General features: G+C 30.9%; 1 protein-coding gene, 5 long non-coding RNA genes and 1 pseudogene across 6 annotated transcripts; 5 read left to right on the top strand and 2 right to left on the bottom strand.

The window, feature by feature from the left end:
- The first annotated feature begins 12,610 nt into the window (after positions 1-12,610).
- On the top strand, positions 12,611-13,015 carry LOC108336681 (uncharacterized). The gene is made up of 2 exons (XR_001832873.2): positions 12,611-12,814; positions 12,912-13,015. It is a non-coding gene; the product is annotated as an uncharacterized LOC108336681 (long non-coding RNA).
- A 4,693-nt stretch (positions 13,016-17,708) lies between these two features.
- LOC108325444 (probable E3 ubiquitin-protein ligase ARI2) lies at positions 17,709-19,277 on the bottom strand (annotated as a pseudogene).
- A 3,648-nt stretch (positions 19,278-22,925) lies between these two features.
- LOC108341890 (uncharacterized) lies at positions 22,926-23,328 on the top strand. The gene is made up of 2 exons (XR_001833320.2): positions 22,926-23,016; positions 23,099-23,328. It is a non-coding gene; the product is annotated as an uncharacterized LOC108341890 (long non-coding RNA).
- Positions 23,329-30,927: 7,599 nt separating this feature from the next.
- LOC108340575 (uncharacterized) lies at positions 30,928-31,426 on the top strand. Its single transcript, XR_001833233.2, has 2 exons — positions 30,928-31,120; positions 31,205-31,426. It is a non-coding gene; the product is annotated as an uncharacterized LOC108340575 (long non-coding RNA).
- Positions 31,427-40,823: 9,397 nt separating this feature from the next.
- On the bottom strand, positions 40,824-41,276 carry LOC108325408 (uncharacterized). The gene has a single exon (XM_017558480.1). The coding sequence runs from the start codon at positions 41,274-41,276 to the stop codon at positions 40,824-40,826; it is 453 nt and encodes a 150-aa protein (XP_017413969.1).
- A 620-nt stretch (positions 41,277-41,896) lies between these two features.
- On the top strand, positions 41,897-42,433 carry LOC108341376 (uncharacterized). Its single transcript, XR_001833303.2, has 2 exons — positions 41,897-42,072; positions 42,151-42,433. It is a non-coding gene; the product is annotated as an uncharacterized LOC108341376 (long non-coding RNA).
- A 12,235-nt stretch (positions 42,434-54,668) lies between these two features.
- LOC108341717 (uncharacterized) lies at positions 54,669-55,141 on the top strand. The gene is made up of 2 exons (XR_001833313.1): positions 54,669-54,766; positions 54,851-55,141. It is a non-coding gene; the product is annotated as an uncharacterized LOC108341717 (long non-coding RNA).
- The last annotated feature ends 16,948 nt before the right edge of the window (positions 55,142-72,089 follow it).

The following is a 72,089-nucleotide window of genomic DNA, read 5'->3' on the forward strand; positions in this document are numbered from 1 at the left end:
ATTTTTATTTGATTTTTAACTTTTATAAAAGAAAAGGAAAAGGTTTTTTAGCACAAGGCCTACGCGAGCGGTCGCACGTGTGCTTAAAACCTTTTCAAAATATTTTTATTTGATTTTTAACTTTTGTAAAAGAAAAGGAAAAGGTTTTTTAGCACAAGGCCTACGCGAGCGGTCGCACGTGTGCTTAAAACCTTTTCAAAATATTTTTATTTGATTTTTAACTTTTGTAAAAGAAAAGGAAAAGGTTTTTTAGCACAAGGCCTACGCGAGCGGTCGCACGTGTGCTTAAAACCTTTTCAAAATATTTTTATTTGATTTTTAACTTTTGTAAAAGAAAAGGAAAAGGTTTTTTAGCACAAGGCCTACGCGAGCGGTCGCACGGGTGCTTAAACCTTTTCAAAATATTTTTTGTAAATTCTTTTTATTTAAACTATAAATATTGTATTATTAAATATATATTTTAAGATAAGTAGATGTCTAAAATAAATAGATAAAACAAAATAAAATAAGACAATAAAAGAAAATAAAATGAACAAACAAAAGAAATGGAAGTGCCGAACGGACGCCGGGAAGAGATTCAGAATAACGAACGTTCGTTGGGGGAGAAGACGAACGCCCATTGGGGAACATAACGGACGGACATTTAAAAATGTGAGCTGAATGACGAGCGTTCGTTGGGTAGATGGTGAACGGACGCTAAAATACGAGCGTTCGCTGTGGAAGTGACGAACGAGCGCTAAGTAACGAGCGTTCGCTGTGGAAGTGGCGAACGAGCGCTAAGTAACGAGCGTTCGATATGGAAGTGGCGAACGAGCGCTAAGTAACGAGCGTTCGCTGTGGAAGTGGTGAACGAGCGCTAAGTAACGAGCGTTCGCTGTGGAAGTGGTGAACGAGCGCTAAGTAACGAGCGTTCGCTGTGGAAGTGTCGAACGAGCGCTAAGTAACGAGCGTTCGCTGTGGAAGTGGCGGACGAGCGCTAAGTAACGAGTGTTCGCTGTGAAAGTAGCGGACGAGCGCTAAGTAACGAGCGTTCGCTGTGAAAGTGGCGGACGAGCGCTAAGTAACGAACGTTCGCTGTGAAAGTGGCGAACGAGCGCTAAGTAACGAGCGTTCGCTGTGAAAGTGGCGGACGAGCGCTAAGTAACGAACGTTCGCTGTGAAAGTGGCGAACGAGCGCTAAGTAACGAGCGTTCGTTGTGGGGAGATGACGAACGAGCGCTCATTGGTGAGAATGTTGAACGAACGGTCAAAAAGGCTTAAGGATAACGAGCGTTCGCTCGTTTAGATAACAAGCACTCGTTGGTTTTCATAACGAGCGTTCGTGTTGGGGAGATGGCGAACGAACGCTATATAACGAGCGTTCCAAAAGAGGCCCAAGGCTCCCGGACGTACGCTCATTTCTGGGCCCGGCCCCCATGGTTTCTAACCTAGAATTTCCTAGGGGTTCTACCTTCCCGCTCTCATTCCTCACCCACTCAGATCCAACACCCTCCCGTAAGCTCCCTCTCTTATCTCACACACTCTCCAGAGACCCAAGTTTCTTTCTCTCTGACCAGGAAAACCCTAAATCTGGGAGGCACGCTATCGCCACCTCGGCTGGAACCAGCCACCGCCACCTCTGCCAAGACCACGACTTGGCCTCGCCGGTGACAACCTGAACTCCTCGCTTCGAAAACGCCAACCCAGGGACGGGTTTACCTCCCCGCGCCGCATCTCCGTCTACCTCTTCGGCTACCTCCCTCACAGCCCAGGCCGTCGGAACTCAACATCGTAGCGCCCTTAACAGCGGCCAAGCTCTGCTTCCCCACCTCCTTCGCATATGCAATACTATGCCTTCGAACCAGCCACCGCGCCACCACCTTCTATTAGTCTTGACGTCGCCAGCGACACCACACTCCACCGGAGCTACCGCCGGTTGCGGCGTTCAACTCTCTCTTTCCCTTCTCGTGAATGACGAAAACGCACTCCCTGGGATGACTCTTCATAGTGCTCTGTGTGAGATCCCTACTAACTCTAGGAAGATCATACATAAAAATGGGTTGGCGAGATGATGATGGGAGCCTAGTGGAGGCTAGGCAGTGAGGTTGGGATGGTTAAGGGTGAGGGGGTCAGGGAGTTTGAGGTCAGGCCGTGGTATAAGGTGTTGCAGATGGAAATGAAAAGGAGAGGGATGAAGATAATGGACCGTGGTCATGAGGTGTATGATGGATGTGGATGGGGGTGATAAGCAGAGAGGAGTCAGTATCATGAGGGGATAAAGATGATCAGCTCGTCGTAAGGTGTTTGATGAATGAAGAGTAAGGCGATGCAACAATGAACATATACAGTGTATGCAGACAAATACACAAATAGCAAATTCAACAGAGATCTGTGTAAAGGCAGCCAAATAACTCTCTAAACAGCATTACCTACCTCTCGAAGATCTACGTGCTTTGATCAATATCGTGCTTCCACTGAGTACTCTTCTCCGGCTGCCTTCTGTCTCTCTTTGCAGATGCGAAAATGGTGAAAAACTCCTCAGAGACGGATCCTCCAAGATGAAGAACAGAGATATGCCACCACCTCCTTTTCTTCTCTCCGAAAATCTGGAAAAACGCCTCCTCACCACCTCGTCTCCGATTTCTCTCCTCTTCTTCCTCCAAAATCCTCCCGCCTTCTTGGAAAATATCCCCCAACCACCTGGTCTCCTCCCTTTTCTCTTTCCAAAAAAAATCTTAGAAAAATCCTTTCTAACCACTTTTTGTCTCCCTCCTTCAGACACGTCCCCCATATCCCCTTTTCCACGTTTTCTATTTTTTTTTTTAATTTTTTTTTATTATATTTTTTTTTATCTCAATTTTATTTTATTTTTCAATTATTTTTAATATTATTTTTCAATTTTTTTTTTAATTAATTAATTAATTTTTTTTTATTTTGATTAATTAACTCTATTAAAACAAATTGAAAATAAGAAATAAAAAAGAAATTGAATTAAAAGCAAATATCTAGATACATAAAAAAATAAAATAAAAAAATAAAATAAAAGAAAAATAATAAAAACACATTTTTTCAACCCGGACAAAATTGGGTGTTGACACATATATGAAACCTCGATGGAAATTTCCAATTGCAAGCTAAAAGATAATCCGAATCAGGATCTTAACATAATATACAGTTAGGGGCGGTTTTCCATAAACCGCCAGGAATTATTCGGGGTTTCTAGAACCGCCGGAAAATAACCCCTCCTAAAATTAATTATTTTTGTAGTGTGAACTAAAAATATAACTAGTTTATTATATAAATAATATTTAATTTAAAGTGTATCATAAATTTTAAGTAGCGTTTACTATTAAGAAATATTTAATATAAATAATTAACATAAATCTTAATGACATTTAAAGCAAAATTAATAACTATTATTAGTAAAATGTATTCCATTAATAAAATAAATTATAGAAATTATAAGGAGAAGGAAGATAAATACTACTTTTACATCAATCACTCATTATATCAATCACTCACACGTGGTCAACTTTTATTTGATGATGAGAGTAGAAAATAATATTTGTAACGTGTTTTCTGAGTCATATATTAGTTGTTGTTATGTTGTTTCCATAAGTCAACTTCTATTCATCAGAGGTTTACTTTTGACATTTGAGGGCGGTGCACAAGTCATTATTAGTGATACAAACATGTCTTTGATGAATTTAATCGAGAATGTGTTTTCTCAATCATATTAGTTGTTATGTCGCTTCCATATTATAAAAAATGTTAAAGTGAAGTGCAAAATGTTAGTTGATTGTGTAGAAGCAAGAGATGTAGTAATAGAAGCATGGGAGAATGTCATGGATGTGAATATCAGTCTATGTTTGGTGACCGTGTCAATCGCCTTGAATACACCTGTCGTTTATGGCCTTTATTATTTGAATATGTCAATAATACTTGAATTATTCCATATAATACTTACTTTGTAAAGGCATTGGAAAACAATATGAGAGATCTTTATTCTTATTGGGATTTCATTCACAACATCATTATCTTGCAACATAATAGGATTAAAACGTCATTTGAAAAAAGTCTTAATCTTATGAATGAAGTTTATAAAGGAATAAGATATAGAAGACTTGTTGGGCGAGTATCCACGTATGCTTTGAGACTAATTGTTGAAGAATTACAACGAATACAATATATAAGACTGGATAAGATAACATGTGGATGCATACTTAGAAGAATTAGCACGTTATGACCTTAGTGTCATTCCTTTAGGTGAATTTCATGTCATGTGGACATGATTGACTATTTGAGACATTGTATCAAATGAATCGCAACTAGAGTTATCCATACAACATGAGCTTCATATAGTTGAAGAACGATTTAAGGAGGTTGATATTGGAAGTAAAGTGACGATTAAACAAAAGTTACTTGACATTGTTTGTCCTGCAATGACATCTATGATACCTTAATTGCATAAAGTCAAGACGAAGGGTGCACAAAAGAAAAAAACTTCAGAGAACAGAGAGGTCTACAAAGCATGATCTGTCACATTTTGAGCATGTAAACACATTTCTCCCAATAATTGAATCTTCGTCTGCGAAAAACAAATTGCAACTTAAGGACAAACCTATGGAACGACTAAGAGTACCGACATCCTATTTGCCACCCATACATTGTCAATGTTGTTGATGTCGTTGCTGATGGTCACTATGGCCATAGATACATTGTTGCGTCATTGGGGCTCGGAAAAGATTCTTGGCCCATTATATGAAATTATCTTTATAAGAACTTAGTCAGTGGCGTGATGAATATGCGACACTATTGGGGAGACTATGACCGACTAGAAGAGCTAAGGAGGTCTTTGTTGGTGGACCCACAATCAGTGGTAGGCGTTCCTATACTTGACAACGTATTTATTATTTGTTTTATTAGTTTTGTCATAACAATTTATTTCATTCTTTATAGGCTAATGCAACTAAGTGGATGATTATACGAGACATTGGGTATACAATTGACAATCGTTATAACGTCATCCTAGTCTGTCTTTCATATAGTCAGAATTATACAATATTCCCACTACGTACCCGACCACCTTTTGATGTAAGACAACATCGCTTAATATGTATAGGACATGTTAACAACAATCATTTCGCATAGGTAATGTTATTTTTATTATGATTAATTTCAAAATAACATTTTTTACTAATATGGATTTTACAGGTTAAACTACAAGATGATTGTCATTTGCCTATGATAGATGTGATATGCTCAAGCCATTGTTATCCAGAAGCGCTAATGTGGTCATATTCGTATACAAATAGGATGCAAGTATTTTCAGAGTTGATAGGCGTTACTACCTCCTATGTTGACTTAGTAGATTCATGATGTAATGTTGTTTTAGTTAAAAAATGTGATGTAAAGAAACATTAACTATCATGCATATATAAAAGGTAATGTTTTTTCAATTAAAAAATTACATCAAAAGTGAGTCCAAAATAATTACATAATGAGAGACAATAAAAGTATAAAAGTTATCTGGATGAAGATGATCGTCTGTTATGAACGTTCCTGCCGCAAACATTATTGGCAGCTATCCTAGTCGGTGAATATTCTTCAACGTTTGATTCAACTAAATCCAGTAGCTCTCGTGTATGAGTGTATGTTATACTACCCTCGGTAACTTCCCTGCAAGAGATCATCTGCTGTAACTTTCTGACAAAGTGCTTCACTACACCCTGCATTATAACGATGACACACAAATATATAAACAATCATAACAAAATTATATAACATAAATAATGTAGGTAAACATACCAGCACACAGACTGTGAAGGCGATACACGACGATGCGACACTTAATCTGGAATATCACGTCGGAGTCAGGGAGCAAGACTCAGTCGATCTTCATCAGCAATAAGAATAATGTAAGGATGTGATATCCTCCTAAACCACGGAAGATAACCATCAACACAATCAAATGGGAATCTGCCGATGAACACACTCCTAATAATTAGGGCTGGACAAAAATAACTGATCTGTACTGTACTATAGTTAACTATACTATATTATACTTAAAAAAACTGATCCACTTTTACTAAAAGTTCAGTATACTATTTTATGGTTTAGTTTTTAAAAACTGAACTTATAACAGTTTTGGTTTTGTTAACTATGAGAAATGTATCTACTCTTTTCTCTTCTCTAGTTCCCGTTCAATTGCTCCGTCTTGCTAAGAAAACGTTATTTAATAATAAAATATTAATAAAAGAAACCGTTCAAATAAAAAATTAATAATGAATTTTTTAAGACAAAATTTTTTTATCACAAATTTTTATATTTTTTTATCAATAAACATATATTACTTTTTAAATAATATTATTTTAAGTAATAAAAGTAAAATATATTTTTTTAAAATTTAATTTTATTAAATGATTAAGTAATATAAATCATAAAAAAAAAGACTATATATTATTATTTTTAAATGATAGTATTTTACATACTAAAACTAAAATATATTTTTTAACGTTAAATTTTATTAAATGAATATATAATGAAATATCATAAAAAAATAGTAATGTAGCAAAAATAATTAATATTATAGAAATATCAAATGACAAAAAAATTAACAAACGTTTATTAAGAGTAATTTTTCTAGTATCATATTTTATTATATTATAATAATTAATAAATATTAGTTTAATTTTTACATAATAAAATATAAATAATAAATAATTGATTAATAAAACAATTTTACGAGAGAACAAAATAAATATAAATAAAAAATTATTTTAAAATAAAATAAGTAGATAAAAAGATAAAATAAATTATATACACATATAAAACAAAAAAATATAAATAAAAAATTTAAAAAATAAATATAAAAATAAAATAATATTTATGACAAAATAAATATAAATAAAAAAATAAAAAATAACATAAAATAAAATAAATAAATAAATAGTAAAATAATTTCCATACACATATAATAATAAAAGAAATATAAATAAAATAAAAAGTAATAATATCAAATAATTAAAAAATTAATTTGTAAGACACTTATGAATAAAATAAAATAAATATTAAAATAAATTTCAATTAAAAAGAACATGTATTGTTATACAATTCAGTTTAAATACTAGTACAATTCAGTTTAAAATTAGTATAATTCAGTTTAAAATTAATATAGTTAGTAGTTCAGTTTAGTACAATTTAGTATAGTTCAGTTCAGTCCAGTTTGATAAAACAAAAAACAGTTCAGTTCAGTTATCTGAACTGTTTTATAGCTCAGTTCAGTTTAGACAAATTAGTTTTTAGTTCAGTACAGATTTTAATAATACAGTGCAGTTCAGTTTTATTTGCCCACCCCTACTAATAATGTGATGTTGAAAGTGCAATCAGACATCATTGGTGGTTAGTATGTTCACATATGCAACAACGGGTAGGTCTCGAGGGATGGACTGCTGAAACCCAAATTGTCTCAAAACACGCTTAGTAAAATATCGGCATAACGTGTCACCAATCCTGATCCATCTCGAGAACATACAAATGTCGTAAAAAGGACAAGTTTGCCAATGTGACTCATAAGGGTATAAGAGGACTGAATCATATGTCAGCGCATCCAAGTGTACCCTGATCTCTATGAGGGTGGAACCCTGCCTCGGTGACTCCCACTTTGTAGCACGCGGTCTGTCTTCGTCGTATGAAGACACCATACGCCTTTTTTCCAATGTAGGAAAGTGCTCATATACTAACTCTACAAAATAAAAATTTAAAAATTATTTCATAATCTACATCGAAACAATTCAATCAAGGACAAACTATATTTGTACCTATAATAAAGTAAAATAACTTTCCATTTGCGTGGTCGAAGCCAAACTGACATCTCCTAACTGCTCATACATATATACTAGTGCAGCAACGCCCCAGGCATATCGGCCACAAGCGTGTACGTCTCTGAAGAGAAAAAGGTAAGACACACGATTGGATGTGGCAGTCTTATCAGCAAATATAGTGTACTCCCATTGTTGCGGCTCGTAATGCTTAGCATAAATGTCTCGAAGCCAGCTCAATCTGACTTTCGCACCGTGAGCTGCATGTAACTCAACATCAGCTCTCCCGCCATCCATGCCTAAAAGCTCCATAATGGCGCTTCGAATTTCTCCAAAGTCTACTTCCTCCAGATTACAAAACTGGCCTAAAACTGGGAAGTGCAGCAAGGATGACATGTCATCTAAAGTCACTGACATCTCACCCACAAGGAGATGGAAACTGCTGGTCTCGAAATGAAATCTTTCTACAAATGCCAACACTAGGCCCCTATCGACGTAGTCATATTAGATGCCCACCAAAAACATCAGACCGAAACCATACATGATGTCTCTAACGCCCTCGTGATAGGATCCTACTTTGTTTAACTTCTTCCCGTGGGAGTCAATTTGATCTTCCCCCAATCCTAAAGAATAATATTTAATATAAAATTTATTTCAACTAAACAATAACCATTAAAATTAAAATTTTGCACTTACCTGACTCTGCCATATCGAATAAGCAACATGGTGAATGTAATGTGTCAATACTAAAGCATCCACTAGACCTCTAGGAAATCCACCTTTAGCAACATTTTGATGCTCCTCCTCCTGCTTAATATCATGCTCCTTAAGTGCATGCTCCTCAACTGCATCCTCCTCAAACCTCACATCTCCATACTCCTCAATAAGAACATTAGGTTGAACTGTTCCATGTCTTCTGCGAACAGAAGTAATAGGTCTCCTCCTATCACCCTGTAAGAAACTTTCTCCATGATGCACCTCGAGTATGAGTCATTTCTATTCTAGATTTTTTTATAAACAACATTACACAAAAAATAACCAATTCAAATAATTATACAACTATAAAATACAATTATATTATTAAATAAATCATAATAACTTAAAAAATAAAATAAAATTGCACTAGTAAAAAAATATTAAATCATTGAAAACAATTTATTTAAATTCAAATCAATTAAAATAATTCATTATAAAATTAAATAATATTATTACAAACAAAATAACTTAAATTCTTAAAAAATTATAAAAAATTATTTTATTTCAAATTAAATTGTAATATTTATATCATTAAAAAAATCGTCGTATTTTATAAAATAATTTAACAACATATCTTCAAATTATAAAAATTTAAAAAACTTTAAAACAAATAAAAAAACGTTAAATTCTATAAAATTTAATAAATATTAAGTAATTACAAAAAATTAATTTTAATTCAAAATAATTAACAAAACATCTTTAAATTACTAAAAAAATAAAAAACTTTAAGACAAATTAAACATTAAATAACTGAAAACAAAAAAAATTAATCAATTTAACTAATTCCTTAATATATTATTACAAATAAAAAACTATACATTCTATAAAATTATAAAAATAAAAAATAATTATTGAATATTTACATACTAAATTATTTCATTCAAAATAAATAAAATTAATTCAAATCTTTATATAAATAAATAATTAATTAAAATATAAGAATTTAATTAAAAAAAAAAGAAACTATAAAAAAATTACATATCTATCAAATAATTAAATATTATTAACCATAAAATAATGAACAGAAAATTAAAAATAATTAAAGCAAAATATTTAATGGCAAAAATATAACAACAATCGATTTTCTTAACATTAAATTTAAATATAAAGATAATATCATTAAAATAAAAATAAAGAAGAAAAAACTGGAAATGGAATATTATCGAATGTTGACATCCTATGGAGGCTGAATCGATTATTCAATCCCATCATATTTTCATATCCGATTAACACCATATCAGCCATGATTCACACCAGACCAGCCATTATAATTCCTCCTAAGAGCTTCTATTATGTAAATCTTACCCTCTGTACTCTTCTACAATCATTACATCATGTTATACAACTGAAAAAAAACACCAACCTTTGGCAACTAAAGACGAAAATTGCGAAACATTGTGGTTGCACGAAGAAAACAAACAAAACCAACTTCAACCTTCAAAGGAAGAGCTCCCTTTGTGTGCATGCAACCAAAGTGTGAAAAAACCGAAGCGAGGATTGAAAGAGAGAATATGCCCTAATTTTGGAAGGATTATGGACAAACAACACAATGACGAATGAAGACGAGAAAACTCACTTTATGACTACAGTGCAGTGTGCCTGGGCTACGAACCAAACCAAGAAGACGAAGGTTGCAGTGTTGTGTGACTATGTGTGCTACGAACCAAAGGAGAGGAAGAGAGGAAGAAGAAAGCGAGAATGGAGAGAAATGACATCCGAGAGAATAACTGCACCGAGAAAATTGTAAATAAAAAAAAATATTTGACCAGACTTTTTCGTTTTTTTAAATACCCATTTTGTAGTCTGTGTTTTGAGATCTTAAATTTGGCCCATATAAACAAAGCCTAATGTCCATGGCCTGTTACGTTTTATAAAAAATTAAAATCATTCATCACCGACTAATCACTAGTAAAAAATTGCATTTTTAACTCGTACATTATGCTTCGGTTTTTTCAGAACCGAAGCGTATCAGACGCGGTGGCAGGGTTGTAATTTTCAAATTATTATATGCCTCGGTTGCTAAATAACCGGTGTCTAAACGGCATACTGACTCGGTTGGCAGAATGGACCGAGGTATATACCTCAGGTGAAAAAGTTACTGCCTCGGTTACCAGATGGACCGAGGCATATAAGGCTTGGGCTGGACTGGAAATCTTCAAGAAAACCTAGCAAACCTAGCAGCTCTCTCATTTTCCTTTTATTTTTCTCGCTTCTCTCTCGTATTTATGCTCTCGCTTTTGCCTGCTGTAAGTGCCGCTGTCGCTGCCCCGCCACTGCCTTGCCACTGCCGGGAGCCACCACCACCTCGTCCTGGGCGACGGCTCGAGTGCAGCTTCCACCTCACCTGCCATTGCGTCTCTGGAGCGAAGAGCAAGCGGCCCTGCCGCTGCCCCGCCGCTACAAGGAGCCACCACCACCTTGCCTGTGCAAGCGGCCCCGTCTCTGGAGTGAAGCGGTGGCTGTTGGCGGTGGCTTTTGGCGGTGGCTTTTGGCGGTGAAAAATCTCAGATCTACAGATCTGAAGGCCCGCAACGTCCACAACAAGATCTAGAAGCTCACCCGCAACGTCTCCAAAGTTGATGCCTCTTCGCGGATTCGCGTTTGGGGAAATGTCGTTCGCAACCTCACGTTGGAGCCGAGGCCAGTCGTCGGACCGCCGTTGCTCAAGTTGGAGAAATCCTTTGTCTGTGATTGGAGATGAACAGAGAGGCGTGAAGAAGGAGCAGAGCACGTGCTTAAGGATCTTTTTCTTTTTTGTGTTGTATGATTCTGTTATATTATGAAAAAGAATCTGAATATGATTCTAGCCTCTCTGGATATTTTCCTCTCTTTTTCTGGCTGTGGTTTCATAGAGTTTGAGATTAAAAGATGCAACAGAGAAAATGATATTAAGTTAATGTGATGGAAGGTGATTTGTTAATGGAAGGTGATCGGTTAATGGAAGGCAACTTCTTGGAACATTTTCTGGAAAATCGAAAACCACTATACTACCTCGGTTCAGGTCTCAAATGAGGCAGTAGAATCCGAGATATTGACTCGGTTCAGCAGAAACCGAGGCAAAATCCTATCGTTTTTTGACTCGTCTCGCAACCGAGGCAAAAAGAGGTAGACTTTTTACCTCGTCTGTATATGCCTCGGTTACGAAACCGGTGTCTATAACCGAAAATAACCGAGGTCATATCCCTTGAGTGCACTAGTGAATGTTTAACCAAATTGGATGAGATTTTCTTTTTATACCCCTTATTTTTCTAAAAAATTTGAATTTAGGATAAAATCAATTAACTTCAAACCGTGAGTATTTAATTGGTTTGACTTGATTGTTTGATTTAATTATTAAGTTGGAACAAACTTAATTTATTATATTTTGATTTTTTTATAACAATTTATTGTCTATTTTATGTTGTTAGGGAATGAAATTATTCTTTATCCTATTGATTATTTTTTTTATTATTTAGCATTTAGTTTGTTTGATTTCCCTTTATATGTATACCTTTTTATTTTTATACCTAAAATATAACAAGTAGTAAACACATCTAAATCAAGACCCTTAAAAACATTAGATAAAACTATAAAATAAAAAAATCAATGAAAAAGAGAGAAACAATCATAGCAGAGGGAAAAAAAATCAATGCAAGAGATCCGAAAACTTAAACTTAGGTATGATAATTACTTTTGTTAAAATTTGAAGTTAAAGAAATTGATTTATTGTTGGTAAAAAATATCAGATTTATTTGATCCACTAATATTCTTTTCTCTTCACATCTTTAATTTGTTTTTTCTAATATTTTTCATAAAATACTCCTCTAATGCTCGGTAAAAGTTGATAAAATAACTAAATCAAACTAATTTAAAATGAAGATCTAACTATAAAATGATCTAACAAATCCAATAGCAGACAAACGATTTGCATGCCAGCTACCTCCATTGTCCACATAACCATGAATTCACTTGCAAATTTTACCGTGCGAAAGCTGAAAAGTAAACACAGAAAAGCAGAATTTACATTGGCACCGTTTGCCAAATCAATGTGTGTGGTTCTATGATTGGACCTGCACTTCCACAAATCATATGGTGGCAGCTTACAAGCTTCTCTGCGCACACGTCATTGCTTTGCATGTCACTTATCTTCCACCTCTCACACATACAGCCATATATAACTACATCATCATCCTCCTTTCATTTCCACCTCAACAATTCATCACTCATGGAGAGAAAAACTTTCAGCTTCTTGCTCTTGCTCCTTCTTGTCTTAGCCTCTGGTAAGATGCATATACAATATACAATTCTTTCTCTCTCTCTATATGATGTTATTTATGATGTTATTTGAGTGCTTAATGTGTTATGATGTGAAATCAGATGTGGCCGTAGAGAGAGGAGAAGCTAAAACTTGTATGACAAAGAAAGAAGGGTGGGGAAGATGCTTAATTGATACCACCTGTGCACATTCGTGCAGGAAGCAAGGTTACAAGGGAGGCAATTGCAAAGGCATGAGGCGCACCTGCTATTGCCTCCTCGACTGTTGAACTTCACAACAAATCCCTTTTCTTATATTATATCATGTTATCGCAAATAAATATAGCAGCATCACTGCTACTAGTACTATGTAGTTTTCGCTTCCTGCTGCTACTGGCTTTTAAGTTACTATATATATATATATATATATATATATATATATATATTGCCATCATATATGTTTTGTATATGTATATGGCGTACTGTCATGAGCAAGTATGATGTTCTGATCTGTTTATGGGTCCATCTTCTTGCTCTGTTAAGAGTGTAATAATAAATATGTAATGGAAAATATAATGGGCTTTTCTGTTCTTCATTTATGAACTTTCATTTGGAACAAAGACTCTGAACTGTGTTATACATGAACACACCATCCAATACTTTGACTTCAAAATACTAGCAGTGCTAGTTTATGCAGAAGAAAATGATTTTTCACTTAACTTCTGATGGAACAGTTATGGAGTTTCAAAGTTGTGTCTGTTTTCTTTTATATTAAATAAGTAGTAGAATTACATTTCTCATTTTAAGAGGAAATACTGATAATAAACTTAAATTTTTTAATTTAATTATTTAATTTTTATAATTTAAAATGATTAAGGGTATTTGGTTACTAATAATTAATGAACTAATAATTAAAATAGTTTAAAATAACGAAGAATTAAAAATATGTCATATATAATATTGTTATAAAATAGAATAAATTTTAAATTGTTTCAAAATTGTTGTCTCTGCTTCGTCTATACCAAATTCTTTATTTTCTATCTTCACCCCTCCTTTGTCCTAACTTACAAATTTCATCCTGATTCATCTTTCTTCTTCCTTCCATACTTTCAATCTAAAACTATATAAATTATTAATATTTTTAAATATGTTTAATCTAAAATTATATAAATTTGCAAAGTAGATATTTTTGATGGAGATGTTTTTAACCAAATAGCAGTCTGTAAATATATTTTTTCTTCCTCATACCATGAACATCCTATGAGACACATTTCCAAGGCATCTTTATTGAAGCCGTGCAAGAATTCCAGTAAAATTGTGTTATGCATAGTAAAATTGTGTTAGAATTTTTGTTTGATTATCTATTCAACACTTATAATATTTTTGTGTTAGTATTTTTGTTTGAGTACACCATTCCATACTTATAATATAATGTATTCATTTTAAAACATGAACAGTCTCAATCTAAGATTTTTCATTTTGTTTGTGATTTATATTAACTAATGTGTGGGTAGGACCACACCTCGGTTTCTATTGAAAATTTGTCTTGAAGGTGTTGTCAGTATTGAAAAATATATTCGGTTACATGTTTTTAAAGTGCTTTCTAAAAGTAAGTATTAATATTTAAAGAAAATACAATTTAATTATTTTATTTAAACTTTTCAGTGTTTTACATCATGAAATGAATTTATTTTCCATTAAGTACTTAAGTTCGGGTGAAACTGTAAGAAACTTATTAAAACTGTAATAAGAGTTATTGTCTGGCATCATTGGCTTAAAATTTGCAATGTATTACTTATCATTAAACAATACTTTCTCTTATTAATTGATTTTTAATTAATAATGACCAGTGTAGTTATTTATTTAGACTAGAACTGAACTAAAAATATAACTAGTACATTATATAAATAATATTTAACTTTAAAGTGTATCATAAATTTTAAGTAGCATTTACTATCAAGAAATATTTAATATAAATAATTAACATAAATCTTAATGACATTTGAAGAAAAATTAATAATTATTATCAGTGAAATGTATTCCATTAATAAAATAGATTATAGAAATTATAAGGAGAAGGAAAATAAATACTACTTTTACATCATGATTTTCGGTCTTGATGAGAGTATAAAATAGAATCTGTAAAAGATTTTCTAACTTGTGAGATATGCAACTCACATTAATCATAGCTTATGTTTCTTAATTGTTAACTGTTACGTTAAACACATTTTGTGTGTGAAAGGCTAACGTCTCTGTGTTGTGTGTGGGCATGTGGGAATGAAGAGAGGAAAAAGAAGTGGTTGAATGAATCAACAAAAGAAAGAAAAAGACATAAATATTTGAAGTTCCACTTCTTCCAACTCTTCTTCCTTTTTATCGTTTGTCCCCTCATTGTTTTATTGTGTTCTTCTTCTTTTTTCACGTTTCACTTCTTCCTCTCATTCTTTAATTGTGATAGAATTGTGGTCTCAGAGTGTGGTGGACTTTCATTAGCGGGTGTGCTTAGTGAGAGATTGCAAGTGGTGGTGGAAGCAATTGATCAGCCATGCCAAGATCGGTGTGTGATGGTGGTGTGGTGGTGCTTGAAGGATTCGTCGTAAGATGCGTAATAAATCCTAAAAAAATAAACTTATAATCTTTAAACGGATGTGAGCATCCCTTAGCGGATGTCAACATCCGTTTAAAGGAAAACGGATGTCGATATCTGTTAGAAAGTGAGTTTTATACCGATTATGATAATGCATATACCTGATATAGATCCTGTTGTATAAAAGCTGACATAATCACGAACAATATTTCCTGAGGCGTATAGATTCACTATCCTTAAGGACTTTTCCAAGGTGTATTGCGCAAGTCCCCCAGGATACAACAGGAACTTCTCAGAATATCTCTGAGGATCTCAAAACTAGCAAGGATCTCTAAAAAGAGTATAAAATAAACCTAGAATAATTTTAGAAGTGGAAAAGAAGAAAGGAGAAGGAGAGAAGACTGCTTTTGGTGTGTCTTTGGAATGGAGGAAGAACTCTCTATTTATAGAGCTAGGGAAGAATAAAATCAATAAAAGACAATAAAAGCCATTAAATATTTTACCATTTGAGCACTTAATAAAATGAATTTAAACGTTATTGGCAATTAAAGTTTTGACCGTTGCAATCCAACGTTTTCTTTTGCAATAATCTAACATTATTACAACAATCCCCCACTTATTGCAAAAGATAAAAGACAAGAAACTTTTATTCTGGGTCTCATAGGATGTAATGCATCAGACCTGGTATAGCAAGCTATATGAACCAGTCATAGATTGAAATACTTAACACACAGTGTAGTTGGTATAGCAAGCTATATGAACCAAAGACACTTGACGTGTGTTAGAGGTTTATCAATCACAATACACCCCCACAATCCTTGTTGTTATCGCTGTGTTGCGCTTACTAGGCCATGCGTGTGCCCGGTATTCATGAGTGCTCTAGAGATCATGCCAAGATCTCATGCAAGCGGCCCCACTCGACACTCATATAGGTGATTTCATCAAGTGTATGCTGCAAATCATACACCACCCATAAGGGATATGAAAATCATTAAAAACTTTGTTTAAGCTAAAATTCTTTCACCACATAGAATTTTAACGACAAAGTTTAACCTCTCAATATTGCAGTCTCTAGCACTTTCACACACACACACACATCATAGGAAGGGACATAATTGATTAAAATCAATTTAGTGCTATCAGAACTAACAAGTGACTTGTTTTTACCCATATGAACCTTATTCATGGGATCTCCAATCATAAAGGTTGGGTTACCATCACTTGTTTGTTTGCAAGTGGCTTAAGTCCCATTCCCCTCGATGTTTCTAATATCATTTGTCTTCCTAAGGGTTTTGTCAGAGGATCTACTAGATTCTGTTCTGACTTCACATAGTCAATGGAAATAGTTCTTTAGCAGCTGCTTCACCAAATTGTGTCTCTATTTTTTCCAATGTAATTCTTGTTTTTAGTTATAGCTATTGTCAATTGGCAATCACAGTGTATTGACACCGATGGGGTTGGTTTCATTCCTAGTGGAATGTTTGATAAGAAGTTTTTCAACCACTCAGCCTCATTACCAGCCATCTCAAGAGCAACAAACTCAGATTCCATTGTTGATCTTGCAATAATAGTTTGTCTGGCTGATTTCCATGCAATCGCACCACCCCCAAGTATGAATACATAACCACTAGTGGATTTTGTCTCATATGAATTAGAGATCCAGTTAGCATCACTATACCCTTCTAGTACAGCGGGAAATCCACTATATTTAATGACATAATCCATTTAACCTCTTAAGTATCTCATAAGCCTGGAAAGTGCATCCCAATGTTCTTGATTTGGACATTGAGTGTACCTACTCAGTCTACCTATTGCATAAGCAATATCAAGTCTAGAAAAGCTCATCAAGTGTAGTAAGCTCCCAATTATCTGGGCATACTGAGGCTGAGATAATGATTCTCTTATAGTTTTCATTAATTTAGAATTAGCATCATAAGGAGTACTTACTAGTTTTAAGTCATAAAACTCAAACTTCTTAAGAAGTTTCTCAATGTATTGTTCTTGAGATAGTAATATACTATTTCCCTTCCTTATGATTCTAATACCTAAAATCACATTGGCTTCACCCATGTCTTTCATTTCAAATTTTGATCCTAGAAACAATTTAGTTCTAGTGAGAATCTTATTGCATACCAGAAATTAACATGTCATTCACATACAAAATAACATATTCTCTACTTTCAAATTTAGAATATTATCAATATCATTAAATTTATTTCTTCAAGTAATTAAATAAAATTACCTACACCCCCAACGTTTAAAAATATTTAAGATTGGTAAACGAGAAAATATCTGGTTGTGCTTTTCTCTTTGTAGGTAAAGTATACGAAAGTTTACTCAAGTACCACATCTGCTTCGTCCTCATCCGCGATCCTTACAAATACGATCAGAAGCCATCGTTGCTGCGAGTACCTTGGCAGCCTCTGGAAGTTATGGGTTTCACAAATATTGTTTGAGTTCTGAAAACAAAATTTTGATCCTCTAGGATTGAGTTGTTGATGTCAGCCCTAAGTCCTTAAGATTGTTGTATAAAAGCTGACATAATCACGAACAATATTTCCTGAGGCGTGTAGATTCACTGTCCTTAAGGACTTATCCGCGGTGTATTGCGCAAGTCTCCTAGGATACAACAGGAACTTCTCAGAATATTTCTGAGGATCTCAAAACTAGCAAGGATCTCTAAAAAGAGTATAAAATAACCTAGAATAATTTTAGATGTGGAAAAGAAGAAAGGAGAAGGAGAGAAGACTGCTTTTGGTGTGTCTTTGGAATGGAGGAAGAACTCTCTATTTATAGAGCTAGGGAAGAATAAAATCAATAAAAGACAATAAAAGCCATTAAATATTTTACCGTTTGAGCACTTAATAAAATGAATTTAAACGTTATTGACAATTAAAGTTTTGACCGTTGCAATCCAACGTTTTCTTTTGCAATAATCTAACATTATTACAACAGATCCCTCTTTGCACGTTCTGCTGTTTTTTCTTGCTCTTTGTAGGACCACAACTATGACCAGCTATACTTGACCAAGTATGCTCTCGGCCAGTAGCTCCACCGCACAACCAACAAAATGCTTGACCACAGATACAACTAACCAAGTTACAACCACCATTCTTCTCCACTGGTTTGTGACACTTTGGTCATGGTTTTGTATGAACGGTTATCCAATTAATAGTTTCTGACTCATCTCGACACTTCTTAGCCCAAAGCTCCCACATCAGGCATGAACAAGGTGAGTGTGCTTCTGACAAGCACCTAAAACAAAACTGTAAACCACATGAACATTCTACCTCACACAATTCATCATCCTCAACCCGTATTGCATTCCCACAATGAGGTGTACTGGGACACCATTTAACTCTTTTATTGTCTTCAATGTAAGATTAAAGAAGAAAGTGTTCATATTTCTCTGCCATATCAGGGTGCTTTCTACTGAGTAGAGTTCTAACCACAGCTTCATCACATATGGAATTGCACTTGTGTTGCATGCATCTAATACGTTTACTTTGACCCTCATTTATTTTAACAATAAAATGCTCAATCCAACAGGAGTTGCAAAAGCAATGACCACAATCCATTCTTGTTGTTTCGACCCTAGCAACATCCTCCATGCAGATGTAGCACATTACTGTAGAAGGAACGGATGAGTCAGAGTCAGGATGTTCATCCATAGTAACACCAGCCTCACCAAAGAGAAATGCTTTCCCCTTGTCTACATATATTGCAAACACTTCTCCACATCCCAACGATGATAAATTAGCAGTGTACGAGCGTGTTGCTCTCTTACCGATAGCATCTCCATTACTCTCCACAAATCCTCCCTCTATTATTGGACCACCCAATTTCTACTATCACGCACGAGATGTCTATACCACGAAGGAGGTGTGTTGGAAGTCACACATCGACTAGAGAATAAGGCTAATTCATAGTTTATAATTGGGTGCAAACCTCACCCTACAAGCTGGTTTTGTGGGGTTAAGTTAGACTTAAAAATCCACTTTCTAATAATATTTGTTTTGCCTTAAACAGATGTTGACATCCGTTGACGGATGCTCACATCCGTTTAAAGTTACATATTTATTTTCCAGTTTACTTTTATTAGTTTATTTTTTTATATTAATTTTGGAGATATTTTAATAATGTAATTTATATGTTTTGATGTATTATTTTTAATATATTTTTGATGTATTTTAATAATGTATTCTTGAAGATATTTATTGTTATTAGTTTATATTTATATTTTTTTATATTTTGCAGTTATATATAATTAGTTTTTTGTTTTAATGTTTTTGTATAATATATTTTTTATATATGGTTTTTGTATTCTTTAACAATTTTATAATTATATAAAAAATTATTTATTCGTTTAATTATATGAAATATATAATTTTATTATATTAATATTTTTGTAATTAAAACAAACGGATGTGGTGGAGTTGGGGAGTGAGAATCTGAAAAAAGAGAGAGAAGGAGAGTTGGGAGGTGGGATTGAGTGAAAAGTAAAAATGGATAGAAAGATAGAGTTTGAGTTTAAAGTAAATATATAGAATTAAAAGTAAAAAAGTTATTTTTGTAATTAAATTCTTTTTACAGAAAGTTGGGGAGGTGGAGGGAGAAGTGATGGTGGTAGAGGAAGCAACAACCATATTTGAAACAAGTTATGAGTTGTTGTAAGGCAACATGTGGTGGGCCTGGCTAATGGATCACGCGGGTTGGGTTCCACTGGTTAATGGGTTTAAAAATGTAAAACAGCCCACCTTTTAATGGAGGATTGGTTAGATTAAAAATAAAATACAATAATAATGAAAGAAATTATATTGCATGTGAAAAATTTACATAAAATTTATATATATTATATCTAATCTCAATGAATAAGAAGTTTACCTACTTCCATATATTCTGAACTCAAAAATAAATCAAAAGAGTGGAATAGATAAAGGAAAATGAAGTGCTTGTTGAATGTGTCTTTTGCTTGTCTTAGTTTCGTTTCCACTCCAAAAACTCCCTCACTTTGTTCAAAGCTCAAATTTTTACCACTTTCACTCGCTGAATACAAGAATCTACTAATATCATTGAATAAAGATTTGAGCGAGTGGGAGAAGTGCATTATTTTGACTAAGCAAGCTATCTTTTAGCTGAACCATAAGGTTCGAAAAGTAATTATTTATCATTCTCCAATTTTTTATTTTGCGACAAAATAATTTAAAAGAAATTAATTATATTTATATTAAAGGAAAATATTAAAATCTTCACTTTTTTTTATAAAAATAAGACAAAATGCATGATAAAAATCAATTAAGAAATTATAACATGAAAATAAATAATTAACTCTTTTTAAGGATATATTTTATAAGCCATTTGTTGTGTAAATTTATGAAAGTTTTTTACAATAACTTATTAGAGTATTAAATTGTATATGGGTAGTATATTCTCATGAAGTGTACATTCAACACTCTATTTAATTCTTTATAATATTCCTTAAATTTTTCATTTCATAAAAAATAAGAAAAATAATTAAAATTCTATTTTAAATGTGATTTTAAAAAGTTACTTATTATTTTACACCATTTTGCTATTTCTTCGTTTAATGTTTAAAAAAAAAATTCAATGTATGATGAAAGTCAAAGAAGAATATAATTGAAAAAGAAGGTTATATTATCTTAATATTTTAAAATAACATTTAATAAAATTATTGAAAAAACAACAATAATAAGGAAAGAGAGAGAGTAAGGAAGTACCAACTATTCATAATTTGAATAGACCACCTTAATGAATTAAATGTAACTCTTCAGGTTTAATTAATCAAATGACAATTATGCATGCTTTAATAATAGAGCCGTTTCAAAAACGTGTTTTAACTTTATTTTTTCCAAAACTATAACACTATTTTGGTAATTAGGTTTATTAAATTTTAACTAATCTATTTTGTTTTAACAATTCAGAACTTAAAATAGAACTTGTAATTTCTTTTATAAGTTTAAATTTCAAAAACCATATGTAAACAATTTGAAATCACCAAATTCATAAATTTGAATTTAATGTTATAATATTAGTATTTAGATTTAAGAAACAGATCATAACATTTTTAAAGTTTAAAGCTTTTAAAAATCATGTATAATTTTTTTTAAAGTACTTAAGATCAATAAATTCAAAAAAATTTAAACTAAAATATTTCTTAATAGCAAGAAAGAATAGCCTTAATTAAATTTAAGTATCTCATAAATTTGTATATTTTAAATTGAGTTCATATTACATGTTTTTTCTATTCAAATTTTTTATATTTTCAATTGAGTTGTAATTATATTGTTTATTTTTTTTTATAACGTGGTTCAGATCCTGTATTGTCATCATGTCATGGTCTTTCATGTTAAAAAAAATACAATATTGTGTAGTTATAATATAAAAAATATTAAAATAATAAAATTATTTATTATTTTACATTAAATCATAAACCCTTGAACTTTTAACATGCATGCCAAACAAGGAAGCAAGATGGCAGATAATCATGTCTCTTAATAAACAAGAAAAATTAAATGAGAGGAACTCAACTGAAAAAATATAATAGCCTTGAATCCAATGTATAGAAAAAATATGATAAAAACTCGTTCGAAAATACACAATGCAAAGGGACTTGAAGTTTAATTAAGCTAAGCGTATATTTATAACATTTTTAAAAGTTTATAATATCAATAATTTATAACAATTTTTACATATAAATTTAAATTTAATTATTTAGAAAACAATTATAGTTATACACTTATAAAATACAATAACCCTATCTAAAAAAAGTCTATAAATTCATAAGTAATTTACACTATCACATGTTTTTTTTTTTCTAAAAAATAAGAATATGTATACAATTTTTTACGTACTTACACAAACACAATATAGTTAAATATAGTTTTCAAATAAAGTTATGTTTACATCAATAAATTTTAACATTTTAATTATGTTAACGCTTCAAAGTTTATTAATAATATGTCATCTTTGATATATGTTCCATTCTTACGAAAAAAAATATACATACAATCAGTTTTCCATCTTAAAAGTAAAAATCACATTAAACCCATTTAATTAATGTAACAATTAAGCAGTGTACGTTATATTGATAAAGAAACCAGTAACAAACATTACAAATTTTAAAAAGTAATAGTCAAATTTCATCTTAAAATTTAAATTAGTTTTAATGTAAAATATTAATCACCCGTTGTTATTTTAATTAAAAATATATTAAATCCTTTTTTATGTTTTTTAAATAAGACATTTAGTTATTATTTTTTGAAATTTGTAACGCTTACTTTTTTTATTATCAATATAACTTGTTAACAAGTGCATGTTACATTGACCAACAAATGTTACACATTTAGAAAATAATAATCAAATTTCATTTAAAATACACAAAAATTTTCTTGAATTAAGTAATTCCCCAAATAGAGTTGCATCACGCACGTGTCATCTTTGCACGTGCAACTACATATCTATGACCTCTTTCCATTGCATCATTATATAAAGAAGTTGATAAGAGAAAAACCACAATTTATTCCCTTGCAAGTAGTTTCAGAGCTTGAAGAATTTTCATCGATATGGAGAGAAAAACAACATTAGGGTTTATGCTGCTTCTCATGGTAATCTTTGCTTCTGGTAAGATATTATATTCATGAACTTGTTTTTTGTTTTACTGAATGAAGTGTTCTGAAACTAATGAATGAAAGTGATGAAATAGATGTGGCCGTGAAGAGAACAGATGCCACAATATGTACAGTGCCGAGCAAGACGTTCAAGTATGAATGCTTCAGCGATCCCAGTTGTGACAGTGTATGTAAAACCGAAGGTTATACCAGCGGCAAGTGCGAAGGTGTCCTTCATCGATGCATGTGTACCAAAACTAATTGTTGAAATTTATTCGCTTTTCTTTCAATAAAAACCCAATATATCCATTTATTAACCATCTTATATATATATATATATATATATATCTTCCTCTCTCTCTCTCTACACACTTTAACCATTTCTATATGTCATTATAACAATTATTAATTAATCGCAACTCATTATTGTAAATTTTAAACTCTAAACTAGACTAGATTAAATTTCACATTTTGATTTGAAGTTTTATAAAATGTTTTCTGTTTATTAATCATTTAAAATTTTTATATTTTTAATTGAATTTCGTAGGTTTATTTTTTTATAATGTCGCTCGTATCTAATCATCTAGTCTTGTTTCATCGTCTTAAAAAAAATTATATGCTATTAATATAAATTAATATTATTTTTTAATGTATATACATATATAAGATTAAAATAATTTATTATTTTATATTAATTACAATATTATTTTATATTATTCATAAATCTAATATTTTTAATATGTACAAAATACAAAATTGTAAGATGATAAAATTATATTTCTCAATTAAGGAAAAAAAATTAAACATCAAGAATTTAATTAAAAAAATATAATAATTTTGAATCTATTATATCATAAACTCAATTGAAAATATACATAACAAAAATTTAAAACTTAATTAAGTCAATAGAATATTTATAACATTTTTAAAAGTTTATAATTTCAGTAATTTATAACAAATTTTAAACATGTGAATCTAAATTTAATCATTTACAAAATAATTATAGTTTTGCACTTATACAATATTTACATACTTATATAAAAAAAATCTATGAACATCAGAAAATAATTTGCAAGATTGTATTTTTTTTCTAATAATGAGATTTATACATACATTTACATACTTACCCAAACACAAATGGTTAGATACATGTTGCATTCATGCTGAAAATCGGATTTCCATCTTAAAAGTAAAATCAATTTAGACTCGCTTAATGTAGTAATTACTCACTTAATGTAGTAATTACTCACTTAATGTAGTAATTAAGAGTATTCGTTTCTTGACCAAGAAAGAAACAAGAAGCAAAACGTTACAATACCAGAAAAAAAAAGTGTTTTTTTCCTCTTTGAACGTCTCCACTTTATTGTATATTCGTTTTCATATCACAATTTTAAACAAGACTCTTAATTATAAGAGAAAAAAATATTTTTCTGTCTTGAAAATATATATTTCTATAATAAGAAAATAAAATATTGATAATTACATAACTTAATAATGATTTATCAACGAAAAAAATCCATCGATAAAAAGAACAATAAATTTTTCACTCAAAACTCATGTTGAAAGTTAATAAATACTTGATTTTTTTTCAACAAGTGTTCAATAACCATGGCATGTTCGGCCGTTACAAATCTTGTTGGATCTTTACTAATGACCTCAACCCACAAAACCACCAAAAACCATGAGATCGTAGCTTTACCAGACGCTAATAACTCTTACATCAAAACACGAGCAACACAAAATATGAGTAAGTTGCGCACAACGCAGTTGTCGGAAAACCTCCATTGTGCAACCATTCAGCCACTGCGACATAAGCAGAAACCACTATGAACCCGTTGGATTTAAAAATTGTATCACTAACACAAATGCAGATCCACGCAGTTCACCATCGTTCAAGCAACACCCACCTGCATCTCCACCATTATAACCAATTTGCACACCACAAAACCTGCACAAGGGAGAACCTTGACAAATTTGAATTTATGTGGGTTTGGAATAAAATTTGGAACCACAATCACCGTGCACAAATATAAAACAAAAGAAGAAAAAGTAAAGAGGAGAAAAAAGATAAACTAGATTGCAATATTTACAAATCTATTTTACTCTTGGATTTCATCGACAAATTTTTATATTAGTAATTATCGAAAGTCAATACCAATAAATTTTTTTGCTGATAATTATCAATGGACATTATCAATAACCTTTTATTTGGTAATTATCAACAAAATTTTAAATAAATAATTGTCGACGATATTTTTTTTTCCTAATTTTTGACAGAACAAAAATTCTGTTTATAAATTTTGCCTTGAGAATTTTAGTAATAAATTTTTATCATCAATAATTTTACTTTATTGATAGATTTAAGTATTATCAACGAATTTGATCATCAGATAATATCATTTTTTTTCTTAATAAATAAAAGAATATAATAAAAATTCATTTAAGAATACCATAGGACTTAATGAAGCTAAGCGTTTAAAGCGTTTATGTATAACGATTCTAAAAGTTTATAATTTCAATAATTTATAACAATTTATAAACAGATAAATTTAAATTTAATTATTTAGAAAACAATTATAGTTATACACTTATCCAATATAATACCCTATCTAAAAAAATCTATAAATTAAAAAAGAATAGAAATATGTATACAAATATTTACATTTACACAAACGCAATGGTTAAGTGTATATGTTCCATTCCTACTGAAAAATATGTACATACAACTGGATTTTCTTCTTTAAAAGTAAAAATTACATTAAACCCACTTAATGTAACAATTAAGAAGTGTATGTTACATCGGTCAAGAAACAAGAAACAAACGTTACAAATTTTAAAAAATAATATTCAAATTTAATTTAAAAAACAACAAAAGTAAAATTTCAGTATAGAGAATTTAAAATTTCCTTGAAAATTAGTTTGTAATTAAAATTTCTCATCTATTAATATATTATTTTAATTTAAAGTTTTATGTAAGTTTTTAAGAATTTTAATATCTTGCAAAATTTATTTGTAAATAAAACATTATTTTAATATGCATGCCATGCTTGCATAAATTTCCTAAAATTAAAACATATTATTTATGTTAATAAAATATTTCTACTATTAAACAACTCATCGTGGATACTATAATAAAAATAAGTTTGTATTAGAGAGATCTTTAGTGCATGGTAAAAATTTGATTTTTATAATAAATTGGGTATGACTTGCACCTGTAAAACTTTTTTATTAAACAATGAATTAATGAAAAAGGAAAGAGACAAATATAAAAAAATATAACATATAACGGATCATTCAAATAGTAGAGTTCATCAAATTTAATATTAAAGAAAAATATTAAATATTCATAAATAAATCATGCACACACGTGTGGATTGACTGGCATGACACACTTTTACGTTCATTTGATATCATAGATTATAAAAATAAAATGGTCATAAAAGTGTAAACTTTTGTATTATTTCAAAAAAGAAGAGAGTAAAAAGTAAGGATAGTGTCAAATAAATATAAAAGTTTAGGTGTGTCAAAGAATCTTTATTCATTTCCAAATAGTAATGATACCATGATACATTTTTATATTTATTTGATATAGATTATAAGGATAAAATGGTCATAAAAGTATAAACTTATATATTATTTCAAAAAAGAAGAAAATAAAATGTAACGTAGTGTTAAATAAATATAAAAAATTTAGATGTATAAAAGAATCGTTATTCAATCATAGCTGGAGTTGCACGCCTTTACATGCACACACGCGTCATCTTTGCACGTGCAACTACATTTAGCAACTGCAATATTACTCTATATAAGAACCTCCAGAGAGACAACATTTTCATCACTTCCTGGCATAGCCAGAGCTATTCAATCACAGACAGAGATATATAGAAGGAGATTCTCATCTAATGGAGAGGAAAACACTAGGGTTTTGGTTCTTGCTGTTCCTTGTGTTCGCTGCTGGTAATGAAGATTAATAACATATTTTTCGTCTTAATTATTACTTTTATACAATAGTATTGTTTGTCTTAATTAATGGAAGAAATTAATGAATGAAGCAGATGTGGCAGTGAAGAGGGCGGAGGGGAAAGTTTGCTGGACTAAAAGCCGGGTGTACACTAGTACATGCTACAGCAACGAAATCTGTGGAAATTACTGTAAGGGCGATGGTTTCGACGGCGGCGACTGTGGAGGCGACCGTCACGTCTGCTTCTGCAGCAAGAATTGTTGAAATTCATCCATTATCTTGTACCAGTTATTACCATCTTTTCAAAAGATTAATAAATTTAAAATGGGGTTATGATAAAGATTAGTTGATGGACTGTTAATTCTGCCTTTCTTTCTCCGTAACAGCAAACCCTAAAACATGTTTTGAACAGAGTGCAGAAACTATATTTTGAAAGTCCAAAAACCATAAAAGAAAAATAGTACAAAAGAAGAGAAGAGAATACGCGTGCATGGTTTTATGAATCTGCATAAAAACTTACTGGTATTTGATGAATCCACAAGTAGTTCTTTACGGATACTTGTTTTCACGTTAAAATTTGTAGGAAATAAGTTATTTTCTAATATTGAATAGTTGAAAACTAAATTCGTACAGTATTAAAATCTGTGTGTGTCAAACAAAAATAAAAAAATATTTTTTTCTTAATATAACCAAAATCATATATATATATATATATATATATATATATATATATATATATATATATATATATATATATATATATAAACAAATAAAAACACAATTAAATTTAATGTAATTTAACGTGTCCGAACGTTCCTTCAATGATGGTAAATAAAATATTCTATTATATTACATGCAACTTAAAAAAATAAAATAAAATTACTACCATTAGACATTTTTTTTAAATATATTCCGAGATTAATTTTTTAAATAGAGATTAATTTGGGAGACCAATTTAGAAATTAATTTTTTAAATAGAGATTAATTTAGAGATAAATTTTTCTAGTAGCTAAAATCTTATAATTAATTTTAGTAACTTATTTAAAGGTTAATCTATAATAACAACTATTTTAATTATCAATTTAAAAATTAATTATAATCTTTTATTCATAATAAAAATTATTTGAATTATTAATAATTTTTAATTTATAAATTAATATATTAATGATTATAATAATTAATTATTTTTAATCACTAAAATTGATAATTATTTTAAAATTTTCTTGTAATATCTCAATACACAAAACTATACAAGTTAAAAAAACGAAAGTTAGAAGGAATAGTCACTTAAAAATAACAAAAAATCAACAATTTCGATGTAATTTTTTATATGTTAAAAATAAAATAATTAGTACTTTATAAAAAAAATGTTCTTAATTTTGTTTTTTCCCAAAATCTGAAACTAATAATCCATACAAATATTTCTCATAACAATTTACAATATCTTTATTTATTTATTATATTTATCTCTTATTTATATGTCATAATGATAGAAAAATAAACATAGAAGGAATCTTATATATACAAAATGTTATATCAATATTATCACTCGCAACCGGAGATTTCTCTGTGTAAGATAAATAAGTAAATGTATTTGATATATATATTAAGGAATTTTAGTGACAACTATAATATAATATATATATATATATATATATATATATATATATATATATATATATATATATATATATATATATATATATATATATATATATATATATATATATATATATATATATATATATATATATAGACAGATAGATAGATAGGAGAAAAGGAGGTATAAGTTTTTGGTATTTAACTTAAAAGTATTTCTTTTTTTTTTCTCTTGCACACGAGTATAAAAGGAACTTTTAACGTTATAGTCCCATTTCATATGATCCAACATTTAGCATTTAAAAATACTTCAAAAATGAAAGCAGTTGGAAATGAAAGATTGAGCTTCTGGAATTTTTAAAATCCAGGATATGTTTTTTATTTTTTAACTATTTTCACCTATTTTTCCATACTTTGCATATAAAAAAATATAATATAATATATCACTGATCATTAAAAATAGTAAAGAGTTCATCAAATTTGAGTATTAAAGAAAAGTATTAAATATTCATAAATTACGTGTGATACAATGGATCCAAAAGGGGTAAAGAACTCAAAATAAGCTTTACTATTATTATTAAAAATATTATAAGGAACTCATGTTGAGAATGAAATTAATACAATTTCTTTATATAAAGAACTTTCTTAAATTTTAATAAACTCGTATTAATTAATTAATCAATTCTAAACGTAACGTGTTTAATGTAACAACTAAGCATAACAGCCATGCAAGTGGGGTCCATCATCTTATAAAGAGGCTAATTTGTTGTTTTCCCTTAAATAAATTACTTTTTGAAAATAATATAATTATTAAAAAATATTTTTTTTATAATTATAAAAATGTCAAATAATAAACATTATTAAATTGTATGATTTTATTGGAGTGTGAAAAAAAATATTAATTTTACTCTTATTTGAAAAAGTTTATTTTAATTTTACTCTTCAAAAAAGTTTTTTCAGTAATTTATCCTATATATGTTTAAGTTTTTATTTGTTTTTGTTTTATATTTGTATATTATTTATTTAGATCTATTTTTTGTTAATTAAAGTCAATATGATTTTTTAAAATATGATCATAAGTATGATAAAAGATTTAGTAACTGTATTTTTTAAGTTAAGTATATCTCGAAAAAAAAGTTTTAAAGCACTTTGTCAATATTTGTCAATTAATTTTTCTTCCACTCTCTTGTCAGTACTCGTCTATAAATAAATGATAATGTACTTGTAAAATACATTTGGGTGTCTAAGTTAGTCGGGTACATCAGGTAATAATTAATGTTGTATATTATTTATCTTGATGAGTGTATTATTTATAAGCTAACTATGAATATTGTGGACTCTTACCTATAAGGATAAGAGATGACTTAGTGACCCATCTACCTTTAATGTAAATTATTCTAAATTAAAGAACAACACATTAATGGAATATTACAAACCACATGATCAAGTAGTCACATGCCAATTTGTGGTCAAGTAGGAAGAAATTGACTTGTGGCTGAGTTGAAAGAGGTTGGCTTATGACTGAGTTGGAAAAAGTTGGGTTAATAGAGGTTGACTTTTGACTAAGTTGAAAAAGCAGGGGGTTAGTAGTGGCTAATTTGTAATCGAGTTGAAAGAGGACAACTTGTGATTAGATTGGAGGAGATCAACTTATGGTCTAATAGTTAAAGACCATGTACAATATAGTTACTAATTTGATTCTTATATTTTTTTTACTTAATTTAATTCTTATATTATTTAAATGTGAGCATCGGTTTTCTTATAAAAAAAATGAAAAATCTATTACATCGGTTTTCTTTGAACCAAGGCGAAATCTTCAATTTTTTTACCGCGGTTCACAACCGAAACATAAAGTTGTGGACTTTTTGTCTCGTCTGTATATGCATCGGTTCAAGAACTGCTGCTTATGAGTGAAAATAATCACTGTCATTTTTTTCTGATTGTACTAGTGGCATCAACGGTTTCTAAAAGATGACATAAATCACAAATACAAAATCTTTGTTTTTTGCATATAGCATCATGAAAGATAGATACATAAATTCAATTATAATTTTTAGATTTGTTCATCGTATTTATGAAAAATAGACGAAATTATCTCTATGTAAAAATATAAAAACTTAATTAAATAAAAGAAAGAATAAATTACTAATAAAATCTTTTATTAAACTTGCATGTGATTACATTATTGATAGCGTTAATATTATTAATACCACATTTGATAGTATTAATACCATTAATAACACATTCATTATTTTTGTTTTCCGTTTTAAGTTTTTGTTAAGGGCAAACTTTACAGCAGCACGTGAAAGGTGTGAGTGGGAGTAATTTCAAAATGGAGGAGTTGCATGCCTCTACAGGCACACACGTGTCATCATTGACGTGCAACCACATATCTATCACCTCATTCCAAGTTGCATTATATAAAGAAGTGCAGAAGAGAGAAACTCCACAATCTGTTTCCTTTGAAGTAGTTTCAGAGCTTGAAGAATTTTCATCGATATGGAGAGAAAAACAACACTAGGGTTTATGCTGCTTCTCCTCATAATCTTTGCTTCTGGTAAGATATTATTATATTCATCAACTTGTTTTGTGTTTTACTGAATGAAGTGATGTGAAACTAATGAATGGAATGATGAAATAGATGTGGCCGTGAAGAGAACGGAGGCGAGAGAATGTTCAACGCCGAGCCACAGTTTCAAGGGTGTATGCATCAGCGACAAGAACTGTGAAGCCGTGTGTAACACCGAAGGTTTTACCGGCGGCAAGTGTGAAGGTTTCCGTCAGCGATGCATGTGTACCAAAATTTGTTGAAATTTATTCGCTTTTCTTTCAATAAAAACCCAATAAATCCATTTATCAATCATCTTATATATCTCGCTCTCTCTATACAGCTTAATCATTTCTATATGCGGTTATAATAATTATTAATTAATGGCATTTTAGTATTAATTCTACCTTTCTCCCCAAAGAATATACGTTCTTCCATGGTTAATTTCAACAAGTAAGAAATACAATAAACTTTATGATTCTAATCAAATAATCACATCGTTCTCAATTTTATTTTTTCTCTCGTTATTTCACGTAATTAAAACTAAAATACATATAAAGTATACGCGATACACTAATACAAAAACAACATATAACGTCACGTGTTCAATTTCGAACAACTGAATAACCAACTTCAAAAATGAGCGGTGACATTTTTGTAAATAAATGTAATTATTAAACGTCCTTTAGAATTGTAATTCGACGTAAAATGATATAAAACGTCGAATGACTTTTAAATTCGACGTCAAAAAATTAGTGAATTCAATAAAAATTTGAGCGAAAGATTGAAAAATGCATGTAACCGATACTATCTTCTCTTCTCAAACTTTCCTCAAACGAAGTTTGACGAGCATCACATGTAATCTTTCTTTCATTTGATACAAATGCATGTTAATTAATTAATTTATTTATGTATGATTTTTGTTTGTTTTAACCGATTATTTTCGTGCTCTTGTCCTTCATAGAGACATTCTGCTTTCTCTCATTGTGACGAAAGTTTATTCCGACGAACTCATCTTTTGAAAGTTAGTTTTCGTTTTCGTTATTGTTTGATTGAACTTGTTTGTTGTTGATTATTATTGTTTGTTGTTGATACTACACTACATATTCATAGTTCATGCTTTATAAAATATCAACAACTGAAATTTGCTGTTTTTTTATTTTTTCGTAGAGTTGTAAAAAAGGATCACAATTAATTAAAAAAAAAATTGATTAACGTCGAATATTGACAAAATTCAACGTTAAATTAACGTCGTATATAAACAAAATTCGACGTAAATTTAACATCTCCTGATATGACGTTGTTCGCGAATTCGTCATTAAAAACTCAAAATATTGAAAGTTATACGCAATTCTTGTACTAGTGACGATGAATGAACATAAGTTACACATAAATTAAAGATAAAACAATTTTATAATATATAATAACATTACTATAAATCAATTTTGTAAGATTGATTTAGACTTAAAATATATTTTTTAAAACATAAATTAAAGATAAAATAATTTTATAATACATATTTACTAAATTGATTTGATAAAATTGAATTAGATTTAAACTAGATTTCTTAACCCATACCTTTAAATTGTTTAATAATTAAATGGCAGTTAGAGTGTAATGGATGAAAATAATTAATTTCATGAATTTAAAAGATATTTTAAAAATTGAAAATTCTTAAATTTCATTTAAAAAATACCTAAATAAAATTTTAGTTTAGATATATCAAAATTTCCTTGAAATTTACCTTTTTTTATTAAAGTTTATTATCTATAAATATGTTATTTTAACATAGTCTTACAATTATATAGATTTTTCAGAGCAATTTTAGTAAGAGTCTTTTACAATATTACTTTATAAATAGAAATGTTATTTTAATCCATATGTAGGTATACGAATTGCTTATAGTTTCTTTTATAAAAAAACTATTTATATGATGAATTATTTTTAATATTAAGCAACTCATATTCGTGGAAACTATATTAAATAACATTTTTTATTAGTAAGGGCACCTTTAAAGTAAGTTTTTAAGTATGAACTCAAATTCTTACAAGTATAGTGAACTCGTCAAATTTTAGTATTGAAAACAAAATACCAAATATTATGAAATTAAATGTTAAACAATGAGAAGAAAGTTCATAAAAATCACAAAATTAATTTTTAATTTAATCAAGTTATTTATAAATATTTTTAATTGAATTTTTAATGAAAATTTTGAGCATTCAAAATTTTATATATTTTAATTGAGTATTTATTGTTTATTTTTTTTATTAAATAAGTATCACGTCATTTTGTTCCTTTATCTTATTTAATTTGTCTTTATGTACGAATACATATAATTTTTTATGATTAATACAAAATAATATTAAGATTAACACAAAATAAAAAATAAGTTATTTTTATTATTTTAATTAAAAATGAATAAAATATTTTTTTATTACTTATTAATTTTCTGAGTACAAAGAATTAAAAAAAATGTAAGTTAATAAGATTATCATATTTCGAAGATGATTTCTATGTAACTGTCTATAACAATAAAGAAGTTAAAGATGATCATCATTAATTATTGATGTAACCAATGACAATGATTCTTTATTATTCAATAAATTTTTAATTAAAGTAACAACTGTTACTTATCATTTTGAATTAAATACAATATTAATTTCTATTAATAAGTAACAGTCATTTAATAAAAAAAGGCAATAAATGTATTTAATATGTAGTAATTAAGAAAAAAGACAGGACAAAGGTGTGAGTTGGATGGTTCCGCAAATGGTGCTGCATGTCTCTATTCACGCGTGGCAGTTCTGCATGTAAAACTATCCCTCGTATCTCATTCTTGATGCGACAAAGATGATGTTATATAAAGAATTGGAAAGAAGAAAGACCAATTCCATCATCTTGAACTAGAAACAGCTTCAACAATTGGGGTCTGATGGAGACAAAAATGCTGAAGTTTAGTATGTTCCTTCTCTTCCTAGTCTTAGCCGCAGGTAAGATAATGTCTATTATATAAGTTGTGTTTGTCAGAATGAAATGATGTGAAATTGATGAATGGAATGATGAAACAGATGTGGCGGTGAAGAGAACAGAGGGAAGAGAATGTTGGTCAAGAAGCAAGACCTTCCATGGTTTATGCTTCAGCGACCGTAACTGTGAAACCGTGTGCCATACCGAAGGTTTCACCGGCGGTAAATGTAAAGGCGTCCTTCACCGATGTTTCTGCAGTGAAATATGTTGAAATTATTTCACTCCTTCAACCTTTTCCATTAATAAAAGCTTATCTCTGTTCACAATTGTAGTTATTTTTAGCTGCGGTTATGAAAATTATTAATTGATGAGAAATTATAATTATGTCTTTCTCTAACTATATCTTTTTCATGTTCATATGTGGTTTCTTGCTTTTTTTTAAACAATGTTATTGTAACATCCAAAAATACAGTCTAAAACTATATAATAGAATAATCACATTAAATAATATTACAAATCAGTCTTACATTAAAAGAGAAGTATGCTTGTGGCTGAACGGTCTTATAGAAACTAGAAAATTAAAACCGAACATAAGCAAATCCCGACCGAACGATTTACAAGATACTATATCGAACGGTCCTACCAAAAGAAAAGGGGAAAAATGATCGAACGATCATCTTAAAAATAAGCAATTCTGACCGAACGGTTTATAAAAGCCCATACCGATTGGTCATACAAAAGCAAAGGGAAAAGGTGATCGAGCGATCACCTTACTATCAGACTATACTACTGACTGAACGGTTCTACTGTTCGGTCTTAACTTCTACTTCTACTAAGTTATCTTCCTCCAGCGCCTCTTCCAACAGCTCGTCTCCTTTTGCTCACATCCACATGGATGATCATTGCAACAGAAGGACAACCGAACGTACAAAAACAGACAAGACAGGAAACATAGGGTAAGCTTATGTAATTTAATTCATGTATAAACATATATATTTCACACAATCAACCGAACAGATAATTCATCATTCGTTCATGCAAAGCCTAATACTAGACTAACTGTTCGGACTGTATGAAATTTGTGTAGCTACGACGTTCGTGCACCCGGGTGATGTAGTAACTGGGATACCCTCAACAGCTGCCACCCGAGGTTAGTCCTGTCTGTCCAAATTAACCATAAGGACTAGGACCTCCTGCCGTTCCCACACATGACTTACCCTCCTCTACGTGAGAACGAGTAATCACGGAACATCAGGATGAACCGCCAGCTTAGCATGCCCACATTCATACTTTACCAAATTCCAATATTCATTCATGAGATATTCCTCCCCGGAATACTCGTTCATAATCATACTCATTTCATCTACATCATATTCCATCATCTTTTATTTTCAAACTTCAATTTTTAACGAAGATCCCTTAGGATACCAATTACCGAACGTAAAACTTCAACCCTTAACGAGACCGAACACTTGGACTGAGACCGAGAGGTTTCCAGTTCCAAAACAGATCAAAATCGATAGAGAATTACCATCGGGATTGAGAAGAGACCGAGTTCAATAATAATTCTCAAAATTAAAAGGATCGAACGTTATTTAGAACGCGAGTCAATTTGATGAATTGACCCATGAGCGTTTAGATTGAACACCTTAAAGCCTAGACCGAGTACTAAGACTCTAGGCTGAAACCAATGGATACAGACACTTCAAGACATTCAAAGAATAACACTTAGAAGAATTCACATGAAGAAATCGAACGCTTATAAATACTTAGCTTATTTGAGTTTAACATCAAGAAAACCGAATGTCAGTCAATGACCGAGTACGGTAGAGAGAGAACTCTATTGAAGTTGGACGAACGCTATTTTCATCAAGATAGATTATAGAAAAGAGAATGAGCGCTTGGTGTAACACCGAGCACTACTCAATACGAGCGCTTGGTGTAAGACCGAGCACTACTCAATACGAGCGCTTGGTGTAAGACCGAGCACTACTAAACTTATAATAGAAGGCTTGATAAATATAATAAGATACCATTTTGAGTAGTGTTTAAGAACAAACGAAAATATACAAATACATATAGATATACTTAAGTTTATAACCGAATACCAAGAAACAACTACGCTTGGCCGAACGCTCATGCACAGTATTACAAAACGAAGACGCTCGTCCTCAACTAGGATTCTTCCCAAATGAAAGAATCCAATTCCACCCAAGTTCACCAGAAAAACCGAATGGTCAAGGACCGTTCAGTGACGAACGTACACTATCATAGGGAATTTCGTACTTAGAATTATTTATCTTCAAAATCTCATACATCCATATCATATTGAATTTCCATACTTCATACAATCAGATCATAGCAACAATCATATTAATTCAGCAAACTCAACCAACATCCAAATTAAATTAAATAAGCTTCCTTTACCTCTGAGCATGACCGAACGTTCACAGAGGCAAAATACAGTTCACACCACTACAAGTCCCTCTACCCTCAACGCTCGACAATCCAAACTAAACCAAACAAAAGACCAAAATTGGCTCAGAACGAGATTATGAACTCATGCAACCAGAATCTTGGTTCGCATGTGCCAGAAAACGAACGGCTAAAGGAGAAGAAGAACTTAGCAGTTCAGAACCCAAAATCGATCGGTTCAAACTGAAGCTCTTGACGCTGGAAGTGCTTCTACGGTGCCTGAGTGGTGATCGAAGAAGAGAAAGGTTGAGATTTTGTAGAGAGAAGGAGGAGAAAATGGAGTTTCGGAAATCAGAGAGGAAGATGGTTGCATGCAGAGAATTGCGTAAACTTTTGAAACTCAGATTTTGCTTCTACCAACCAAAACTGAACGTCCAATTCCTTGCAACCACCTGCTTTCCACTCTCTGAAATTCTAACTCTCTTCTCGACACTTGGCTTCCACTAAAAAGGGTTTTCGGGTGTGTTTTTAATGGGATATGACATTCTCCCTAACTACAAAAATTTTCGTCCTCGAAAATTAAGACTTACTAGAGAATAGATGAGCGTACAAGTCTCTCATTGCATCTTCCACTTCCCATGTAGAGTCGCTCGTCTTCCTGTCCCAGACAACTTTCACTAACTTGATGGCTTTTCTCTTGTAATACTTGGTTCGACTATCTTCAATGTGTACTGGTTGCATCTCCACCGTTCGGTCTTGACGAATACGAACGTCTTCTAATTCCAGTACATGAGAAGGATCTGCTATGTACTTCCGAAGTTGAGAAATGTGGAAGACTGGATGAAGATTGGATAATTGAGGAGGCAAGGATAACTCGTACGCCACCGGCCCGATACGCCTCAAAATCTGGTATGGCCCAATGAATTTGGGAGACAGCTTCTGCGGATGAACGGCTCTGCCCACTCCAGTGGTTGGATTCAGTCTAAGAAAAACATGCTCTCCTGCAGCGAACTCCAAAGGCCTTCTTCTCTTATCAACAGAGGACTTCTGCTTGCTTCGTGACGTTTTCAACCTATCTTGAATTAACTTCACCTTCTCGGTTGTCTGCTGCATAAGCTCAGGTCCAGTTAATACCTTTTCTCCTTTCTGGAACCAACATAATGGCGTTCGACACTTCCTTCCGTCAAGAGCTTCAAAAGGAGTCACTCCAATGCTGGACTGGAAACTATTGTTGTAGGTGAATTCAACCAATGGTAAGACTTCATCCCATACGCCCAGGTGATCCAAAACACACGTTCTAAGCAAGTTCTCCAACGTCTGGATGGTCCTATCAAATTGACCGTCCATCTGAGGGTGATATGCTGAGCTCATCTATAGTTTGCTACCCAATTCGCTTTGCAGGGACTGCCAAAACCGAGAAGTAAACCTTGTGTCTCGGTCAGGGATGATGCTGGATGGTACTCCATGCAAACGAACGATCTCGTTGATGTAGAGTTGTGCAAGCTTCGTCACGGACATCTTCAGGTTGATAGCTAAAAAGTGTTCGCTCTTCATCAGCCGGTCTACTATAACCCAGATGGAGTCATGATTCTTGACCGTACGGGGTAAGTGGGTCACGAAATCCATCGAGATGCTGTCCCACTTCCATTCAGGAATCTCCAACTGCTGTAGTAGACCGCCCGGTCTTTGATGCTCTGCCTTTGCTCGTTGACAAGTTAAACAAGATGCCACAAACCGAGCAGCATCACTCTTCATTCCCGACCACCAGAAGGACTTCCTGAGATCTTGATACATCTTAGTCATGCCAGGATGCATGCTAAGACGACTTTGATGTCCTTCCTCAAGAATGATCCTCTTCAGCTCACCATCATTCGGAACACACGTCTTGTCTTTGTATCGTAGGAGACCGTGCGTTCCAGTATTGAAGTACTTGGCTTTGTCTGTACCGAGCGCGCTCAAGATCCTTTGAGATCTTCGTCAGCTGACTGCTTTTCCCTGATTCGGTCAAAGACATGACTAGACACTCTAAGGGTACAACATCGTATACCGCTCGGCTCCAACTTGAACTGCAAGCTCAAGTCTCTAAAACTCTCAACCAAGCTGAGTTCTTTGACCATCATTGTCGAGACATGAACTGATTTTCTACTCAAAGCGTCCGCAACTACGTTAGCCTTCCCCAGGTGATAAAACAGTTCAAAATCATAATCCTTCAAGAACTTCAACCAACGCCTCTGCCTCATATTCAACTCCTTCTGATCAAAGAGGTACTTGAGACTCTTATGATCACTGCAAACTTGGAAGGTAGCCCCATAAAAGTAATGCCTCCATATCTTCAATGCAAATACCACTGTTGCCAACTCCAGGTCATGCGTAGGGTAGTTCTTCTCATGAATCTTCAACTGCCGATAAGCGTACGCGACCGCTCTTCTTTCTTGCATAAGCACACAACCCAAACCTTGATGAGAAGCATCACAGTAGACTTCGAACGGTTTAGCCGTGTCAGGGATAACCAAGACCAGGGCGCTCGTTAACTTCTGCTTCAGTGCTTGGAAGCTAGATTCACACCGATCGGTCCACGCGAACGAGTGATCTTTTCGGGTCAGTTGTGTCAACGGCGCTACTATCTTAGAAAATCCTTCAATGAACCGCCTATAGCAGCCCGCTAGTCCCACAAAGCTTCGAACTTCAGTGACCGAACGCAGACTCTCCCATTCTAAAACCGCTCGTACTTTAGCTGGATCCATAGAGATACCTCCAGCCAAAACTACGTGTCCCAAAAATTGTACTTCTTTCATCAAAAATTCACACTTAGATAGCTTAGCGTACAACTTCTTTTCTCTTAATACACTAAGCACTATCCTCAAGTGTTCTTCATGTTCTTCACGGCTCTTGGAGTAAATTAGGATATCATCAATGAAGACCACTACGAACTTGTCCAAATATGGTCTGAAAATGCGATTCATGTAATCCATGAATATCGCTGGTGCATTAGTGACGCTGAACGACATCACTACATATTCGTAGTGTCCGTAACGAGACCGAAAGGCAGTCTTCTGAACGTCCCCTTCCTTAACCAAAATCTGATGATACCCTGATCTTAAGTCAATCTTTGAAAAGATCACAGCCCCATGCAATTGATCCAACAAATCATCAATCCGAGCCAAGGGGTACTTGTTCTTGATGGTCAGCTTGTTTAATTGTCTATAATCAACACAAAGCCGAGAGCTGCCATCCTTCTTCTTAACGAGCAGCACAGGAGCTCCCCAAGGTGATGCACTTGGTCGAATGAAATTCTTATCCATTAACTCTTCAATCTGCTTCTTCAGTTCGATCAACTCTGTTGGTGACATCTGATATAGTGCAATAGAAATGGGCCCTGCTGTCGATACCAAATCAATTGTGAATTCTACCTCGTGAGGAGGAGGTAGTCCGGGTACCTCTTCTGGAAAGACGTCCGGGAATTCATCCATAACCGATCGTCCTCCACTCAGTTCTCTACTAGATGATCGGTCATGACTTAAATCTTCAAATGCTTCATCCGTGTGCGTCATTATCAGAAAACAGCTTGCGCCCTCCATGATATCTTCCCTTAGCTGACCGAGCGTTATCGAAAACTCTTCTTCTTCTCACCACAATCTATGAGAATGTGATTGACAGCCAACCAATCCATTCCTAAAATCACCTCTAACTCTTTTAAAGGTAAACAGATAAGATTCACCTTATATCTACGCCCTTCCACCTCTATAGGACATCTAATGCACATAGTAGATGTCCTAACCTCACCAGTCGCTGGGGTTGACACCACCAAGTCAAACTGCATCTCGCTCTCAGCTAATCTCAGTTTTTCAACGAACGCCTTCGAGATGAAGGAGTGTGTTGCCCCCAAATCATACAACACACAACAAGGCATTCCATACAATAAGCAAGTGCTGGTGATAAGTGTACCTGAGCATGCCGCTTTCGCGCCCGTTATGGCATAAACTCGACCGACTGCCTGTGCTCGGCCACCACCCCTTGGTTGATTTCTTCCAGCATTTGGTGGCCTCATCACCGCTCATCCTCCCATGTTACACTCGCTCTCCAGATGTTCGTTCCTCCTACAGCGAGTGCAAAATTTTCCTCCCACCAACTGAGGACATGACGATCGATAGTGTGGTCCTCCACACTGAAAACATGTCACGGTCCCTTGTTGTCCCGATCGACTGACAACAACCAAAGATTGTGACTGAGACCCACCAGAAGTAGATGGTGGTATAGGACGAGCGTAAGGATTCCTTCTCAAATTCAAATTGTTCCTAAAGGAGACAGGTCCTCTAGCCGTCTGTTGTTGCTATTTCTTCTGTTGCTCGGCTTCCGAAATATTCTTCTCCAATACTTTGGCTCTCTCCACCATTGTTGGAAAAGACTTAATACATAGGCTTGAAATCAGTACTTTGAGATCGCTCCTCAATCCATTCTCGAACTTCCGACACCGCCACTCTTCACTGGTAGCCATTGTATTAAACCTCAATAAGTGCTTGAACTTGTTGGTGTACTCCGATACTGACATCCCACATTGCACCAACTGAAGAAACTCCACCTGCTTGACAAAACGAACGCTATCTGGGAAGTATTCTTCATAAAACTTGCTTCTGAATACTTCCCATGAGATGAGACTTTGGGTGTCCGCCAGAATCATTTTCATGCTCGTCCACCAATAACTAGCCTCTCCAGTCAACAGATACTCTGTAAAGGCCAGTCTCTTGTCATCCGGACACCCCTTTGCATTGTAGATCCGCTCCATGTCACGTAGCCACTGATCGGCCTTATCAGGGAGGCACTTCCCATTGAACTTAGCAGGATGATGTTGGAGAAAACTCTCCAAACTCTACTCGTTCGATGATTTCCAGAGAAAATGAACGGTCCAGCTGTATTCCTCGTGGTTGCTATGATCTCCATATGTACAAAATAATATTAAGATTAACACAAAATAAAAAATAAGTTATTTTTATTATTTTAATTAAAAATGAATAAAATATTTTTTTATTACTTATTAATTTTCTAAGTACAAAGAATTAAAAAAAATGTAAGTTAATAAGATTATCATATTTCGAAGATGATTTCTATGTAACTGTCTATAACAATAAAGAAGTTAAAGATGATCATCATTAATTATTGATGTAACTAATGACAATGATTCTTTATTATTCAATAAATTTTTAATTAAAGTAACAACTGTTACTTATCATTTTAAATTAAATACAATATTAATTTCTATTAATAAGTAACAGTCATTTAATAAAAAAAGGCAATAAATGTATTTAATATGTAGTAATTAAGAAAAAAGACAGGACAAAGGTGAGTTGGATGGTTCCGCAAATGGTGCTGCATGTCTCTATTCACGCGTGGCAGTTCTGCATGTAAAACTATCCCTCGTATCTCATTCTTGATGCGACAAAAATGATGTTATATAAAGAACTGGAAAGAAGAAAGATCAATTTTATCATCTTGAACTAGAAACAGCTTCAACAATTGGGGTCTGATGGAGACAAAAATGCTGAAGTTTAGTATGTTCCTTCTCTTTCTAGTCTTAGCCGCAGGTAAGATAATGTCTATTATATAAGTTGTGTTTGTCTGAATGAAATGATGTGAAATTGATGAATGGAATGATGAAACAGATGTGGCGGTGAAGAGAACAGAGGGAAGAGAATGTTGGTCAAAAAGCAAGACCTTCCATGGTTTATGCTTCAGCGACCGTAACTGTGAAACCGTGTGCCTTACCGAAGGTTTTACCGGCGGTAAATGTAAAGGCGTCCTTCACCAATGCTTCTGCAGTGAAATATGTTGAAATTAATTCACTCCTTCAACCTTTTCTATTAATAAAATCTTATCTCTGTTCACAACTGTAGTTATTTTTAGCTGCGGTTGTAAAAATTATTAATTGATTAGAAATTATAATTATGTCTTTCTCTAACTATATCTTTTTCATGTTCATATGTGGTTTCTTGCTTTTTTCAAAACAATGTTATCACATAGTTAATTTCAAGTAACTAAGAAAAACAATAAGTTTTCATGGTTCTAATAAAATAATTATGTAGTATTTTATTTTATTTTCAATCGATTTATTCCACACCATAAATATGTATAATATATATATATATATATATATATATATATATATATATAATTGAATTCATACAATAAATATATGTTTAAATTATTTAAAAATAAATTGTTATATGAAATGTAGGAGTGTAATCGATAAAAGAATAATTAATTTCATGAGTTAAGTGAATCTAATTTTCTGTATTTACATTTGAAAAATTACTTTAAAAAAAGGCTTTTACTTGGGTATAATGCGGGTACATTTATTTTGTTTTTATTCGAAATAGATTGGAGTGTGATCTGCATATATTTGTGGATTAATAAGTCTCATCCATTCATATAACCGTGCGTTTGCAAATACTTCAATTTATATATATTTTAAAAAAAATCTAATATTTATTTATAATTTTTTAATCTAAATTTCGAATGTCTTATAAAAAGAAATTTACTTCATAACCATAAAAAAAAGGAAAAGACTAATAATTTATCATTTATTATAAATTAATAATAAAATATCAATAAAAAATATTAAAATAAATTATGAAATAAAACTTATATTTAAATATTATTTATATTATAAATATATAATATTAATAAAATAATAAATAAAAATATTTCATTATAGCCGCATACAAATCATATTATACATGATTAGACTTGAATAAGTTTTTGAATCCCAATAAATTTAGGAACTTTAAATTGTCGCGACATGTAAAATTATAAAATTAAATACAATATTAATTTATAAACACCATACAAATCATACTATACAATAATAATTAGAAAGTTTTGAGTGCTAATAGATTTGAAAACTTTAAATTAATTCTTTGATAAGTTTTTATATACTATTGAGTACTCGACAAAATTATATTTTTCAATATTAATTAATATCAATAATTAAAACTCATTTAATATAATAATTAAAAAAGACAATAAATTACAAACGATTTAAGACGAGTGTCACGTGTTAATTTATGATTTATTTATGGCTTAATATCTCTTTTGGTCCCTCGAAAAGAGGCAATGTTCAAGTGCGTTCTACTTTTTTTTAAAAGTTAAATGTTGTCCCAACTTGTGAAAAAAGTGTTCAATTAAATTCTTTTTGGTCATGGCGTTAATTTTTTAACAGTTCAGCTGCCAGCGTGAACTGAACTGTGCTACGTGTTTGTTCAGGGTGAATATGTGGCTGTCTGAGGGTAAAGATGTGAATTCGCGGCGCAAGCTTCCTTCTCCTCCTCCTTCTCTTGTTTTCGTTTGAGTTTAGGGATTTCCTATTTTTTTCGCATAAGGACGCAGGTCTGGGTGCGAACGGTGATGACAGGTGAAGATGGCGGTGACGCGTGCTGAGGAAGACCGACGCGGCAGCGGAGTTAATCTTCCGATTTGGCATATTTGGATTCTGAAATTGGAAATTTTGGGGATTCTGATTCTTTTGTTTTAGGGTGGGAAATTAAGATTCTCTTATGTAATTGGAATTTCAAAATGATTGAAATTGGGGTTTCTGATCTTGTTCTGTTTTTGAGTTTAGCGATGATGGAGTTTTCATTTTTGATTTGGGGGTGGTTCTGTTTTCACGTTTTGAGTTTTATGGGTTTCACGTTGGAGGGTGTTTTTGTTTCGTTTAGGGTTGTGGTGGTTGTTGGTTGTTGCGCGATGGAGCTGCCAGGGTTGCAGTGGTTGACCGTGGAGTCAGACAACCACGTTATCTGTAATAATATTCACATCTTTACCCTCAAACAACCACGTATTCACCCTGAACAGACACGTTGCATAGTTCAGTTCACGCTAGCAGCTAGACTATTAAAAAATTAACGACGTGACCAAAAAGGATTTAATTGAACACTTTTTTCACAAGTTGGGACCACATTTAACTTTTTAAAAAAGGTAGGACGCACTTGAACATTGTCTCCCTTTCGAGGGACCAAAAGAGGTATTAAGCCTTTATTTATTTATTTTTTTAATATTCTTTTTTGTATTTTTTACATGTCAATGTCAATTTAAAGTTGTTACATAATACCATCAGTGTGAGGTAGTAATACCACATGATGGAGTTTCAATTTAGTATGTATTTGTTTTTTACTACACGTGGTGGAGTTTTAATTTTTGTTGGAGATAATAATTATAAAAAATGTGTGTGAGATAATAATTATAAAAAGTGTGTGTGAAAAGAAATCACATTCATCACATAGATTAATCATTCAATCAATTTATCATACAATCATACATTAGAAATTTCAAAATATTTATAACTTAACAGCAATGTAATTAGCTTTACTTAAGAGAAAAATGAACTTGTTCTAAGGAATTTCACATCTCGCCAAGCTCACAAGACCCTAACTAGAGACATTCTTTCTAACTTGAGGATGTTCTGTCTACATGTATAAATATCATAAGCACGATTAGGGTATATCATTATGATCAGGGATAAACAAAAACTCATATAGATGTTTCAAAAGACATATGCAAGTAGAACTAGGCTTACATGCAACAAATAAAAGACTAAAGAAAAATGGTTGAAACTCAACTTGTTTAAACGAAGAAACTGATCGGTACAAATTAAAGGGTTCATCGCAATGATCAATCTTATAGTGTAGGTTCTTCAATCAGATGACTAGAGGGGAAAAACCCTTAAAGAGAAGTTAGAGAACTTTAGAAAAGTGTTTTGTGGAGAAATTGTGTGTTTTAAAATAATGAAACTCATTCATAACAAAACTATTTATATTAAAATCTTTTTAACATTAAAATTATCGAGTCTCACTATTTTAAAACCACTATCCCTTCCAAAATGCAAATTTCTAGGTCTTTACATTCTTTCTAACAAGAAAATTTTTCGTCCTCGAAAATTTACTCAAGTAGAAAGAAAAGTATTCTCTCCTCATATTCTCTTATAACAACCACTTATACTTAACCGAGATACCATCCCCAACACCTTAACTAACAAAAAACCTTACCTCTGTGTTAAATATAGTGTTCAACAATGTAGATTAGTTTAGCCATTACTCCCAAACATAACTCTCAACCTCAACCTAAAGCTTGAAATATCCTTTATACCTGACAAACCAAAATTGTATCTCCTATAATGATTAGCAGAAACTTATATTGATGACTCAAAAGAAACATACAAGTAGAGAAACATGAAAAAAATATTAGAAAAGAGCAAGGATAAAAAGTTGAAATTCAACTTACTCAAACGAAGAGACTAATAAGTTCAAATTGAATAGCTTGTCACAAGGAAAAGTTCTACGGTGTCAGACCTTCAGTGAGACGAGCAGAACAAAAGAACCTTCACAGATAATAAGATAACTCTAGAAAAGTAAGTTCTAGAAAGATGATTGTGTTTTAAAATAACGAAACTCGTTATATTAAAACCTTTTAATATTAAAATAATTAAGTCTCACCATCTTTAAATTATTATTATTTTCAAAAAAATGTCACTACTGTAAAAAAGACTTTTAACGTCTGTTAATTTTTACATTCAACGTCCAATCTAGATCCAACGTCTTATTGGGAAATGTCAATTTGACATTGAATCCCCTTCTCTAGACGTCAATTTTAACGTCGGGCCTCTCTTGAATATACATTCCTTTTGTTTTTTTTTTAAATTAATTTTTTTACAATATTACCACATCTAAAATACAGAAAACCATTATAGCACATCATACACTAGTGCAAAAACAACGTATAACGTCATGCGTTCAACGTCGAACCACTCAATAGCCAATGTTAAAAATGACCGGTGGCATTTTTGTAAATAAATGCAATTATTAACCGTCATTTAGAATTGTAATTCGATGTAAAAAGAATATAAAACGTCGAATGCCCCAACGTTAGACGTCAAAAGGTTAGTGAATTCAATAAAAATTTGAACAGGAGATTGAAAATTCATTCACTTTATCTTAGCGCGCGAGACCCTCTTCTATGCTTAAACTTTTCTCGGACGAAGTTTAACGACATCACATGTAATCTTTCTTTCATTTGATACAAATGCATGTTAATTTACTAGGTATGATTTTCGTTTGTTTTGACCAATTATTTTCGTGTTCTTGTCCTTCATAGGGGCATTCTGCTTTCTCTCACACTTATGGCAATACTTTATTCCGATGAACCAAGGTTAATTATCGTTTTGAATAACTTATTTGTTGAACTTGTTTGTTGTTATTTTTTGTTGAACTTGTTTTTGTTGTTTTTTGGTTGAACTTGTTTGTTGTTGTTGTTTGTTGTTTGTCATTGTTGTTTGTTGTTGATACTATATTACACGTTCATAGTTCATGCTTTACAAAATACCAAAAACTAAAATTTGGTGTTTTTCTGCTTTTCAAGTCTCGTAGAATTGTAAAAAAGGATTACAATTAATTAAAAGAAATAAAAAAAATTGATAGCGTCGTTTATTGATAAAATTCGACGTTAAATTTACTGTCGAATTTTTTAAATTCGATGTCAATTTAATGTCTCCCGATATGACGTCGTTCTCGAATTCGACGTGAAAGGTCCAAAATATTCGACGTTGTACGCTGTTTTTGTACTAGTGATAAAATTGTATATACTATGATTTTGAAGCAATGGAGATTGGGCACTCAATGCCACCGCCGAGATTCGTCAACTCACTAATAAAACTGTATCATAAGCCAGAATTAATCGGTGCAAACTAAAGTTAATTGGTGCAAAATAATTTAATTTGAAGAAAATCAATCAAACATACCTTGGAGCAACAATGGCAAATGCGAACGAAGCGAAAACCCAAACGAAAACGTGAAAGAAAGTGAGGCTCACATTCTGAGTTTTTGGGATTTAAAACTGCATTTGACATTGGCCCCCCTCCACCATTGACGTCTAATTGCTAAAAAAATACATTTTGGCGCTACTTTTGAAATATTTTTGCACCTTTTTTACGTCCGTGGAGTGGGGAGCTAACGTCTAATTTGAGTTAGTCGTCGGGGGCCCTCTAGCCGATGTCTAAAGATAATAAAAAAATGACTTTTCAGTTTTGTATGCGGAGCATTTGACGTTTGATCTAGGGGGAGGCGACATCTTGTCGTAAAAAAAATTATATTGACGTTTAAAATGAGATATTTTTGAACCTTTTTAATGTTCGTGGAGGGGAGCCGACGTCTAATTTGAGTTAGACGTCGGAGGCCCTCTAGCCAATGTCTAAAGGCAATAAAAAAATGACTTTTTGGTTTTGTATTTGACGTATGATATGGGAGGCCGACGTCTATATCTTATTTGACGTCTAATCTTGGGATAACCGATGTTTATAATGACATTTTATTTATAAAACTGCCACGGTTCAATTTTTAAGTTGGATTTTCTTTCTATAGATGTTAAACGCTAGTGTGCCAATTTCATAAATCCTTACATTACTTACATTAAATTTAGTATTAATTTGTGTTAATAACTACAAATCATTTAGTGTAGTAACTGAAAAAAAAAACAACAAATTTAATGTACTAATTAAGAAAAAAACACAAGACAAAGGTGTGAGTTGGGTAGTTCCCCCAATGGTTGGGGCATGCATAATTCAACGTGTTATACATCCGCATGCAAAACTATCCCCGGCATCTCATTAATGTAAAGAAGTGGAAAGAAGAAAGAGCAATTTCATCATTTTGAACTAGAAACAGCTTCAAGCATTGGGGTCTAATGGAGACAAAAGTGCTGAAGTTTAGTATGTTCCTTCTCTTCTTAGTCTTAGCCGCAGGTAAGATAATGTCTATTATATAAGTTGTGTTTGTCTGAATGAAATGATGTGAAATTGATGAATGGAATGGTTAAACAGATGTGGCGGTGAAGATAACAGAGGCAAAACTGTGTTGGTCAAGAAGCAAGACCTTCCATGGTTTATGCTTCACCAACAGTAGCTGTGAAGCCAAATGTTTTAACGAATCTTTCACCGGTGGCATGTGTAAGGGCTTCCTCCAGCGCTGCTACTGCTGCATAAATTGTTGAAACTAATTCACTCCTTCAACCTTTTCCATTAATAAAAGCTTATATCTGTTCAGAAACTCATTTTTAGCTGCAGTTATAATTATGTCTTTCATCTTCACTCTGCTCTCTTTGTTCTTTTTAAAACAATATAATGTATTTTATTTTATTTTCTCTCGCTTTATTCCACACGATAAATATGCATAATATATATATATATATATATATATATATATATATATATATATATAAATTTATATTTATATTTATATAAAGTATAATTGAATTCATATAATAAATAAATGTTTACATTATTTAAAAATAAATTATGTTATATGAAATGTAAGAGTGTAATTAAGAAAAAAATAATTAATTTCATGAGCTAAGTGGATCTAATTTTCTGAATTTACATTTGTAAAATTACTCTTAAAAAAAGGTTTTTACTTAGGCATAATTCGGGTCGATTTATTTTATTTTGATTCATTAAAATAGATTGGAGTGTGATCTTCATAATATTTGTAGATTAATAAGTCTCGTCCATCATATTACAGTGCGTTTGCAAATACTTCAATTTATATAAATTTAAAAAATAAATAAAAAATCTAAAATTTATTTATAATTTTTAGGTCTAAATTTTGAATGTCTTATAAAAAGAAATTTACTACGCAACCATTAAAAAAGAAAGGACTAATAATCTATCATTTATTATAAATTAATAATAAAATATCAATAAAAAATATTAAAATAAATTACAAAATAAATTACAAAATAAATTACAAAATAAAACTTATATTTATATTATAAATGTATAATGTTAAAAAAATAATAAATAAAAAGATTTAATTGTAGCCACCATACAAAAATATTACTATACATAATAACTACTAGACTTTAATTAAGTTTTGACATCTTTTTAAATTTAGAAACTTTAAATTATTTTTTTAATAAATTTTAAAGGTTTATTGAATACTCAATAAAATTATATTTTGAATTATTTATTTTTTGTTTTAACTATATTATATGATGGTTAATTAGGTAATATGATTGTTCTTACTTTGTAACTTTACCTAATTATCGCTATATGTAAAATTATAAAATTAAATACAATGTTAATTTATAACAACCATACAATAATATTATACAATAATAATTAGAAATTTTGAGTCTAATATATTTTAAAATTTTAAAATAGTTCTTTAATAAGTTTTTATAGTCTATTGAGTACTTAATTAAATTATGTTTTCAAAATTAATAATTAAAACTTATTTAATGTAGTAATTAAAAAAGGGTTATAAATGTATTTAATGCAATAGTTAAGAAGTGGTTTAATTATAGAAAAATGTCAAATTGGTCTCCAAATTTTTCTTGTCTAGTTCTGAATTTTAAAAAAATATTCAATTCGGTCTTTACCGTCAATACTATACAAATGATGTTAAAGTCCGTATCACTTATTAATTTGTAATTTTTTAATTTTTTTTAGAAATTTTTGTAATTTTTGTCAAGTGACACTACCACAAATTTAGTTCATATATTTATTTTTTTATTCAATTTAATATTAATTTTTCTAAAAATGGAATAATAATGTCTCCCTTCAAACATAAACAGAAAAATAGGTATTATGGACTGTTAAAATCTATCGAAAACGTAAAAAATCTATCGGTGACGACTTTTTTTACAAATTTTTAATAAATCGAAATCTGTTGATAATAGTGTAGTCGATAACATTTATAGATGAAATTTTATATTTGTCAATAATTATCAAAGGAAAAAATTGTTAGTAATTATAGTAAAAATTTGTTGGTAATTATCGAAGAAGAAATCCGTCAATAATTATCAAAGAAAAAAATTGTTGATAAATTTTATTGATTAATATTGTGATCCAGAAAAATCAAGACATTACAATCGAATGGGGTATCCCATCTTCAATCCAACTAAATCCTTCATTACAAACTCTGATAAAATTTTGGAGAAAAATTTATTACAATTCATGCTAATCCAGCCACCAACAACGATAATGGATGCTTCTTCTTCCTAGGCAATGTGCGTGTGACAATGAAACTTTTGCAGTAGTTTTGCCCTCGTCGTAATGGCTGGCCAATCCAAAATTTGCGATGGTTTCTTTGTCACGCGATCTGATTCTTCGTCTATGATCGAGGCGAAAGCTCTTCATCGTAGTGGGTTGCCTCTCTAAAGTTGTGATGGGTCTGACTCGTGGTGTATCTCTCTAACAATGGTGGTTTTGAGAGTTGTAATGGCTTATACTCTATGTCATTCACAATGAGTTTGGTAGTGGTTTCTATCAGTGGCTTGTAGGAAAGGGAGAAAGGAAAAGGTAATGAAGGTATCGCGAAGAGAGAGATAGTGGATGAGAAATTTGTTGCTCATTTAATCGATAAATTTTATTGACAGAAAAATTCATCGATAAGACAAATTTCATTTATTGAAGAATTTTATAAACAAAAAAATCTATCGATAAATGAAATTTGTATTACTGATAGATTTAGAAACAAAATTTTCTATAAATGGAATATGTTTTATTGACATATTTTTCTACAAATTTTATTGAGAATAAATTTGGGATATTGTCGATAATTAAAATCGGTCGATAATTATTGTGTGTCTGCGTGTTTGTATGTGTCTATGTGTGTTTGTGTTTGTTTATATGTTGTTTGATTTATGTTTAGTTTCTGATTAGATATAATGATCACATTCAACTTCTAACTAACATGAGTTTAATAAATTTGTATAGATGTTAAAGTTAGATTAAAAGTATTTTTAAAAAGAAATTTTAATAAAAATAGCAACATGAGATTTATATAAAAGAATCGTTTCAATTTAAAAAACATTGCTTAATTTCTATAAAAATTGTTACTAAAAACAAATGTAGCAACTAAATTCAGATTCTCTCACGTGATATTATTACGTGACACTATCATTTGCTATGTCATACTAACACTAGTACATAACTTTAAAGTGACACGTGAAAAGAATTTCTAAAAAAAACAAAATTCAAAAAATCATTGACCTGTGACATTAAGAGTTTGTACATAATCTAATTAAATTACTTTAGAAAAAGTAAAAACCCTATTGAGACGAAAAAACCAAATCAATACTTAAAAAAAAAAAAATTAAATGAATAATTAAATCTTATAAGAAAAACAATATATAGAGCACACGATCGACAAAGGTGTGTGAGGTGGGTAGTTCCCACGGTGTTGCATGCTCTCTATTCACACGTGGCACTTCTGCATTTGAAACTACCTTAGTCATCTCATTCTTTTTGCAACTACGATGATGTTATATAAAGAAGTGGAAAGCTGAAAGACCCAATTTCATCATATTGAACTAGGAACAGTTACAACAATCGGGGGAGACAAAAATGCTAAGGTTTACTATGTTCTTTTCCTTCTTAGTCACTAACCTTAAAAAAATATCCTGCTTGGTTCTAATTTCTTCTATCTCTTTATCTTTCAATAGGAATGAATCATTAAGGATGCTAGCTCTTTATCATAGTCTTCCTCAAATCAGCAACTGATATTGCAATAATATTGATACGTTCTTGATCTCACAATACAAAATTAGTAAAATGGCTTTTATATAAGACTTGAACTTCCAATTTGTACTTACCACAGTATCAACTAATTATATACTAATTCGTCCCCACACTAGTACAAAATGTGCTTTTAAACTCGCACAATAGACCTCTCTTTATACCAAATCGCTGTCTATTCAGACACAGTGGCAGTTTCGTTATTAACGAGACCTTATAGGCCTCGATTCACACTAGACCGGTACCAAAAAGATCTACCACTTCGGTTGTGAAGGCAACCGGTGCCTAATTAGCAATTTCTGACACGGTTTCTGACGCGGTTAAGAGAAACCCGAGGTGGAAGGGATATATTACATCGGTTGGTAGGAAGGACTGAGGCATATAGCCTCTACTGCCTCAGGCCCAAGGAGGACCGAGGAATATAAGCCTCTTATTTCCCCAAATTGAACGAAAACCTAGCTCCCTCGCTCTCGCTCTCGCCTCCCTCCCCTCGCTCTCGCCTCCCCTCGCTCTCGCCTCCCTCGCTCTCGCCTCTCTCGCTCTCGCCTCCCCTCGCTCTCGCCTTCCCTCGCTCTCTCGCTCCGTCGCTCTCTCGCTGGCTCGCTTTGTCGCTCCGTCGCTCTCTCGCTGGCTCGCTTTGTCGTTCCGTCGCTCTCTCGCTGGCTCGCTTTGTCACTTCGTCGCTCTCTCGCTGGCTCGCTCCGTCGCTCTCTCGCTGGCTCGCTCCGTCGCTCTCTCGCTGGCTCGCTCTGTCGCTCCGTCGCTCTCTCGGTCTCGCTCTGAAGACTATTGCTCCAAAATCTCCTGCAAGTGCGTCGCCTCTGGAGGGAAGAACAAGCGGTGGTGGTGCGTCAATGGTGGCGGCGGTGCTAGGTGGTGATGAACGGAGCGTCGTGATGGTGCGTCAATGGATGTTTCTGGTGAAAAAGGTGAGTGCGATTTGGGTTTTTCTGATGTTGATGGTGGTGGTTCGAATTAGGGTTTGATGACGGCGAAGGAGGAGGAGAAGCGGCGGAGGCAAATGCGGAGGGCGGAGGAACGATGCTCATGAGCGCCGCTTCGGGTAGCTACTTCGGGTTTCAGGAAGCTGTGACCGTCGCCGGAGAGCTTTTGACTGTAGCTGCTTCGGGTTTCAATAGAGTTTTGCATTTGGTTTGTGAGATTTTGTTTTGATTTGTTGAATTGAATCTGAGAATGATCTTTTGAACAGCTATATTGTAAGAGTGATGCATGTAATTTTCCCCAAATTTTACCTTCATTTTACTCTTATCTGAGAACAACATCTTCCCTCTTGTTTTGACCGAAGCTTTGGAATCAAAAGAAAAAAAGATTGGTTTGTTTATCTGTTTAAATTGAAGCGTGATCAAGGTTTACTTGCTTTCTTTTTACTAAAAAATTTGTTTGTTTGGTCTGGTTAGCCATTGAAGCGTAATCAAGGTTCTGGTGCTATTAACTTTGTTAAGGAGCTTGAGCAGAGGCATAAGACCGCAAAAAAATAAAATAAAAAAAGGACCCTACTACCTCGGTTCAACCTTCAACCGAGGCAGTAGAAGGAGAGAAACAATTTCGGTTCTAATAACCGAGGCCTAATCGTACCATTTTATGCCTCGTTTCAAAACCGAGACATAAAGTCTACCACTTTTTACCTCGCCTGAATATGCCTCGATTCAGGAACCGGTGCCTATCAGCGAAAATAACCGCTGTCATTTTCCCAATGCCAATAAGAACTACCATTGACATAATATAATTGAATACAGTAAGGTTAGTGTACTAACTTGGCTGGAGCATGGAGCATTCTCATTATATGCATCACATTTAGTACATTTGAAAGCATGAAATTCTCTGGTTATTCTCTTGTAGTTATTGCAAATTGGATAACTTGATCGCTCATTTCCCAAATTAAATTTCATATTAGAAGCAACAGTCATACAACATGTTTCCTATCATAAATAAGCGGGAACTGAGAATATTACTTTCAAAAATTTTGAAATTTATTACACAACCTACTATATAAAAAAATACATTAATCTACAACTAAAATCCATAAATAATGATAAATATTTGTAAATAATTAGAAATTATTCACAGATTACCTACAACAAAATTTATATGTAATTTGCTCATAAGTAAATTACATGTTGATTTTTTATATGTGGAAAATATGTTTCCACAGGTAATACATACGGGTATCTGTCCCATATGTACTAAATTTTTATGATCTATTGACTGCTTAATAAAATTATATCTTTTAATTGAATTTTTTTTTATATATGATAGGATTTTTAATTGGGTGATGTAATTATAAAAGAAATAATATAATTATTGTCTTACTTTTTTTGTCATCTTGCATAATTGGTCACTACATGTAAAATCATAAAATTAAAATTAAATGAAATATTAATTTGCATTAATAATTAAAACTCATTTAATATAATAATTAAAAAGGGAAATAAATATATTTAATGTATTAATTAAGAAAAAGGGAACCTTTCACCAAATGGCGTTGCATGTCTCTATTCACACGTGGCTCTTCTGCATGTGAAACTAGCGTCTCATTCCCTTGCAACTACGATGATGTTTTATAAAGAGTGGAAAGCATAAAGACTCAATTTCATCATTTTGAATTATTTGAACTAAGAGCAACTACAACAATTATATTCTGATGGAGACAAAAGTGCTAAGGTTTATGTTACTTCTCTTCCTAGTCTTAGCAGATGGTAAGATATATGTCTAAATTCTAATGAATTGTGTTTGTCTGAATTGAAAGAAATGATGTGAAATTGGTGATAATGAATAAACAGATGTGACTGTGAAGAGAACAGAAGCTGAAATATGTTGGTCACCAAGCCGCTCTTTCAAGGGTTTATGCTTGAGCAGCGGCAAATGTGCAAGAGTGTGTCGAACCGAAGGTAACACTGGTGGCAAATGCAAAGGCTTCCTTCTCCGCTGTCACTGCAGCTCAACTTGTTGTTGTGGAAATTAATTCACTCATTCAACCTTTTCCATTAATAAAAACCTCATCTGTAGTTATTTTTAGCTGCGGTTATGAAAATTATTAATTAATGAGAATTTCTAATTATGTTTCTCTCCAACCATAGTTTTTTTATTCCGACTTTGTTTAGTTTTCATTAGAGCTGTCAAAATGGGTCATAACCCGCGAGTCAACTCGGTCTACCACGGGTTTGAGCCGGGTTGGGATAGAAAAAATTGTATTTTTTTTATGCGGGTCAGATTTCAACCCGGCTCGTTTAAACCCGGCTCATGCGGGTTGAACCCGTGGTGGGCCGGATTGATCCACCAACCCACCTACCTAATTTTATTTTATTAAAAATTCATTTTAATTTTATAAAAAAATATTTATTATTTTGTTTTTGCTTGAAAAAATTATTTAAGTTTCTTATTTTCAAAATTAATTAAACACATTGGAAGTGAAATTTGTTTAGATTTGTATTATAGAAAGTTTGTAATTTTTTTTATTTAAAAAAAAATTGTAATTAAGTGAGCCAGTGAGCCAACACGTTTACCCACCAACTTGTGGTGGGTCGAGCCGGATTCGAATTTTTCTGACTCGCTAATAAATGAGTCGGGTTGGGTTGGCTCACTAAGTGACCAACCCGTGGTGGGCCGGGTCGGGTCGAGCCGGGTGACCCGTTTTGACCGCTTTAGTTTTCATGTTCATGTGTTCACTCCATTGCTTCTTTTTAAAACAAATATATGTTTTATGATTCGACTGACAGAGTTAATTTCAACTAACTAGGAAATACAATAAGTTTTATGATTCTAATAAAATAAGTTTTATGCTTATTATATTATTAATTATATATATAAATATATAAAAAGAAGTATAATTGAATTCACATAATTATTTTAAAACATTATATTAAATGGAATGTAAGAATGTAATTAATGAAAAGCATAATTAATTTAATTTGACGAGTTAAGTATATCAAATTTTCTTACATCTGTAAAATTACATTAAAAAGAAGATTTTACGTGGGTCGATTTTTGGTTTTTATTCATTAAAATCGATTTGACTGTGATCAGCCTAATATTTGTGGATTAATAAATCTCGTCTACTTCATGTTTGCAAATATTTCAGATAATTTAATAATATTATATATGGAATATCCCACCATTTTAACTATTAAAAGAGACACACATCAAATCAAATGTTAAGAGAACATATTACTTAAGAAAAAGATACTAGTCTTTTATAAGACTAAATACAGGAAATCCAATAGTATAACTCTAAGCTTCAATACCATGTACTCTCGTGAATGAACTGGAACAATTCCATAGGATCACACAAGAAAGAAGATACAAATAATAAAACAAGAAAAAATCAGCTAATATACCAAAAACAATCATATATCAAAACAAAACATATAAAACAAATAAATCATTCAATCTCAAGACATATAATTAATTTCAGATTTGATTATCCAGACACATATAAAATTATAAAATTATAAAATTATAAAATTATAAAATTATAAAATTATAAAATTATAAAATTATAAAATTATAAAATTATAAAATTATAAAATTATAAAATTATAAAATTATAAAATTATAAAATTATAAAATTATAAAATTATAAAATTATAAAATTATAAAATTATAAAATTATAAAATTATAAAATTATAAAATTATAAAATTATAAAATTATAAAATTATAAAATTATAAAATTATAAAATTATAAAATTATAAAATTATAAAATTATAAAATTATAAAATTATAAAATTATAAAATTATAAAATTATAAAATTATAAAATTATAAAATTATAAAATTATAAAATTATAAAATTATAAAATTATAAAATTATAAAATTATAAAATTATAAAATTATAAAATTATAAAATTATAAAATTATAAAATTATAAAATTATAAAATTATAAAATTATAAAATTATAAAATTATAAAATTATAAAATTATAAAATTATAAAATTATAAAATTATAAAATTATAAAATTATAAAATTATAAAATTATAAAATTATAAAATTATAAAATTATAAAATTATAAAATTATAAAATTATAAAATTATAAAATTATAAAATTATAAAATTATAAAATTATAAAATTATAAAATTATAAAATTATAAAATTATAAAATTATAAAATTATAAAATTATAAAATTATAAAATTATAAAATTATAAAATTATAAAATTATAAAATTATAAAATTATAAAATTATAAAATTATAAAATTATAAAATTATAAAATTATAAAATTATAAAATTATAAAATTATAAAATTATAAAATTATAAAATTATAAAATTATAAAATTATAAAATTATAAAATTATAAAATTATAAAATTATAAAATTATAAAATTATAAAATTATAAAATTATAAAATTATAAAATTATAAAATTATAAAATTATAAAATTATAAAATTATAAAATTATAAAATTATAAAATTATAAAATTATAAAATTATAAAATTATAAAATTATAAAATTATAAAATTATAAAATTATAAAATTATAAAATTATAAAATTATAAAATTATAAAATTATAAAATTATAAAATTATAAAATTATAAAATTATAAAATTATAAAATTATAAAATTATAAAATTATAAAATTATAAAATTATAAAATTATAAAATTATAAAATTATAAAATTATAAAATTATAAAATTATAAAATTATAAAATTATAAAATTATAAAATTATAAAATTATAAAATTATAAAATTATAAAATTATAAAATTATAAAATTATAAAATTATAAAATTATAAAATTATAAAATTATAAAATTATAAAATTATAAAATTATAAAATTATAAAATTATAAAATTATAAAATTATAAAATTATAAAATTATAAAATTATAAAATTATAAAATTATAAAATTATAAAATTATAAAATTATAAAATTATTGTTAGAATTAGTGTTAGAATTATTGTTAGTGTGTTCCAACTAAGAGTGAGTTGGAAAGAAGTGTTAGTGTGTATGAGTTGTATGTGAGTGTGTGAGTTGTGTTCCATTCACTTAATCTAAGTATAGGATTAAGGAGAAGGGTGAAAACCAAGAAGGAGAAGTAATATACATTTCATATTCCATTTTAACATGGTATCAGAGCAGGTTCTCTGATCCTTCTCTATGATCTTTGCCGTCTGCCGGCGGCTGGCCACCATGGCCGCCGGCAGTCCCTCATATTTCAGTAGGCATTTCTCTTCTTCTTAAATCTGTGCCATAGTCGGCACCAATCTAGACCCAGCCAGCCACTGCTGTCGCCGCCTCTTTCTGCAGCCGTCGCTGCTAACTCCGTCACCGCCGGCCGCCGCTGCCGCCACCGTCGCCACCGCCGGCTACCGTCACAGTTTCGACGGGTGACCTGCGGATCTGGACCGTCTCTTCGTGCGACGACCAACCACGCCGGTTTCGAGAGCCAGTTCTCAGTCACGCAGCGCTTCTTTCCGGCCAGTTCGTCGCCGGCCGCCGGCCACCGTGACCGTTCCGACCGGCGACCACTGGATCTGGTTCGCCTCTTCCCGCGACGGCCAACCCCGCCGGTTCCGGCATCTGATTCTTCCACACGCGCCGCTTCTTCGTACGCTGCGAACAGGCGCGTACAGCTCACGCCCCGCCTCTGGCCGCCGGAAAGTTACCGCGACACCTCCATAGCCGTCGCCGGAGTTTCCTCTCTCTGTTCTGACCCTCCATAGCTTCCATCTTCTTTGGTCTTCACAGAATCTCCATCTCCTCTTTCTGGATCAAGGTCGTGAGCTTCTTTATTTCTTGGGATACAGTGTTAAGTATCACCATTTGGGAGTAGTCCAGTAAATAACTTTGGACCTTCAACATGTCTTTGGTCTTTTGATGCCATCATGAGACCCAATCTTTGTGTGCTTTCTCTGCTGGACGTGATATGTCTTACATGAGCTGCACTTCTCCACCTGGACCAGCTGCTATCTCACGGCCTTCTCTCAAGTCCACAGCCTCTCCCTCTTTGCTGGGCTTGTGTTTGCTGGATGCTTACCACTTGCTGCTGTTTTCTTTTTTCCTTAGCAGCTGAGAACGTGAAATGTTATTGCTGGACGTGATTCATCTCTTTCTTTCCAGCCATCAATGTTGTGTGCAGCTGCTGCCATGCCTCTTAAAGCCGTGACACTTTGGAGTTTTGGATGAAGAAATGAAGGCTTCTTTTCTGAACCGTGATGTTCCTGCTGCTGGACCGTGACACCGTGCAGCTCTCTCTCCCGTGCACTCTTTATTCTTTGTGGGCGTGACAGCACACCACTTCCTTCTCAATTTCCATGTGCTAGTCACTTCTTCCAAGACAACTGAATCAGCAAAGACACAACTGAATCAGCCCCTTGCTGCTGGAAACGTGAAAATGTGCAGGCCTTTGGTCTCTTCTATGTGCTGCTGTCCCTCCAATGCTGGACGGCGTGTGTGTAGGCCGTGGCAGCAATTTGTTGGACGTCACCACCTTCCTTGCTGCTGGACAACTATTTCTGTTTCAAATCGTTGTTCAAGCGCCGTTTGTCGATGTCCAAGCACCATTTGTCGATGTCCAAGCACCGTTTGTCGATGTCCAGACACCGTTTGCCGCTGTCCAGGCACCGTTTGCCGCTGTCCAGGCACCGTTTGCCGCTGTCCAGGCACCGTTTGCCGCTGTCCAGGCACTGTTTGCCGCTGTCCGCGCCGTTTGACCGCTGTCCAGGCACCGTTTTCCATTGTTTTCCATTGTCCAGGTGCCGTTTTCGCTGTCCAGTCGCTGTTTGCCGCTTTCCGGCACCGTTTTTCTGCTTTCCGGCACCGATTTGCTGCTGTCCAGACGCCGTTGCCGCTGTCCAGGCGCCGTTGCCGCTGTCCAGGCACCGTTGCCGCTGTCTGGCACCATTTTGCCGCTGTCCGGCATCGTTTTGCCGCTGTCCGGCACCGTTTTTGCCTTGTTGTAACAGCTCATGTGAGCTCATGTGGAGTTGTTCTTTGAGACCACCCGCTGAATTGAATCTTCCGAAGTTATGGGTTTCAGATTTGTCCAAACCCTCGTACGGATCGGTTCTCACCCATTCCTCCACCTTCACGTTCATGTTGTTCAGTCGTGAGGGGGAGTATGCTTCCAACCACTGTAGGCCCTCATCACCTCGTCAGTCAGTGATGGCATGCAGGCCCCATCAGTCAGTGCTAGATGGCTGTCCCTGTAAGTCCTCATCACCTCGTCAGTTAGTGATGGCAGTCCCTGTAGATTTGTCGCTTCCAGCCACTATAGGCTCCATCAGAAAGTGATGACAATTTAGTCCCTACAGTGAGGAGGAGTATCGTTCCAAGACAACACTGCAAAGGAAATCTCTTGTGTTTGAAGACTTTCCAAGTTGAAGTTTCTTAGTGCTTGTATTTTTTAGTGCTTGTATTTGCAATTTGGTTGATTGATGTTATTTCCATTTGAGTGTGTTTATTTCAAGCTTGGCTCATACAATATGTATGATCCAGCTTGAGGGGGAGTGTTAGAATTAGTGTTAGAATTATTGTTAGTGTGTTCCAACTAAGAGTGAGTTGGAAAGAAGTGTTAGTGTGTATGAGTTGTATGTGAGTGTGTGAGTTGTGTTCCATTCACTTAATCCTATAAGTATAGGATTAAGGAGAAGGGTGAAAACCAAGAAGGAGAAGTAATATACATTTCATATTCCATTTTAACAATTATAAAATTATAAAATTATAAAATTATAAAATTATAAAATTATAAAATTATAAAATTATAAAATTATAAAATTATAAAATTATAAAATTATAAAATTATAAAATTATAAAATTATAAAATTATAAAATTATAAAATTATAAAATTATAAAATTATAAAATTATAAAATTATAAAATTATAAAATTATAAAATTATAAAATTATAAAATTATAAAATTATAAAATTATAAAATTATAAAATTATAAAATTATAAAATTATAAAATTATAAAATTATAAAATTATAAAATTATAAAATTATAAAATTATAAAATTATAAAATTATAAAATTATAAAATTATAAAATTATAAAATTATAAAATTATAAAATTATAAAATTATAAAATTATAAAATTATAAAATTATAAAATTATAAAATTATAAAATTATAAAATTATAAAATTATAAAATTATAAAATTATAAAATTATAAAATTATAAAATTATAAAATTATAAAATTATAAAATTATAAAATTATAAAATTATAAAATTATAAAATTATAAAATTATAAAATTATAAAATTATAAAATTATAAAATTATAAAATTATAAAATTATAAAATTATAAAATTATAAAATTATAAAATTATAAAATTATAAAATTATAAAATTATAAAATTATAAAATTATAAAATTATAAAATTATAAAATTATAAAATTATAAAATTATAAAATTATAAAATTATAAAATTATAAAATTATAAAATTATAAAATTATAAAATTATAAAATTATAAAATTATAAAATTATAAAATTATAAAATTATAAAATTATAAAATTATAAAATTATAAAATTATAAAATTATAAAATTATAAAATTATAAAATTATAAAATTATAAAATTATAAAATTATAAAATTATAAAATTATAAAATTATAAAATTATAAAATTATAAAATTATAAAATTATAAAATTATAAAATTATAAAATTATAAAATTATAAAATTATAAAATTATAAAATTATAAAATTATAAAATTATAAAATTATAAAATTATAAAATTATAAAATTATAAAATTATAAAATTATAAAATTATAAAATTATAAAATTATAAAATTATAAAATTATAAAATTATAAAATTATAAAATTATAAAATTATAAAATTATAAAATTATAAAATTATAAAATTATAAAATTATAAAATTATAAAATTATAAAATTATAAAATTATAAAATTATAAAATTATAAAATTATAAAATTATAAAATTATAAAATTATAAAATTATAAAATTATAAAATTATAAAATTATAAAATTATAAAATTATAAAATTATAAAATTATAAAATTATAAAATTATAATTATTTCTAATATAGTCTCCACTAATATGAGTTGACTAATATTAGAAATAAATATTTTATAACATAAATAATGTCTTTCAGTTTTAGGAAATTAATGTACATTTGGCATGCATTTTAAAATAGTGTTTTAATTACAAATATTAATAACTAAAACTGATTTAATGTGGTAATTGTTAACATAAGTTGACAGCACAGATCAAAGGAATAAATTTTTCTGTCATTAAAATTCTTAAAGAACTTACACTGATAAAACTTGCACTGAAATAATATGTTAATAGATGAGAAATTTTAATAACTAATTTTGAAGAAAATTTTAAATTCTTATAGCTTTTTTTTGTATTTTAAGTGAAATTTGATTATTATTTTTTAAAATTTGTAACGTTTGTTTCTTATTTTCCTTGAATTTTCCTGTCAATGTAACATACACTTGTTAATTGCTATTGACCAAGAAAGAAGTAAATATTACAAATTTAAAAGAATAATAACAAATATTTTATTTAAAAAACACACAAAAAATTAATATATTAATAACCAAAACTGATTTAATGTAGTAATAAAAAAGGAATAAATATATTTAATGTGGTAATTATTAACATAAGTTGACAGCACAGATCAAAGGTTACTTACCGATTTACATTAAACATAATATTAATTTATATTAATAAATACAATTAATATGACTTAATAAGAAAAAAAGGAATAAATATATTTAATGTAATAATTAAGAAATGTGGCATCAAATTTCCATTGCAGCTACCATGATGTTATATAAAGAGGTGAAAAGGAGAAGGAACCAACATTATCATTTCATTTGAAAGTAGGAATAAAGTTACCACAATCTGGATTTGATGGAGACAAAAGTGCTAAGGTTTACTATGTTTCTTCTCTTCCTAGTCATAGCTGCTGGTAAGATATATATGTCTAATAATGTGTGTTTTGTCTGAATTGATATGAAATGAGGTGAAATTGACTAATGAAATGATTAAATAGATGTGGCAGTGAAGAGAACAGAGGGGAAAGATTGTTGGCTACCAAGCATGACCTTCAAGGGTATATGCATAATCTCCAAACACTGTGCAAAAGCGTGCCTTAACGAAGGTTTCAACGGTGGCAAATGCAAAGGCTTCCTTCCCCACTGCGACTGTGTCTACACTTGTTATTAATTCACTCATTCAACCTTTTTTTATTAATAAAAACTTCATCTGTAGTCATTTTCAGCTGCTGTTATCAAAATGATTGATTAGTGACAACTTCTAATTATGTTTTTCTCCTACCACAATTTTTCTATTTAGACTTCGCTTAATTTAAGCTAATTTAAAATTATAATATTATATAAAGAATATCTCACTTAATAGCCTTAAAAGAGACACACAACAAATAAGAACATCTTACTTAAGAAAAAACATACTACTTTTTTATAAGACTAAATAAAATAGAAAATCTAATTGTGTAACTCTAAACTTCAAGATTACTCTCGTTTTACATTATTGGAACATTTTCATTTGTTCACATAATTATTGTAAATAAGAAAAAACACATTCACAATAAAACAGAAAAAAAATGTAAGTTAATGTACCAAAAACAATCATATATCACTTTTATAAAAGTAAACATATAGTACAGATAAATCATTCAATCCTAAGACATACAATTATTTTTAGACTTGACTATCCAAATACATTTATTGATGTCGAACTCTTAGAGGACCTGCACTTTGTATATGGTGAAACAATTTGCTCACATCAAGCTATCACATACGAAATTAATCCGTCAAACATTTATGGCCAAGAAACAACCCCTAGACCAATGATCTCCTACTATCCCACCTTTCTCTACTTAAGACTAGGTGTCATTAAGAGTGTTAGGATCATACCCCATTTCGGAGCATCCTATATCAATACATTACACTACTGAGCACTATTCTAGAATCTCTCCACTAGATTTCTGGAATTACATCAAACACATACATAGACATTATTAATAACAAACTCATCATCATCATTATATCACGTATAAATGAACATTATTCCTACTCATACTTAAATTATAGTCCATAAAGCATCACCAATTTCATAATATATATATATATATATATATATATATATATATATATATATAATCCAAAACAAACTAGCCAAAATCAAGAAATCACAAAAAAACAATTACACAAACTCGCAGTACAGAACGCTCGGTGGTGAGAGAGTGATACTCAGTGGTTTGGAGCTAAAATGCTATCAGACCCTCACAACCAAGGACCTGTTCAAATGATCAATTTGGTATTCCTGACTTAATGAAGGGTTCTAAAACATGTTTATGTGTCATTTTAAATATGGTCAATCAAATGACCATATTCTTGATCCTCTAATTCAACATCACTTTCAATCAAAACAAACATTTTATAAGCAAAACACAACAATAACTCAACATACCAAAATGACCAATTTAGACCCAATCAAACTTACAATAGAGATAACCAATACATCAACATATCAAATGGACTTATTCCTCAATTTCTTAACTCAACAATTGTTGGGAATCCAAGTATGAGTCTAAGTCCCACATTGGATAGAAATGAAAAAGTACATCACTGTATAAAGATGAAAGACCCATTAACACATCGCCTTAAGGTTTTGGGTAAAGAGTGGTGTCAATCCCTTATATGGTTGGGCTCATATCTCAGTGGTGTTTGTGTCTTCCCAGTGAAACTCCTCCTCGATAGACCCAACTTTGGTATCAGAGCCGATGGTTCGTATTGGTGACCGGCTCAAACGAGTATAATGGTTCCTGTATCGAAAGTCTTCCTATTAAGAAAGAAGTTAAATAACTTTAGAAAAATAATTTATAATGTGTTTTAAAAGAATGAAAGTGATGCATAGTGAACCTATTTATATTAAAACACTTTAATATTAAAATAATTTAGTACCACTACTTCTAAATTACATAACTTCTAAAATGTCATTTTCTTAGATTTTACAATATAAATAAAATTTTAAAAAAATATAAATTATAAAATTATAATTATTTTTAATATACTCTCCACTAATATGAATGGACTAATATTTTTGAAATATTTTATAACATAAATAAGAAATTAATGTACATTTGGCATGCATTTTAAAATAGTGTTTTAATAACAAAGAAAATTTTCAAATATACCATTAAAATTCTTAAAGAACTTACACTGATAAAACTTGCACTGAAATAATATATTATTAGATTAGAAATTTTAATAACAAACTAATTTTGAAGAAAATTTTAAATTCTTATATGCTTTTTGTGTATTTTAAGTGAAATTTGATTATTATTTTTTAAAATTTGTAAGTGAACATATATAACACATCCAAAAATATGAGGTGGTAAATAAACTATGGAAGAAAGCATAGAATGATCAAACAACGCATCGAAAGACCTTTGAAAGTTAAGCACACAAATAGGGGTTGGATTAATTAAATAAACGGCAAAGTTTACAACCTCACCCCATAAATGAGATGAGACATTACCATGTATCAAAAGTGATATTGTTACCTCTAATATATGTCTATTTTTCCTCTAAGCCACTCTATTTTGTTGTGGTGAATAAAGACATGTAGTTTGATGCAAGATGCCTTTAGAATTCATGAACTCTATTAATTCAGTCTTAAAATATTTCCCTCCATTGTCTGATCGAATGACCTTAATAAATGTGTTCAATTGTGTAATGATCATATGATAGAACATATTCCCCTCCCTTGTCTGATCCGATGACCTTAATAGATGTATTAAATTGTGTAATGATCATATGATAGAAGGAACAAACCACATCACACATCACTTTTATGTTTAAGAAAAAACATCCAGATTACAATCATCAACAAAACTGGTAAACCATTTTTTCTATTATGTGTAGGTTGTGGGGCAGGGCCCCAAACATAAGTGTAAATTAGTGAAAAAGGAAAATTAGTTTTTTTTTTATTGTTTAAAGGAAACACGATGATTTTTTTGCCATAAAACAAGTTTTAAAAAAAATCAAAAATATTGCATTTATGACATAATAATGAAAATAATTTTTTTAAATAACCAAAAGAGGGATGTCGCAACCTATGCCATAACCAAATTTCTTTTCTGTTTCTATCTTGTATGTGATCATTCACAAGATAAGTCAATCTTCTTTTATGGGTTTTTTGTGAGACATTTTCTGAAAAAGAGAGTGGGTTGGGTAAAACAAGGAGCCATAACAAATATTTAATGAAAAAAGGAAGCATTGATTACTATATTGTAGAGGATATCAGTGTTTGGCTTTTGATATCATATTAAAAGGTTTAAAATATAATTATGATGTATTATTTATTAAAAGAATGACAAGTGTATAAATCTACACAAATTATAATAATATCTAAACAATATTGGATTGTCTAATATCTGTTAATAGAATATTTGGCATATCTTAATATAAAGAAGTTAGATAACTCTAAAAAAATAATTTTTCAGTCTCTGTACCACCAGAAATCTTCTCCTTAAAATGGATGTTCTGAAAAAGACAGTGGGTTAAGTAGTCATAAGAAATATTCAATGAAAAAAAAGGAGGCATTGATTCCTATATTTTATATATATATATATATATATATATATATATATATATATATATATAAATATATATAAATCCTATAAAAAATGATTTATGATGTGTTTTAAAAAATGAGAAGTGAAACTATTTATATTAAAATATTTTAAAATTAAAGTAAATTAGTATGTTTTAAATTACATAACTTCTTTAATGTCATTTTCTTGGATTTTACAATATAAATAAAATTTAAAAAATAAATAAATTATAAAAAAATAAAATTATAAGATTATAAAAATTTAAAATTATAAAATTATAATTATTTTTAACATAGTCTCCACTAATATGAATTGACTAATATTAGAAATATTTTATAACATAAATAATGTCTTTCAGTTTTAGGAAATTAATGTATATTTGGCATGCATTTTAAAATAGTGTTTTAATTACAAAGAAATTTTTCTGCCATTAAAATTCTTAAAGAACTTACACTGAAATAATATATTAATAGATGAGAAATTTTAATAACAAACTAATTTTGAAGAAAATTTTAAATTTTTATATGTTTTTTGTGTATTTTAAGTGAAGTTTGATTATTATGTTTTAAAATTTGTAAGGTTTGTTTCTTATTTTCCGGTCAGTTTTCCTGTCAATGTAACATACACTTGTTAATTGCTATATTGATGAAGAAAGAAGTAAATGTTACAAATTTTGAAAAAATAATAACAAATATTTTATTTAAAAAACACACAAAAAAATTAATATATTGTTAATTAAAACAACATCAGTTTTAAACATAATATTAATTTATATTAATAACCAAAACTGATTTAATGTAGTAATTAAAAAAGAAATAAATGTATTTAATGTGGTAATTAACATACACTGACAGCACAGGTCAAAAGTGTGAGTTGGGTAGTTCCTCAAATGGTGCTGCATGCTCTATTCAAACGTATCATTTCTACATGTGAAACTTGCATTAAAATAATATATTAATATATGAATTTTTTTAATAAAAAACTAATTTTCAGGAGAAAATTAAATTCCCAATGTGAAATTTTACATTCTGTGTTTTTTAAATAAAATATGATTATTATTTTTTAAAATTTTTAACGTATGTTATTTGTTTCTTAATCCATATAACGTACACGTATTACATTAACCAAGAAATAAATCGTTATAAGTTTTAAAAATTTACAGTCAAATTTCATTTTAAAAAAACACTAAAAAGAAAGTTTAATATACTTGTGTTCAAGTCTTCGATTATATTAAAAACTGTTACTTACCCATTTACATGACACATAATATTAATTTATATTAGTAAATAAAATTCATTTGACTAGGTAATAATAAAAGGAATAAATTATTTAATGTAATAATTAAGAAATGTGAAACTACCTATGGCATCAAATTTCAGTTGCAGCTACACGATGCTATATAAAGAGGTGAAAAGGAGAAAGAACCAACTTCATCGTTTCATTTTGAAGTAAGAACAGTTACAACAATCCGGATTTGATGGAGACAAAAGAGTTAAGGTTTACTATGTTTCTTCTCTTCTTAGTCATAGCTGCTGGTAAGATATATATGTCTAATAATGTGTGTTTTGTCTGAATGAAATGAAATGAGATGAAATTGACTAATGAAATGATTAAATATAGATGTGGCAGTGAAGAGAACAGAGGGAAAAGATTGTTGGCAACCAAGCATGACTTACAAGGGTATATGCATACTCACCAGCAACTGTATAAAAGTCTGCGTTAACGAAGGTTTCACCAGTGGCAAATGTAGAGGATTTCCTCCCCACTGTGACTGCGTCTACCCTTGTTGAAATTAATTCATTTCTCTTTTATTAATAAAGACTTTATCTGTAGTCATTTTCAGCTGCTGTTATCAAAATTATTGATTAATGACAACTTCTAATTATGTTTTTCTCCTACCATAATTTTTCTATTCAGACTTTGCTTAATATTCTAACAAAACCTGTGATCACTCTATCGCTTCTTTTTAAAACAATGTGTTATTATATACTTAATTTCAACTAACTAAGAAATATAGTAACTTTATGATTCTAATAAAATAATTATATACTAATCACTTTATTTTCTCCCACTTTATTCCACATTATTGTCTATTATATTTTAAATAAATATATATATATATATATATAAAGTATAACGAATTTACATGATGAAAACATCTATAATTTTATATTAAATGAAATGTAAGAAGGTAGAATAAGGCTTTTAACGTCTCTTATTTTAGACCTTTTATAGACCCGACGTCTATCTTTGTTTGAGGGAAGGATTAGGTACAAACAAAGTCTCACATCAGATAAAAACAAGAGATAAACATAAGTTTATATACACATAAGATACCGTAAGAGGTCTTTTAGAATGGTACCAAAAGCAATTATGTGAAGGTTTGACCCAAAACGAACAATATTTTACCTGTGTGGAGATTTATGTGTATATAAATGTCAATCAAACCCAATTTTTTATAGATGCCAATCAAACCCAATTTCTTATAAAAAATGAATTTTTATGGCACTAAAGATCTCTCAGTAATACAAAATTATTTTTAATATAGTCTCCTCCCGCTAATGAGTTTTTTAATATCAGAAATATTTTATTACATAAATAATGTCTTTCAATTTTAGAAAATTCATGTACATATACTAAAGTAGTGTTTTATTTACAAATAAATTTTGCAAGATATTCCCACTAAAATTCTAAAAAAGACATACATTTGAAAAACTTGCCTTAAAATAGTATATTTTAATAAATGAAAATTTTAATAACAAACGAATTTTTCAAGAAAAAAATTAAATTCCCAATGTGAAATTTTACTTTTTGTGTTTTTTAATAATAAAAAATTAAATTCCCAATGTTTTAAAATTTGTAACGTTTGTTATTTCTTTCTTAATCCATATAACCTACACATATTACATTTAGCAAGAAATAAGGAACATATGTTATAAAATTTGAAAAATAACAGTCAAATTTCATTTATAAAAACAATAAAAACAAAGTTTAATATATTTTTATTTCAAGTTTGCAATTAAAGAAACAAGTGTTACTTACCATTTAACATTAAACATAATATTAATTATATTAATAAATAAAACTCATTTGACTTAGTAATAAATTAAAAAAAAAATATATCTAATGAGAAACGTTGACTGCACAAGTCAAAGATGTGAGGTGGGAAGTTACCCAAATGGTGATGCATGCTCTATTCACGTGTGGCACTTCTGCATGACATCTCATTGCCGTTGCAGCTACTATGATGCTATATAAAGAAGTGAAAAGGAGAAAGACCCCAACTTCATCATTTTGAACTAGGAATAGCTACAACAATCCGGGTTCAATGGAGACAAAAGTGCTAAGGTTTACTATGTTTCTTCTCGTCCTAGTCACAACCGCTGGTAAGATATATATGTCTATTAATGTGTTTTTGTCTGAATGATGTGAAATTGACCAATGGAATGATTAAATAGATGTGGCGGTGAAGAGAGCAGAGGCGAAGGAATGTTGGTCACCAAGCAGCTCTTTCAAGGGTCCATGCCTGAGCAACAACAACTGTGCAATCGTGTGTCGGACTGAAGGTGCCACCGGTGGCCAATGTAAAGGCTTCCTTCTCCGCTGCCACTGCAGCAGACCTTGTTTAAATTAATTCATTCATTCGTCCTTTTTCATTAATACAAACCTCATATGTAGTCATTTTCGGCTGGGGTAATAAAAATTATTAATTATTGAGAACTTCTAGTTATGTCTTTCTCCAGCTATATTTTTTTTTTATTCAGAATTTGCTTAATTTTCATGTTTACCGGTGCTTACTCCACTGCTTCTTTTTAAAACAATATATGTTACTAATGTAAAAACTAACGAAATCACAAATAAAACGGAGAAGATCTCCCACTTACACTCACACTACTCTTTATCTTTGATTTAAACAACTTTTTGCAATACAGTAACAAACTCTCTTTGAAGACTTCGGATAAGTGCAATTTGTAATATCTAGAATAATTATCTATAAACTTTGCAAAATTATTTTTGCCACCTTTAGATATTGTTTGTAAAAATGTATTTTATAGCACCTGAGTTTATCACTCATTTGCTCATGTAAGACCCTGGAAAATAACGTATGTTGGAGTACGCGTGGCAGCTGGAGAACGAGACATCTCAACAGCGTACGTGGCAGCAGCAGGAAGAAGCATTCCAAAAGCAGACGCCAGGTGTCACGCTGCATGGAGTCTGGAGTGGGGAATGCAGAGCAGTTTGCGTGTCACTCGGAGAGCGCAACAGTTCACTAACGAACGCCAGGTGTCACGACGAGAGGAGTCTGGAAAGCGTTAGTGGAATGCACGTGGCTGATGAGGAGCGGACGTTCGTTCGGCACTGGAAACAAAGTCTGCTTTCTCAGAAAAACTCATCTCTCTCTCTACACGCACACTCCTCTCATAATTCTGGAAAATTCTTTTCTCTCCTCCTTCTCTCTACGATTCCCCCACCTTTTCTCTAAGATCACCACCGTCTCATCTCCTCCGATCACGATTCCGACACCATAGAAGGACTCCTGGTGACAAGGGCTTCAAGAAGAACCGTTCGGTTTCAGAAGCTGAAGCTGATTTGATTTGGAAGAGTTAACTAACCATTGAGGGTAGAAAAACGTTAGTTGGACGAAGCCACAAATCTTAAGTTTAGGAGAAGTTGCAGTACGAATCCGGGTAAGGGAAGCTTATTGATTTAATTCATACGCTGTTGAATGTTGCTGAAAACGTATGCATGTTGATGAATGAAAGAATGTATGTATGCAGTATGAGTATGAATGCATGATGGATGATGGTTGAGATGTATGATTATGAACATGGATATTTATGGTGTATGAAATAAATCTTTATGATGATGTTGAATATGAATTATTTAAAATGATTGTTATAAAGTTTATAAATTGAAATTTATATGAAGTATAAAGTATAAGCTGAAATGTTGAAATCTGGAATCTGTTATAGTTGAAAAATCTGAATATGGTAATTCTCTCTATGATAAATTACGCTCGTCATCGTACGGTCTTATACCATTCGGTTCCCTGAAAATGACTTAGAATGGAATTCTTTCATTTGGAAAGAACTCTGATCGAGAACGAGCGTCCCCATTTGAATTATTATGTCTGAGCGTTCGGTTCAGCTCAACTGTATATAAATACTTTAAACATTTAAAATAAGTAACGTTCGGTCTTAAACCAAGCGTTCGTCCAAAATAGTGCTCGGTCTTAAACCAAGCGTTCGTCCTAAATAGCACTCGGTCTTATACCAAGCGTTGTCTTAAGTAGCGCTCGGTCTTGTACCAAGCGTTCGTCATAATTGGTGCTCGGTCATCTACCTAACGTTCGTCATCAGCGGTGCTCGGTCTTATACCAAGCTCTCGTATTATTGAATAACCACTTGGATAAAATAGCGTTTGTTCAAGTATTAAAATATTCACTTT

Source organism: Vigna angularis, chromosome 1, assembly GCF_016808095.1.
Source record: "Vigna angularis cultivar LongXiaoDou No.4 chromosome 1, ASM1680809v1, whole genome shotgun sequence".
NCBI lineage: Eukaryota > Viridiplantae > Streptophyta > Magnoliopsida > Fabales > Fabaceae > Vigna > Vigna angularis.

Bases quoted from the DNA above. Each gene is read 5' to 3' on its own strand.
- LOC108325408 (XM_017558480.1), bottom strand. From the start codon at position 41,276: ATGGAGCGGATCTACAATGCAAAGGGGTGTCCGGATGACAAGAGACTG.